At 34.2% G+C, this 72,089-nt stretch overlaps 3 protein-coding genes across 3 annotated transcripts; all 3 read left to right on the plus strand.

Annotated features, from left to right (window-relative positions):
* The first annotated feature begins 6,837 nt into the window (after nucleotides 1–6,837).
* On the plus strand, nucleotides 6,838–19,393 carry LOC131949564 (spermatocyte protein spe-26-like). Its single transcript, XM_059311411.1, has 6 exons — nucleotides 6,838–7,035; nucleotides 8,202–8,302; nucleotides 12,797–12,977; nucleotides 17,468–17,583; nucleotides 18,739–18,834; nucleotides 19,383–19,393. Exons 2-6 carry the CDS (start codon nucleotides 8,242–8,244, stop codon nucleotides 19,391–19,393), a joined length of 465 nt encoding a protein of 154 aa, XP_059167394.1. The 5' UTR covers nucleotides 6,838–7,035; nucleotides 8,202–8,241.
* Nucleotides 19,394–21,775: 2,382 nt separating this feature from the next.
* Nucleotides 21,776–22,562, plus strand: LOC131949568 (RRP15-like protein). The gene has a single exon (XM_059311413.1). It carries the CDS (start codon nucleotides 21,779–21,781, stop codon nucleotides 22,541–22,543), a length of 765 nt encoding a protein of 254 aa, XP_059167396.1. The 5' UTR covers nucleotides 21,776–21,778; the 3' UTR covers nucleotides 22,544–22,562.
* A 23,287-nt stretch (nucleotides 22,563–45,849) lies between these two features.
* LOC131949566 (uncharacterized) lies at nucleotides 45,850–50,435 on the plus strand. The gene is made up of 2 exons (XM_059311412.1): nucleotides 45,850–48,058; nucleotides 48,160–50,435. The coding sequence occupies exons 1-2, from the start codon at nucleotides 45,850–45,852 to the stop codon at nucleotides 50,433–50,435; spliced, it is 4,485 nt and encodes a 1,494-aa protein (XP_059167395.1).
* Nucleotides 50,436–72,089: the final 21,654 nt, after the last annotated feature.

The raw sequence follows: 72,089 nt of genomic DNA on the forward strand, positions 1-72,089 counted from the left end.
AACAATTACAAATTAAGAAAATTTTTTCCACTTTAGCCTTTATATTAATAGATACATTTGTATATGGAAAATGTAGGCTTATATCTTGCTCATTTAAATTTATTGTGAATTAATTTAATTATGATTCGAACCAAGAACATTTATTTAATGAATTCGCCTACGCTACTTTCCACTTATAAATTTTAATTAACCAATAAGGATAACCTATAACTTTGATCCCAAAAAAGGCTACATGTAAAAAGAAATTCATAAATAATTTTAAAAAGTGCAAAACATTGTTTACAGTGTCAATTAAATTAAAATTATTTTTATTTCTTATAAAAATGATTGTTTTTAACCTTTGTTTCGTAATTTTCGATTATTATCAGGCTCAAATTTTAATTGCAAACAGCTAGCTGAATTAAAGAATTTACTTGTAGAAATAATGGGAAAGTTCTGTTTAATCAGTGTGCATTTATAATGATTGAAACAATACTATCCGTGTATCTCTGTTGTTTTTTTCCAAAGGTATCAGGTCAACTGTCATATAGTCAAGCAATCAGTTCAAGTAAAAAACAATTACCCACAGTAAAGCCAACTCAAAGGGCCGTGACCAGGGCCCAACTGGATAGCAAACCAGTGGCTGGAAAGTTTGGCGTTAAAAGACCACCACCATCCAGCCCTCCAGAAACAGATGTTCGAAAGAAAACCCCAAATAATTCATGCTAACTCTGGCAACATTGAACATCAGGGGGGCTAGGGACAAAACACATGACATAAACAACGTAATAAATAAACACAATATTGACATCCTACTTTTACAGGAAACTAACATTGGAACTACAGAAGAAGCAATTAAACTAGATGCATACATCGGCATCAAAAACTCACTGCACATTACTGGTTTCAACTGCAGAGGAACCAGTATACTTTGTACATCAGACAAACACAAAATTAAAAGTACATACACGGATAAACAGGGCAGGATAGCTTGCATCACATTGAATATTGATAATACAGAAATAACAATCATCAATATATACGCCCCAACACATAGACAAGAACAAAAACATTTCTACCACACGCTTAATGAACTTATAATACAAAAACAAGACGATACTTTTAGCAGAAATATTTCAAGCAAAGCTAAGACATAGACTGGGAACTCTCACTTAACTGGGGAAAAAATGTACAGGAAAGCAATAAATAAAGTATTAATTTTAATTTAGACAGTCTCAAGCCAAACATCACTCGATCAGCCCTCAAGTAAATTAACATTAGAACAGTCTTCTGTTTCCCAGGTTTTTAAAAGTGTACAACCTGAATGGTAGAAAGAGATACACACCTCACCCCCCCCCCCCCACACACACACACACATTCCCCCTCCCCCCCCCACTCAACCGGACAGGCGGATATTTCAAGGTAGCGTGCCTTCATCGCTAAGGGTAAATTAATGTCATGGAAATTTTTGGAATAATAGATCAGTTTGAGTATTACAGAGACACTTCTCCCACGGTCGTTTCTATTTCTGTCCATGGGTGGCTACAATGTGAACTTTTGACTCCACAGCTAAGGACTGAGCACAGTAAACTAAGCAGTCAAGAGAAACCGAGTTTGCACACCTTATTTTAGTCTAGTCTTATGCCATTTTATTTTCTCTCTTTGATTATTATATATGCAATTGATGTTCATATCTTTGATGCTGTGTAAAACTATCAAACAAATTATTATTACTGATTTAAATGTTTAAAACAATTGATTAAAAAAACAAAAAAATAAAAAACAAAAAAAAAAATAAAAAAATAATTGAGGACTGTATAGATATAGATGTTTGAAAGGGAAGAATGTGTTTGCTTTGATGTGTCTTGTTGTAATAACATAATTTTTCCGATTGCTTAAAATTTGTATCACTTTAATTCTCTGTAATCACACATTTATTTCAGCACTACTTAAAAACCCAAATTACACCCCGTCCCCCCCCCCCCCCCCCCCCTCACCCACCACGCCGAGGAAAATAAAAATCCATTGAATCATCATTTAATTACACATTTGCATTTTCAGGTTGTTTTTTATTTTTTTTATTTTTAATTTTTTTTTTTTTATATTTAGACGTTTTGTATTAGATCTATGTATAAGTAAACCATCTTAAATGAATGAAAGTAGGCTACAAGTAAGAAAGAAATATTACTATTGTAAATCTATATCAGTCCTCACGAGCCGATGATGAAAACTGTAATACTAAAGCGAACACACAACTGACGCTGTAAATTACATGTCTGAGGCCAAAAAAAAAAGAAAAAAAAAATATCGTATATACGAAGTAAAGAGAAAGTCTTGTAATCGTGCAAATAAAAAAATCGAGATTTTCACAGATATCGACGTTTTACACCTACCTGAGTCGGAGAAACATAGTTTTGCAAATGTGTTCGTACTACTGTGTGTGTATGTGTGTCTGTAAACACGATAACTGGAGTACCGTTACAGCTAGGTTGATGAAATTTATATTTAATATTTACTGTTTGTAGAAAACCTTACCGCAAATCAGGGGAGGGTTAAGCTTGAGCAAGGTTTCGGTGTGTGCCTTGTCATCTTCCCCCCCCCCCTTCACCAAACCGACACTGGTATTGGCATGTTTTTACCTTTAAAAATGTTTCCTAATACAATAGTATAAATACAGTAATTTAAATATGGCACTATACATAATATAATATAGTGTCGTAAATACAGTATTATAGATACTTAAGCCTTTATATTCAAAATAAACATTTGTATATGGTAAATGTGGGCTTTCATCTTGCTCATTTAAATTTCATGTGAATTAATTATATTAAATCCGAACCAAGAACTTTTTTTTTTATAAATTCGCTTACGCTAATTTCCACTTATAAATTTAAATTAACCAAGAAGAATAACCTACAAGTTTGCTCCTAAAAACGGCTAAATGTACAAAGAAATTCATAAATAATTTTTGAAAATACAAAACATTGTTTGCATTGTAAATCAAAACTAGAAAATTTTTAAAATCTTATAAAAAGGATCGCTTAGCCTTTGTTTTGTAATTTTAAGTTTTTATCAGTTTCACATTTTAATTGCTTACAGCTAGCTGAATTAAAGAATTGACTTGTATAAATGACGAGAAAGTTCAGTCTAAACATTAATCAGTGCTAGTCAATGTTGTTTTAATTTTATATAGCAACAAACAGTACTGTACCCAACTTTTTCATCAAGGAAACAAACAAAAGCATTAGAGAGTTTATTTTCAAAGGCACAATCAGGAACATTAGTCATCAAACATTAATACAAAACAAATTAAACGGAGGTATAGGTCTGCATGACATAAATAAAAAAATAAACGCCTTTAGAATCAAACACCTAGACAGAATCAGACTAGAAGCACACTACCACCCTTTAGCAATTTATTACATAGGACTTAGAATAAACACGATTCTAAAGGCAAACAACACTACACCTCACTACGAAGGAGTAGATATAGGGGGGTTCTATAAAGAAGTTCTATAAAGCTGTGTCTGAGATGGATATATATATATATATATATATATATAATATATATATATATATATATATATATATATATATATATATATAATAACGTGAAATGAAAACTAAAACATTGTTTAGGAGAAAAGCACAGAGTACTGAAATTTTGTAAAATAGAAAGTTTAATGCATCTAGTTCAGAACCCAGCAATTGATTTTATTTTCAATTATCTAATTTAAAATATTCAAGAAAGAAAACTGATAACCACAATCCAAAATATGGTTAAGTAAGTTAATAAATTCATAAATAATAAAACAAAAGGCAAACTAGTGTTTGTTTTTTTTTTTTTTATAAAAATATTAAAATTTTAATATACACCAAATTAGTGTTTAAAGATTTTCTTAATGTTAAATTTTTATTTGGATAATAACTTTAAATAAAAACCACTAGCTAATTTTAAAAAATGATGTATATAAATTAAAAAGGATTTTATTGAAATACTTTCCGGAATAATTCTAATTTTACTGACACTTTTTGAAACTGCCAGTCAACCCTAGCATCTCGTTGGACACCGCTCCCCCCCCCCCCACCCCGGAAATCAAGTGACGCCCTCCCACCTTCGGAGAAAAAAAGTCTGAAAAAAACACTGGCTCGAACTAGGGCAACACTTAACTCACTGTTGTGAAAATCTATGAGGGAATTTTTTTTTTTTTTAATCGCACAAGATTTTTTAAAACTAAATTACATGCGGTGGTTAAAAACGTCTCCAGCTAGTTATTCATTCCCCTGCATGACGCAACAAACACGCCTGACTCGAAGACTTGTGTTGACTATGTTTAATTAAAACGATCTCATATCGAGTGCATTGGCAACAGCATTAACGGCCCAGAATTATCGCAATATCGATTACACAGCCTACGTCAATACCGGGAGATACCGTCTGCTAGACAGACACGGTAGCTGTGAAGATTTGCGGCATTGGGAAAGTGAGAGGGCCAGTACACTCTAATCGATAAAACACGGGGTCGCTAGCCGTTTAAAAACGGCTTCAGTTCAGTTAGGTCTATGCTGACTGCAGAGTTTTTTTTTTTCATTCGTTAGTTTTTCATCATGGTGATATGATGCCAATGCCAATGTAAAGTCGTGGTTTCGGATCCAACCCAGACATTTTTCAATGCTAACCACACTTTTACTCTCTGTATGTTTATCAATATGGGGTCGTCTATAAATAACGTCACACTCGTAGGGGGGAGGGGGGGGGGTCCATAATTTTGTGACGGTGTGTGATGAGGGGAGGGGGGGGGGGGGGTTCAGATGGTGTGACGTCACACTTTTGCATAAAAAAAGCAATGTTAGAAAACAAGTTTTAGCCGTTATTTTGAGTTTTAGAAAACTGTTCTAATAAATTGTAATCGGAATTAACCAACATACTCTATGTTTACAGAGTTCTGACAAGATTTTGGAAAAATATCGATGTTTTAAGAAAAATTCAACTGCGATTCTGAGGTGTGACGTCATTTTAGGGGAGGGGTCTGGCTTTTTGTGACGACGTGTGACGGAGGGGGGGGGGGAGGTAAAAATCGTCAAAAAAGCGTGACGTAATTTATGGATGACCCCTACACAGTTTAAAAAAACTACGTGAAAAAAAAAAAAAAAAAATATATATATATATATATATATATATATATATATATATATATATATATATATATATATATATATGTTACGGTCAAAGTCCTGAAGTGCGGCCAAACCCCGGATTGGCCGGCCAATGCGCGGATTGGCCGGCTCTCTTGGCCAAAGCCCGAAGAACTTAGAACTAAGATCGTATTTCGTACATTGGCCGGCCAATGCGCGCACTGGCCGGGACGTACTGGCCAAAGTCCGAAGTGCTTAAACTTGACAGCATATTTTGTACATTGGCTGGCCAATGCGCGCATTGGCCGGGATGACCTGGCCAATGTTCTATCTAGACTAAGTTGTGATCGCGTTTTCATTATTCTGGGTGCGGTTTCATTGTAAGTAACGTATTGTTTAGCTCTTTTTTGTACAGCTCATTCTTGTGGATCCTGTGGCAAAGATGTCCATGCTATTTGTGGAGTACCCAATGAAGCAGACGAAGTGTACGGAGGGAACATTACCTGTAGATTGTGTAACAACAAACAAGACATCATGGAACACAGGTCAGCAGCTCATACTGGCTTGCAAAATCAAGGTGCTAAGATGCTTAAAACATCAAATACAAAATTTAAAGATGGTGTGTGTGAGCGTGATTGCAGTTGTCATGAGCGTCGAGGGCGGTTTCTACAAATTAGGAACGGAACATGGTGTTCTAAAACAACTGTATGCCAGAAGTGAGTTTTCAATTCTTCACGAAAAACTGCTCTTATTGTCGTCAGTTGGCACTGAGGAAAAATCACTACGAACCATCCCATCTTCACAATCATTGACTGGGGGCCAAGGCTACACTCGCTGCAATTGCACAACCAAGTGCACAACAAATCGCTGCAAGTGTAAAAATAACAAGCTGCTATGTAATTCTAAATGCCATAAAAGTTCAACTTATTGTAACAAATGATAATATTGATTGATTGAGACTATATTACAATAAAAAATTTGAATGTTTCTGTCATTTACTTTAATTAATAATCAATAAAAACTTAATTCCATGATCCTTACGGCATTAAAAAACCCAAAATCTGCTCATGATTTTCTAATTCGGACTTTGGCCGGTCGTCCCTAGCCAGATGATCTTCTAATTAAGACTTTGGCCGGTCCACCATGGCCAGTCTGCGGATTGGCCGGCCAAAGGCCGAAATCAAGCAAAGTTTCGGACTTTGACCGACCTATGGGAGGCGATATTGGCCAATGCGCGGATTGGCCGGCCAATCCTAGCATTGGCCGACTTCGGGCTTTGACCGTAATATATATATATATATATATATATATATATATATATATATATATATATATATATATATATATTTCAGAATGTAATTTGTATTATTTTAAAGAAAATGTTTGATATAAAACAATATCAATGTTACTATCTGTTGTTTATATTTGTAGCTTATTTTTTAACATTTCAGAATTCAAGTATTGAATATGCCAATGTGAAAAAGTGCGAAATAACATTATTTTTATTGGGAAGTTAATTAATTACAATAATTACTGATTTCGTCTCAATGACCTAAACATGTCAGCCGCTGAACAAACCAGCATGACGTCTCCGGAAGTCATGGCCGCGCGCATTCTTGTGGAGAACGCCTCAAAGAGTGTAGATGAAAACACGTCACCAAATGACGTCAGGTTTAATAAGGGAGGCGACTCTATGATCGAACGACGATTGTACGTGGTTAGCCGTACCGGGTCGGGTGAAGTGAGTTACCTCCTCCTCACGGAAAATTTTTCCGCCATCGTGTCGTACCGCGTGCACATCGAGAAATGGCAGCAGACGTACGGGGTGGCAGATTTCGGAGTGGTCGCCCTTGGGAAGTCCATCTACATCCTGGGCGGCTTCGACAAAGTTCAAGGTCGTTGTTTGACCAGAGTCGTCAGGTGGGTGATTCTGCTTTTAGTTGTGCTTGGTGTGTGTGTCAGAGGGGGGGGGGGTCTTCGACGACGATTACCGAGGAGGGGGGGGGGAGTTTCTATTTGTTTTGCTTCAGAGGCGTAGCGAGGGGAGGGGAGGGGCCGGGGGGGGGGGGGACACATGTCTCCGGGCGCCGACCTTAGGGGGCGCAAAAATGGGTTGTAAAAACAAATTAAAAGTTTGAGGGGGGTGCAAATCTGGGTGAACTAACGATTTTGCGCCCCCTCCACATTTTATATAGTTATAGACTTTTTTTTACCTGTCACTTATCTCTTTGTATTTTAGTGTCAAACAATTGATGAAGTTTAATAAAGACAAGTAGCTTTTCTTAACTTTGACTGTGTGTAATTCAGTGATGAAGCTTAGAATAAGTTTTATAATTTTTTTCAACCCCTTAGTGTTGGCACCCGGGGTGGCCACCCCACCCGCCCTCCCCTAGCTACGCCTCTGAACAAAAGGTGGAAGTGTGGAGGATTATCATTCAAATGTGTTATAAGAGATATGGGCGGTTCAGAGTGTACAGAGAAATAAAACGTTTCTGAAATCCTTTATTATAACAAGGTTTTAAATCGCTGAAATAAGAATACTAGAATAAGTATTCACGTATGTAGTCGGCTCTCGAGATTTAAAATATCCACGAACACAACTCATCTCAGTCTTAACAACTTTTTAATGACATGATTTTAGTTAGATACCAGATGTCCGATAATAGACTCTTCCAAAAATAGGTGTTTTGGGTTGTTAGTAGTATTGTAATCTCGACAAATTTTATGGCTAAAAATTTGAGTTAGACGTATGGTAGGACTAAGGTTGGGGTTAGGGTTAGGGATAGGTTTAACATTGACATTAGCAAGCCACGTGTGCATTTTAGTTAACTACCAGTGACCTTACACCCCTTTTTAAAGAAGATTATATTATCGGACAGTGGTATAAAAATTCCCCCCAAACGTTTCGCGGCATTTAGAATTGAGTCGTAAAAAAAGTGTACTAAAAGTGACTAAAAATTATGCAATGTAAGGGGCGATGATCAATGAAAATCTAGTACATTTTCTTGGTGCGACGAAATGCATTTTTTTCTTTCACTGTAATAATGACAAGAGTTATCGCACCTGATCGATTCGTTCGTCCACAGATACAACCCGTGTACTGACGAATGGTTCGAATGTCGAAGCATGTCTGTGGCCAGGTGTAAATTTGGGGTCTGTGTTGTTAAAGGGAGAATTTTTGTCTGTGGTAGGTACATACCAATGTTTTATACTTACAGAACAGTTTTATAATTGCAGAATAGTTTTTTAATTAAAGAACAGTTTAATAATTACAGAACACTTTTATAATTACAGAACAGTTTTATAATTGCTAAACAGTTTTAGAACAGTTTCATAATTACAGATAAGTTTTATAATTGCGAACAGTTTTATAATTACGGATCAGTTTTATAATTACAAAACAGTTTTATGATTATAGAACAGTTTTATAATTACAGAAAAGTTTTATAATTACAGAACAGTTTTATAATTACAGAAAAGTTTTATAATTACAGAACAGTTTTATAATTACAGAACAGTTTTATAATTACAGAACGGTTTTATAATTGCGAACAGTTTTATAATTACAGAACAGTTTTATATTTACAGAATAGTTTTATAATTACAGAATAGTTTTATAATTACATAAGTTTTATAATTGCGAACAGTTTATAATTACAGAACAGTTTTATATTTACAGAATAGTTTTATAATTACAGAATAGTTTTATAATTACAGAACAGTTTTATAATTACAGAACAGTTTTTAATTGCAGAACAGTTTTATAATTACAGAATAGTTTTATAATTACACAACAGTTTTATAATTACAAAATAGTTTTATAATTACAGAACAGTTTTATAATTACAGAGCAGTTTTATAATTACAGAACAGTTTTATAATTACAGAACAGTTTTATAATTACAGAGCAGTTTCATACTGCTAGCCCGAAAGTCTCGAGTTCGGATCTCGGTTCGGACTTATGACTGTAGGTCGTCCCAGAGTTTACCCAGCTCTGATGGGTACCTGACTTACGTTGGGGAAAGTTCTGACCACACCATCACTTCATAACCGAGGTCAAGAAACATGAACCCAATGGATTGCTATGTCTGGAGAGGAATCTTTACTTTTTTCAGTGGCCTACGTACACTGAGTTGATGCCCTTACCTCACGGCCGGCGCTACCTATAAGGCGAACTAGGCGGTCGCCAAGGGCGCCATAACTAGGGGGGGTGCAAAAGGTTTAATCGCTGTTATCAAAAAGTACCCAATAATTAATAACTTTGATTATCTTTTATAAACTACAAGCTGACCCGCGACGTAGCACACGACGCTATTTAGTTTAATTCCTATTTTCCAGTAACTCATTATTTGTGAATTCGACACTACCAATGCTTTAACTGAAAATATTTTGCTGTAAAACACTATCAATAGCTAGTGAAGGACGATTATCTTCACCCTCACTTACCACCCCTTTGCCTCCCCCCCCCCCCCCCAGCCTCCATGAAAGCAGCCGTCCGTGATGACAGTTTACAGACAACAATGAAAAGATCAAGTAGAACATGTTATTACCTCCCCTTAATTTAAAATCGTTTAAAAACTAAATTATCTGCCCCTAATAGACGTCAATACGATTGTAAACAGCTCACCAGACTGGAGGGAGTGGGGGTGGTAGCGATACGGTCATGTAGAGGATTATATACATAGATAGACAGGGTAATAAAGAAATGAGTAGCGATCTATTTCGGCACCCAGGACGAATTACCAATTTTGCACCCCCACCCCAAAATTAGGCCTATATAGGCCTACATTTATTAGCGTTGGTAAAAATGCACCCATACGTCCCTAATTTGGAAAGGTCGGGGCGTTTTTTACCAGTCACTTTGCTTTTTTATTTTGGTTTCACATAATTGATGAAGAAAGCGATTAAATAAGTTCATTATTTAAATTTCGAACATTTCAAACGGTTATCTAGTTTTAATGTTGATTTAGTGATCGCTCCAGCGCATGGCGGGGCGTTCCAAAACACGTGAAATTTTGGTTTTTAATAGGGCTTGTAAGTCTCGATTTCTCTGACTTTAAATTAGAAATCTGTTCTGGTGTATTGAGTTTTGTAATGACGGGGTGTTCAAAGTATTGCACTTGTTTGTTAAGTTTTGATGAATCGTTTAGATTTGGGAGTAACGGCGGAAGGCTGTTGCTGATATGGTTTCGTAGGTATAAAGTATCGAAGTTTTAAAGTGTTGTATTTTTTATTCGGCTGTTGTGTAGTTAAAAGCCTAGCGGAATGATTGGTAGTAGTGAAATGAGAATGTAGGTGATGAAGTATCGTAGTGTTGGAGTTCGGGACTATCGAGGCTTGTGGTATTAAGGTATTGACTGTTAACGTGTAGTAGTTGGTCCAGTTAAGTCGTTGTTGATTGGGAATATCGTTTGTAGAGCTTGGTGAAGTTAAGCGATTTGGTGTCGTAGTTCTGGAGCATCAAGTCTAGTTATGTTTAGGTATCAAAGTTTGATATGTGTTGTTAATGTAATAAAGTCTATGAGCAGTTGATTTTATTAAAAGTTAGATGATTTCAATTCAGGACGGAACACACTACAAAGAAAGGTAGGCGTTCTCTTGCTGACAATCTTTAGGTTTTTGGGAATCTATATTACCACTCTTAAAGTAATAATATATAATATTACATAGGCTGGAATTTATAATTTACCGTATGCTTTTTTTTTCAAATCATACTTTTTTTTAATATATAATCTATAATTAAGGCAATGTCTTAAAGTTAACAGTTTCCTGTACTTGATTTTTTAAAAAAGGCGTCCCCTTATTCAGGGGATCCAAAATTTAGTATTTTTACTGGTACAAACTAACACACTTGAAAGTATGTCATCAATATTAATTAGAAATATGTTTCTAATAAAACTAACGTGTTTAAACTTTCAAGCAAAACCTACAGTTAAGTAGTTAATAAGTAAAATATATTGTTTTGACATGATTACATAGGTAATATAAAAGATTTATTATAATTATTACGTAATGAAATTTAGACCGTTTCATTGTGTTTTTCAAGCATGTCTTAGTTACCTTTGGTTAATTTAGCTATTCTTGTGAAAGTTATTTCCCTTGTATTAGATTTTGGTATTTGGGTTTCCAAATGGGAGATAATTTGTTGCTTAACTTTACATTCGTTTCAAATTCCTGCATCTTAGATTGACCGCTGACATATAAATACAACTTAAAGTTATTATTTGCTTTTGTTAAAATTATAGAGCAGAAATTCTAAACAAAAAAGTTTGGTATGATTTTTTAGCATTATCCAGTTGAAAAACAAATATATCAGTAGCCGTTGTAGATTGCAATACCTAATGTTAGTAGACATACAAAATGAGAAAGTGCAACAAATGCGTCTAAAATAGTCTAAGTCGCAAATTAATTATCTAATTAATTGTCTTTTTCATATTTTTCACCCTCGCCTAAAGGATTTATATATAACAATTGTAGGCTGAAATCTATAACATTTATAACCTTTAATTTTTCAAAAGCAAAAAAAAAATCGTAACATAATTATACAATATAGACATTTAACAATTATAACAAATAACAGTTAAGCTTAAAACAGGTAAGCTCTGTCCTGGAACTCACCTTGGGAGGTCTACAGTGAGCCCAACACAACAAGAACTGTGGTTTTTTCTAGACTTTTTTTTCTCCCGTGAGCGAGGGGAGGAAAGCACTTGAAATTTTCTAAGGGGAGGGGGGGCTATGTCGTAAAGTACAAAGTAGGCCCCTACACTCGTGGACAATTTTAATAGAATTTGATTACGCTTGCAAACTGGAATTCAAGGAGTTAGTACAAACTTTTGCGACAAAGAAAGCAAGTAAAATTTAATTTTGATGTCTACTTTTGATGTATGTTCATTTGATAATAAAGAAATATGTCACTTTTAATTAATTGTTTTCTTATACATGTTTTAGTAAGTAATTTAAGTGAAAGGGGGCGTTTTAATAAGTTTTGCCTAGGGCGCTAAATAACCTGGCGCCGGCACTGCCTAATCTGTTTCTACTGTAGAGAAATCTATTTTCTGGTGACGATTCGGCAAGTTGAAACGAAATGTTGTTGAGTTTAATTGGGATAAGGGGTGGGGGGTGGTGGGTAGGTTCTACTGGTGTGGCTGTTAGAGTTTATGGGATTATTGCAAAGATTACGGCCTCAGCGAAGGTTAGGTTCAATGAATCGATTACATGCAAAATCAGTTTTGAAACAGCCTTACCCTGTCGAGGCTTTAAAAAAAAAAGCAAAATCAGCAGTTGGGTGGAGAGTTTAGTTAGAATAGAATACATAGGTCTATAACCTGGTTAAACCTCTCTTTCTCTCCCCCTTATTTTAACCCTTCCCTGGCCTCTCTTTCAGAGGCGAATCCTGGGAGAGCGGGTGGGGCGGTTGCCCCGGGTGTTGCCCCTAGGGGGGGGGGGCGCCAGACGGGGTAGAAAAAAATATTAAAAGCTAATTCTGAGCTGCTTTACAATATTAAATACAATAGCAATTAAGCTACTTGGCTAACTAACCGGGGGGGGGGGGGGGCACAATTGAAAGTTCGTCCCGGAATGGGTCGCTACGCCTCTGCTCTCTTCTGCCTTCTCATCATTCACCCCCCCCCCCCCACCCCTCTCAGACATACCTGCCGTATACATATATGTGTGGTTCTAGGTGGAGAGACAGACGATGGTAAAGTAACCGGAAGTTGTGAGATCTATGACCCGGAAACTAACCTCTGGTCCAAATGCGGATCTCTCGTGTCGCCTCGGTCTGGCTGCGCATGCGCAAACAACGGCAAAGAGTTAATTTGTGCAGGAGGATACAACGGAGGGAAGGCTCATAACAACCTCTGGTAATATTGTGAATTGTTATTCTTTTTAATTTGAATCTGTCACAGACTGTATTATTATGTATCTTTATTATATTGTGTTTTGCATGAATGAAGAGTACCTGGCTAGCGGAAGGACTGTCTGAGCGATCGTCATGTGTTTTTCCGTGTTTTGGGTGAGATCGCTCATTGACGTAAGGGGAGAGAAAGTGGTGAATAAGAGAGAGAGCGAAAGGTGAACGGGTGTTGTGTGCTAGGACTTGGGACTGGAACGATGGCAGTGAATGTAAGATGTCTCCATGACTTGGAGTCGTGATTATTATTTGTACCTATATCAGTTGATCTTCAAATATGGATGTACCACGGATTTATCTGTACATAGTGTAAATAAAGTTGTCATTTGAAGTTGCCACTGTTGATCGTGTTCCTGTATGAAAGCTAACCCACAACAACAAAGAATACATGTTGTTACATATGGTGTCAGAAGTGGAGGCAATAAAGTGATGTTGCTACATTGTATTACTGTTACTTATGATGTCACAAGTGGTTGAAGAATTGGTGCTACATATGTCAGAAATGGAGATATTACAGTCTGTGGTCTTCCACTGTTTACCAAGTACGTCAAGTTCTTGAAAGTCATCTATCTACACTCAAGTCAGAAGGGTTGCTGTAGTCAAGTCAGACGTTTTGTTCAAGTCAAGTCATCAACGTGATAATTTTTATCACCTTACTTCGATATTGTCTCACCAATGTCGAGTAAATATCGTCTTTGTGTGTTTTTTTTTTCCTATTTGGATTTAGCTGTTCAAGTTTTTTCTATATGGATTAGCTGTTCAAGTTTTTCTACTGTTTGGATTTAGCAGATCAAGTTTATTTTTGTAACTGTTCCTAAACTGTTCCTAAAGATGTCTTATCTAAAACTGGACAAATTTCTACTCTGTAACAGGCTACTAGAACTATTTTGAATTTGTTCAACTTTTTGGAATCAACAAAGTGAACTATTTTTGGACGTATATATGCACTATGAACTTTTCTTGGATTACCAGATGTCTGTAATCAACTAAAACAAGCCAGAAACCAAGAAAGGGTATTGTAAATTAATTAACATTTATCTATTGTCAACTAATGAATTTATATTTTATGTCATAGAAAATATATCAAAATGTCATGTTTTGAAGAATATCTAGCACTAGCGAGGGCGCAAGGCATTAAGAAGATGAATAAGCAGATAGCCTGGGCAACCAATCGACTTGAAAAAGACATAGAAGAAGCAAAAGAAGCATGGGACGAAGAAACAGACCAACCCCGACGAGCTCATGGAAATGTATTGAGAGAACTAGATGATATGATAGAAATAGTGTGTAATAGATCAAGAGCTATTACAGACATGCATAAAGAAGAAGACATTTCAGAATTAGATAAAGCAGAGGAGACTGTACAACCAAAAGGAAAGCGGAAAAAAGAAACAGAAAACAGAGAGCAGATAATAGGGCTGAAACTATGGAAAAACAAGTTGGCCTACATGAACTAGAATATAAACAAGAACTATTAGAAATGAAAGATATAACAGACACAAATGAACCAAAATTAGAAAGTGAACAGACAGAACTTAAAGCAGAACTTGAAGAAGTAAATATTGGCAACCTTTGGAATGAAGAACTAAGTAACATAGTCCAGGAAGAATTGAAACCCAAGGATAAAACAGAGGGTGAACTTACTAATGATTTCAAGGTAACAGATACATTAGAATGTCATAAGATTGACTCTTTATTGACTCAAATGCAGGTACACGAGAAAATTAGTGAAAGTTGTATTGTAAGTCCATCAGAGAATGGCAGTCAAAAAGAAATAAGTCCATCAGAGAATAGTAATCAAAATGATTTAATAAGCCCATCAGTCAATGGCAGTGATGATTTAATAAGTCCATCGGAGAATGGCAGGAATCATGATAAACTAATGATGATTAATGAATCAGTGAACTTAATAAGCCACAATGAAGAAAACGTACCTATTGAAGATTTACTTCGAAAATTGGAGTCAAACTATAAAGAAGATATACTAGAACTCAAGAATAAATTTAACAAAGAAATTGAGAAATTAACCCAGAAATTTATGTGTGAACTAGAATCAATAAAGAAGCACAAGGAAGTTAAGAAAGATGAAACAATATCTAGAAACTATAATGTCACTAATGCACAGAATGAAAGTGAAAGAAATTTAGCAAACTATGAATACAGTCAACATGTTAATAAGAATGTCATTAATGGCATTAATGCACAGAATGAAAGAAAAAGAAATTTAGCAAACTATGAATACAGTCACCATGTTTATAAGAAGCCAAAATCTAGATGTTTTTACTGCGGAAAAACAGGTCATTACCAAAATCAATGTTGGCATAGGTTGGCAAATCAGAGAAGAAACAATTATGTACAAAGAAAGTCATGTGGGAAATATAGTAATTTAAGAAAGAATATATCATGTTCTAATGAAAGATACCGAAGCAAGATGTATTATGAAAGGCCAAAGCAATGCCATAATATTTATATTGAGTTGGTTGATGAACCAAACGAACGTACACAAAGCAAGATAACTACTGACGTTGTTCAGAAACCAGAGAAGAATATTAAAACAAATGAAGTAACACAAGTTACACGAAATATAGGAGATCATTATGGTAGCAAAGCTAAAAGCTACACATACAATTTCAGGGAGAGATGGCAAACAGGTCATCGTCAACTGCACGAGAACGATTACTCATGCTATAGAGGATGCTAAGATTAAATTATCAATTGACAGTGTATTAATATTATACAGTCTGTAACTGTAGAATATGGATATCAAACATTTTGTATCAGTAAATATAAATTATATAAATTGTGTAATATTTCAAAAGAATGAAAACTGTATTATGTTAAACCTTTTCTATACTATTAATTAACAGTGAATAAAGTAAATCAAGTAAAAGTTAGAGACTATTTATTCCGCATAACAATAAGACGGAAGTCTCAATGATGAATTGTATCAGTCGATACCTGTGAAAGGCAAGAATGTTGTGTTGTGACCTAGATATGACTGAAATGGGTCGACTAGGGGAGACAATAAGGTATATTACTTATGTGTAGTAATAACATGCCTTGATGATAAGGAAGTTTTTTTTACTACATAGGATATAATTATTTAATTCATGAGTTGAATTAAGTCTTTGATAATTTCAACTATGTATTATAGTTTGGTAATTCACTAAACTCATTTGTCTTGTTTATACAATTACTTGGTAATTGAAATGTTTTTCTTTCTCATATTTGAATATATTACACATAATGCTTGTGCATTAGTCTACAAAGAATGTATTTTTCCATGTTTTTTGAGATGTATAAAAATTTTGTTGTCTGGCACATGATCCTGCCCTACCAATATTGTATTTATAAATTTTGTTACACAAAATTTTATTCGAAGGGGGGACGTGTCACAGACTGTATTATTATGTATCTTTATTATATTGTGTTTTGCATGAATGAAGAGTACCTGGCTAGCGGAAGGACTGTCTGAGCGATCGTCATGTGTTTTTCCGTGTTTTGGGTGAGATCGCTCATTGACGTAAGGGGAGAGAAAGTGGTGAATAAGAGAGAGAGCGAAAGGTGAACGGGTGTTGTGTGCTAGGACTTGGGACTGGAACGATGGCAGTGAATGTAAGATGTCTCCATGACTTGGAGTCGTGATTATTATTTGTACCTATATCAGTTGATCTTCAAATATGGATGTACCACGGATTTATCTGTACATAGTGTAAATAAAGTTGTCATTTGAAGTTGCCACTGTTGATCGTGTTCCTGTATGAAAGCTAACCCACAACAACAAAGAATACATGTTGTTACAGAATCACTTAAAATTTCTGTCCTACATTCCCTTAGTGGTAGTAGTTAGTCTGACGCTGTTTACAAGGACGATAGTTATAGTTGCCGTAACATCATCGTGACGTCATTTATTGAGGGGTCATCCATAAATAACGTCGATTTGACGATTTTTACCTTGCCTCTCCTTTCCGTCACACATAGTCACAAAAAGCCAGACTCCACCCCCTAAAATGACGTCACACCTCAGTTTACAACCCCCATCAAAACTGCAGTTGAATTTTTCTTAAAGCATCGATATTTTTCAAAAATCTTGTAAAAACTCTGTCAACTTACAGCATTTTAATTTTTAATCAATTCCTATTACAATTTATTAAAACCGTTTTCTAAAAACGCAAAATAACGTCTAAAATTCATTTTCTTACATTGCTTTTTTATGATTCGAAATTGTGACGTCACACAATCTGAACCCTCCCCCTGATCACACCCCGTCACAAAATTACGGACCCCCCTCCCCCCTACGAGTGTGACGTCATTTATGGACGAAATCCTATTCATTCTAATTCTACCCATATTGAATTGTTTTCTCTTCAAAGAAATTTCTCTGCTAAAGAAATTTGTTGACTGAAATCCATTGCGATAAATTTTTATTTTCTACTGTAGGCTGTATGACAGACACAAATGGCAGGAAATCGGCAAAAATAACTCACACGGTCTTCCATACAATCTTAACAGACGTGCGCTGACAAGGGCGAAAAACACTTTGTATTTTATAGGAGGTGACGTCATACTATATCAAACTACTGTATTAGCTAATCAGATATAGGTAGAGAATGAGTGGACATAATAGCGTTAGGTTTAGAGTGTTTATGCTAAGGATGTGTCGATAACAAAAGAACTCAGAGCGTTAGGACAAGGTTATATGTATGTGACGAAGTTAGGGGGAGTCAGTTGAGCACCTCATGCAAAAATATAAATTTGAGAAACTAAATCAACATTGTCAAGCTCAAATAGGCCTATATATATATATATATATATATATATATATATATATATATATATATATATATATATATATATATGTAAATATATGTATATATGTATATATTCATATGTATATATATATATATATATATATATATATAGATGTATTATATATATTTGTATATATATATATATATATATATATATATATATATATATATATATATATATATATATATATATATATATATATATATATATATATATATATATATATATATATATAGAATGGTTTTCTGCGAGACTATAAATGAAAATGTGAGTTAATTTCTCCAGTACGCGTATAACATTAAAGCACCAGAATCTCTCTAACTCAAGGCTCTTCACATTAGTTTGCTAAACTATTGATTGGTTAAGTAATTGAGCCTGCGAGATGCTGATTCATTGTTGTTTTTGGCACTTTGGTCTCTAATAGGGAAACAGAGAATCGAATCAATGTCATTTTCCTTCATGTTGTTGCTGGAAGGGTTATGGCTGGGGTTATGTACTTGGATAGAGCTTGTTTTGGTTAGGTTTATGGGCAGTGTTTCTTCCAGACTTTTTTCTCCGGGGGGGGGGGGGACACTTGAAATTTTCGGGTGGGGGGGGGGGGCGGTAGACTTTCTTCGGGGGGGGGGGGGACACTGTTAAAAGTATATATTTTATATATAAATTATATACATTTCATTTTGTTCGGGGGGGGGGGCGGTAAAAAATTTTCGGGGGGGGGGGGGGGGGCGAAGAGACGCCTGAAAGAAACTCTGTTTATGGGCAAGGGTCTAATTACGGTAGGAGTAAATTATTTTCACCATTGCACTATAAATATTAAAAAAAATAAGACCACTACTGCCCTGTAGGTAATCAAATAGTTACCAGACCTGACTGTTGACGTAAAACCCTCTCACCCCCAGGGGTATCGTCCAAAGACCACCACCCCACCAAGCGAAGACCGTCCTCACCCCTAACCGTGACACAGTCTGAGAAAAGAATGTTCTCCTATACCAGGGGTCGGCAACCTGCGGCTCGCGAGCTGCATGCGGCTCTTTTGATGTAGAGATGCGGCTCTTCATCTCCATGCACAAACATTAATAGTTATTTTATTTTATTTTATTTTCAAAACTCATCAACATATCGTTCTGCAACACTCGGTACTGAACGATATAATGATATAATTATAAACAGAATATTAGAATATTTAGTTACTCCCTATTTAAATGTACTTTCTATTAACTTGTCTATCCCGCATTGAAACATTCAACTTCATGGTGGATATCACAAAGAAACTAAACGAGTTTAATCTACAACTGCAAGGAAAGGAAAACCCAGCGTACGCCTTGCTTGAAAAAAGTTTTCATTTTGTTGAAGACACGGAGAGCGGTAAATTTGAAAAAAAAAAATATCGTGATAAAACCAATGCTACTATTAATTAGCATGAATCACTTCAGCATTACTAAAATTAAAATGAAGGGTGGGTTTTATATATATATATATATATATATATATATATATATTATAATCCTAATTAAATATATTAATATTAAAATAAAATTATTAGTGGCTCTTTAAAGACTAAGAAATTTGGTAAATTGGGATTTTTGGCTCTTCCGTCTCAAAAGGTTGCCGACCCCTGTCCTAATACAACTGCTCCAGCGGGCGCTCCGGTCAAAGGGCGGCAATCCAGTGTATCAACGTTAAATACACAGTTACCGCCCATGAGACACGCAAGACAAAATGCAGGGGCGGTTACTGTGGGTAAGTACATTTTATTTTATTTTTAATATATAGATCTACATTTGGCAGTCTGTTTAGACATATATGTGCCATTAAACATTGGTTTATGTAATAGTGACGTATTTTAATGAAGTATGATATTTCTAAAGAGAATATTTTGTTGTTTAAAATTTCCGAAGGGGGCGGGGGGGGGGGGGGGGGTGACTGTGGTGAAAGTAAAATATATATTTTATATATATTATGTCTTTTCATTTCATATTCAGGGGGGGGGGGGGGGCTCAAATACTAACTTGATATCTACTGCTGACCATGAAAAAAAAAACCTACAGAAGGGTTAACAAAATTTAGGAAAGGTATAAAAATAAATTTGTAAAAATAGCTTCGTAAAATACTTGAATCAATGAATTTTCGCCTACTCTGTTATTAAAATTTTTTATCCTTCTAACATTTCAATAATTTAATTTAGCCATTGTAATTGTCAAATCTGAATCCATAAATTTAAAAAAAAAAAAAAAGATGAAATAATTTACAGGTGAAACTCAGATTAATTAATAATTTTGAGCTAAGAAAATCAAACAAACAAAAACAAGTTAATAAAAAGTCTAGTGACAATTTAAGCGCAATTTCCTTATGTTATCTAAAAATAGATAGTGATCACAAAGACGAATAATGCTGGGGTGCGTTCAAGCCAGGAAAACGATCGGTTTGTAGGTGTTAATGTAATTTAAAAAAACATTTTGTGACCGAACGAAAGGATATTTTTGAAAACTTTCTTCGGCAATATTGTTCTAAATTATGGCAAAAATCTATTGGTACATGTTTGAAGTCGCTAAGTGGTCTGGTTGCCGAGATATGGGCAAAAAACTGCATTTTTTTTCGAGTTTTTTTGGCTTTTCCGGGAAATCTACGAAGGAATTCCGTGAATTTTTTTGGCCCACAATCATCCTCGGAACTTGCGTAACATATTTGCTTTTGGAACTAGTCCTCGATATTGCTTCGTTGAGGAGGAGATACGACTTAAAGCTGCGGACACACATCCAGAAATGGCGACTTAATATTATAATAATCGCAATGGTCCAGTATGGAAATTGCGCTAAAATTCATACTTTTAAATATATACTTTTAACAGTGCCCATCCCCCCCCCCCGGAAATTTAAGTGCGCCACCCCACCCTCCCCCTGAGAATTTCAAGTCCCCCCCCCCCCTTCCCCCTCGAAGAAAAAAAAAATCTGGAAGAAACACTGTATATGGAGAAAGTGATTCGTTTGACAAATGACATTTCAACATTTGTGCACGAATTTGTCAAACAAAATGATGCAAAAAAAGCTGAAATCCGCTATATTAATTCATGTATACACAAAAAAAACAACGAAGATAGATTGTTGTGTGCAATAGTTTTACATGAATTATCGAGTCACCAGCCCGCTTTGCTAGTAAAAAAAAACCTATTGCTGGCACTTTCAGTAGCCTATAGGGTCATCCATAAATGACGTCACGCTTTTTGGACGATTTTTACCTCCACCTCCCCTCCGTCACGTATCGTCACAAAAAACCAGACCACACCCTCTAAAATGACGTCATACCTCAGCCTACAACCCCACCCCCCCCCCCCTCAAAATTGAAGTTGAATTTTCCATAAAATACGATATTTTTCCAAAATCTTGTCTGAGCTCTGTCAATGTCAACATAAAGTATTTTAATCAATTCCTATTACAATTTATTAAAACAGTTTTCTAAGACGCGAAATAACGGCTAAAATTCGTTTTCTAACATTGCTTTTTATAATGCAAAAGTGTGACGTCATACCATTTTTATATTTTAATAATCAAAGTGAAAATCGGTTTGAATTATCATTAAGTACCCATATTTTCATCCCGCTTACCATTTACAACTTCAAAACAAGGGAGGCTATAAATTAATTGTTTATTAAAAACCGTAAATAACACAGACACATTCAACTGCAATATAATTTCTTTTAAAAAGATTCATTGTTTGATACTTAATTAAACGTTAATATTAAAACTACTTTATAATTATTTTGTATTTACTATTTTATTGATTGTACACTTATTATTTGACTCTAGTCTAAACTGAAAACTTTAACGTTTATGAAATATTTTATTTGTAGATAATGCAAGTCTTCAATTATAATAACTACTATCAACAAGTTATAAATATAGTTATAAAAGATTCCTGAAATGTTTTTATAACAAAAACAACATGGCAAGCATGAACAGCGAGACAGATGATGATGATTATGATTATAGTTCAGAAAACTCAGCAGGAGATAGACTTTCAGACTTAGAAGATGACAGACATTCTGACATAGGTACAGAAGGAAATCCACAAGAAAATGTTGAAGAAAAATCTGGAATGGCCAGTGTTGTGGCTAGAATCTTATCTAAAGACATTTCCAAAAGCAATAGAGTGTTGCTTGCAAAGGGAAAGACAAATAAAGAAATATTGAAAGATATATCAGACAGAAAAAGACTAAGGGAAGAAACTAAGGATGGAGATGGCCTTACAAAACCAAAGAAATCAAAAAAGATAGAAAAAAGAAGTGAATTTTTTAAAGAAGAGAAGAGGAAAATTTGGGAATCAATGGGAAGAAAAAAGCCATCAGTACTTGATAACCCAAGAGAGGTTAGGTTGAGAAAAATTGCCACACAAGGTATGGTTCAGCTATTCAGATCTGTAAATGAAGACCAGAAGTTGATGAAAGAAAAGTTATCTTCAGTGGGGCCTTCAGAACGAAAAAAGGACATGGTCATGTCAGAGTTTACAAAAGGAAAATTTCTTGATCGTTTGAAGGGGAAAAGCCCCCAGATTATTTATAATGATGATGAAAAGAAAGGCAAATGGAAAATTTTACAAGATGATTTTATGTTAGGTGCAAAGATGAAAGATTGGGACAAAGATGATAATAGTGATGGAGATGTCAATGAAGAGTCCATGGAAGACGATGATTTATCAGATGATAATTAAGTTTTTTTATTAAAACAAAGTAAAAAAAAAAATGTTTTTATAACAAGCTTTTATGTTATAATGGCAAACTATAATGCACTAAGACAGGGGTCGGCAACATTTTCCAACGGAAGAGCCAAAAGATGCAATTTACAAAATTTACCAGTTCTTAAAGAGCCACAAACGTTTTTTAGTACATGAAAAATAGGGTGTACCTAAATATTCTAATAGAATAGCGAGTGATTATTGTTTAAATTTATTATTTAATTAATTAACAAGTGTTGCAGAACAATATTTTGATGAGTTTTGAAAATAACATAAATTAATTATTAATATTTGTGCATGGAGCCGAGGAGCCGCAACTTAACATCAAAAGAGCCGCATGCGGCTCGCGAGCCGCAGGTTGCCGACCCCTGCACTAAGAAGTAGAAAATAAACGACACACTACTATTTAAATAGTTATAAGACTTGAAGACAATGCAATCTGAAAATAAATTTGACTTAATTGGATGCCTAATTAGTTTTTTATGAATATGAATTAATTAAAATTTTGACCAAATTAGTAGGCATTTCTATCCAACCACACCACATGCGTTATCACGTTCAATAGCGCGTCATCACGTTCAATAGGTTTTTAGTCTTGAAACTTTATTGTAAATAAAAACATGAAGTAATAAAACAAAATTTCATAAAAACGTTTTAATAACAAGCTTTTCTGTACTAATGCACTAAAAAGTTGAAAATAAATTAGACTACTATTTAAATAACTATAAAGAAAAGCGTGGGTCTCTTCCTAAACATTAGTAAAGGTACCCAATAGATACTAAAGTGACCCACGCTTTTCTTTATAGTTATTTAAATAGTAGTCTAATTTATTTTCTACATTTTAGTGCACTAGTACATAAAAGCTTGTTATTAAATCGTTTTTTATTAAAAAAAATTATAAATAACAATCGTGGAAAGTGTTTTCACGTCGAAAATGTGTCAATGTTTTTCTAGTTTTAACCTTAATCACAATTTGTTTGTTGATATCATTTATCTCGAATCAATATGCCGCTTCTTAAAGATTTTTGTTTCCTTGTTCTTTGTGCATTAATACAAAAATTATCCAATCGCCATGAAACATTGGGAATTCATTTATAATAATTTAGACAAACCTCTACTGACCCTGAAATTTCCTAACACAACCCCACACATGAGGAGCAGTGCCTCTCCCCTCGCAAAGAATCGAGAAAGAAACTGTGACTCTTGCAAAGTTTTCTTTCATTAAATATTTTAAAAAATTTTCTTCGGAGAGCGGCCCCTTGACAGTAAGGCGGTTCGGTTTTCCACAAAAGTTTCCAAGCGGCTTTCTTAGCTTCTTTTCTTCTTCTTCGTTCTTAATTATTAGTGTTGAGGCGGATCGAGATTTATCTGCCAGTGGGTTTTGAACTCGAGACTTTTTCGAATTTATCAACCATGAGCTTTTTGCCGACTCGACCACGTCTCCAACACAATTAAGCGTTACGTGTCAACTGGTTATGCGCCATTGAGGCCATTGACTCCGATTTCAGCCTGCTTTTCTTTTTTGGATTTGCTTCCATAGCCTTTGTCCAACCAAGAACAAACTACAAGGCAGCAGTTGTTTAATTTTGGAGTTGTCTCTCCTAGAAGAGTGGCTGTCCCCAGCTAACGAGCCTCATCTGCTCGAGGCTTTCTTAGCATCTGGGGTCAGTTAATTCAACGGTCACACTGCACATGTGCATCAGTCGGCACCCATGGCTCCCCCCGTGAGCACTACGGCGTATACACTTGTTTTAATGAGCGCCATGCCCTAGGAATACCGAGGGCTATTATAATCAATGGCTAAAGAAAGTAAGGGGTGTCCTCCAGCCGCCTCGGCAGTAGTATACAGTTGAGCGCCCCGAGTCTCTCCATTATGATGATGTTATAAAATAAGTTGTAGATATTCCCTTTGGGTCAGTAACTTGGCCATCCAAAGTATCGAACATACAGAAGCAGCTAATGGGACTTCAAGGAACATACTAATCACTTTGCAAATTTTTAAGAAAGAAAAAAAATCTAAGTAAATCATGAGCAACTTTTTAAAATGTGTATTTGGTTAGAGGCGTCACAAGGTTCAATACACTGGCGTAGGCAGGGGGGGGGAGTTAGGGCGGGTCATAAAGGAAATGCCCCAACAAATTCAAATAATTCTCCACAAAAAAAAACAGTTGTTTTATTTTGGACTTTTCTCTCTTAGATGTGTTGCTATTCCTTAGATTTACCAGGATTTGTTTTTGTTCTTTTAAAAAGGAGATTTTATATTTAATTATATTTTTTGGACAGGTGACAAGATCCACGTGATCGGGGGGTCAAATGTCGAGACAGGTGACCCGGTTCTAATGACAGAACACTTTGACCTGATCAAGGGCATATGGCAGGATGATTTCCTCTTCAAGAAATGTAAACTTTTTAAATTGCCTTATAACCGGATCATTAGTCACGCTGAGAGCCATGTTTCATTGTTTTAGGGGGAGGGGGGGGGGGGGGTGCGGTAGACTTTCTTCAGGGGGGAGGGGGGGCGGACACTGTTAAAAGTATATATTTTCTATATAAATTTCATTTCGTTCGGGTGGCGGTAGACTTTCTTCGGGGTCAGAATTGCCCCCCCCCCCAAGAAATGTCTGGAAGAAACTCTGGAGGGAGGGATGGTAGATAAACTTAATTTCTAAGGTAAAAATTACTGCACCATATCTAACAGTGGTCTCATTTTAATTACATATCTCTACACGTAAAATAGCTGTTTCACTTATTAAGCTTTATACAAATAACAATCTAACTATTCATATCCTTGCACATACCATAGCAGACTCACTTTAGTTACATACCCTTACACGTACCAAAGTATTCTCACTTCACATATCTCTTCATATTTCATAGCAGTCTCACTTTAGTTATACATCCCTTCATATTTTATAGCAGTCTCACTTTATTTATTTCTCCCTGCATATACAATAGCGATCTCACTTTATTTACATATCCCTACATATATCATAGCAGCCTCACTTTATTTACATATGCTTACACGTATCAAAGCGGTCTCACTTTTTATTTCCCTATACATATCAATTATATCATATCAGTCTCACTTTATTTATATATCCCTACGTATCACCACCAACTACTCACCATTTACTCACCATTGTTGTGTTGTAAACATGTACCCTACTTAAATGTTGTACATATATATTTATTTCGTCTTCAACACAAAAGTCGAAGTCTTACAGTAACTGGTGTGTTTTCTGCTCATGCACGTGCAGGTGACGTGTCCAACGTGAGCTGTGTGCTGGTGGACGTGCCTAAAGTCCCCATGGAGGAGCGGAGGATTGTCCAGAAGCTTCGATGGGTCATGTGGTGACGTCACTTCAAAACAAATGTTTATATTATTTATGAGCTGTCATGAAGAGTGTATAATTGTTATCACGTATGGACCACAATATCAACATAAATAAATGTAGCCGGTCCCCAAAAACAAAGTCCACGAATCACTAATTTATTCTTTAATTTAAATAAAATCCAAATTCTGCTATGTTTTTTCTTATTATTTTTTGTATATGGGTCGTCCTTAAAAAACGTCACACTTTTTTGGAGAATTTTAAAATCAACTCCTCACCACCGCCACACCTCGTCACAAAAACCCAAACCCCTCCTAAAATTACATCACACCCCAGCATACCCCCCCCCCCCCTCCTCTCTCAAAACACAAAGAAACAGTGCCTATAAGTGTGACGTATTTTATGGATGACTCCAAAACTTTGTAGTCTATGAGTGGCTGCTGTTGATGTAAAGAATTCAATGAAAGTTATGGTCAAGCAAAGTGGTCGGAGTGGTCTAGCGGTAGAGACTGCTAACCCGTAAGTCTCGAGTTCCAAACCGGGTTCAAGTCAGTAGACCGTCCCTGAGTCCACTAAACTCTGATGGGTACCTAACTCACGTTAGAGAATGTAAAGGCGGCTGAGCATGGTGCTGACCACACTATCTCTTTATATGCCGAGGTCACGGAAACAAGTGAACTCTACTTCACTTGCCCTATAGACCGTCAGGTTTGAAAAGGGAACTTACTTACGGTCAAGCAAAAGAATATTCATTTATCTGAATAAAAAACATTTGAACATTTCCTAATTTGATTGTTAGAAACCTGAAGGTTTCTGTTACAATTAATCAACCTACAGTTGTTGATTGGCCAGTCGGGGGATTAAGTTTGAACGGGAACCTTAATCTCTCCCCGGCATTGGCATGTTTTTATAATTTACGGCACTTTTGTCTGTGCATGAAAGCCTGATGTACGTATACACAGTTACCCTATACTGCACTATGAATACGGTACTTTAAATGAAAAAAAATACGGTAACTAAAAATACGGTATTATAAATGAATACGGTACTCTAAATTTGTACTATAAATATGTAATAAATACAATAAATATTTAGGCTATATAGTAAATGAAAATGTTGAATCCCACCATCGAATCTAATTAACACATGATAAGCACCGAAGCTAACATGTCGGATATCGAATCTAACTACTAGATCGATACCACTGTACCGGCGTTAAATTAATCACTGGAAAGATTACATACCTTGATAGCGAACTTGTTTATTTTTTTTTTAAATATTGACATTTTTGTTGATAGAATCTCGGTTCATGTTTAACTCTTTATGTTAATTTTAAATTACTTTGAAAAGCTAATATCAGCGTTAAACAATAAAATATTATTAGTTATTCAGCAATATGTTTATTTTCAGCATCAAATGTTCTTTACAAAGAGTTATAACGGTACTGTAGTGAAGACAAGGAAGTATTCGAACGCTTCTAAAAACAGCATCAAACTAGCAATGTTATTTTATTCATGAAAGATGTCAGTTTTCTTTAAACACGTAGCCACATATTTGACTATCAAATACAAATTAAGAAACATTTTTCCCACTTTAACCTTTATATTTATAGATACATGTGTTACCGAAAATGTAGGCCTGTATCTTGCTCATTTAAATTTAAGATGAATTAATGTAATTATATCCGAATCAAGAAAATTTATTTAATTAATTCGCCTACGCTAATTTCCATTTATAAATTTACATTAACCAAAAAGGATAACCTACAACTTTGATCCCAAACACGTCTACTTGTACAAAGAAATTCATAAATAATTTTGAAAAACATAAAACATTGTAAATTAAAATGAAATAATTTTTAAGTCTTATAAAAATGATTGCCTAACATTGGTTTTGTAATTTTAAATTATTATCAGGCTCAAGTTTTAATTGCAAACAGCTAGCTGAATTAAAGAATTTTCTTGTAGACATGAGGAAAAAGTTCAATTCAAACAATTTGCTTCAGGTATTGACTGTTAGCGCATACTCCGTTTAGCTCTATTTTTTTAATTGTATAAATAATTGAATTAAGCATAAACTAGAGCAGGGGTTGGCAACCTGCGGCTCGCGAGCCGCATGCAACTATTTGATATCAAGATGCGGCTCTCCAGCTCCTTGGACAAATACTAATATTATTAATAAATAAATAAAATATTTGAAATTAAAAAAATGTTAGTGGCTCTTTAAAATCAGGGAAATTTTGAAAATTGTAACTTTTGGCTCTTCCGCTTCAAAAGGTTGCCGACCCCTGAACTAGAGTTTTCTATAAAGGAAATTAAAAATATTAAAATTTGTGTATAAAAATTTTTGTTTTAAAACTTTGTTAAACATTCTTAATTTTTAATTGGACGATAAATTTAAATAAAAGGCTAGCTGAATTTAAAAATATTAATTTTCATAAATTTAAAAATTTAGTTTTATCAATGTTGTGTCTGTTCTGAATGTTTGGGTTTATCATTTGTTTCGTCTCTATAATAAATGCATAAGCATTTTAATAAATTATTACATTTCGATAACTAGAAGAACCAACGTAGTGAAATGATTACTGTTTGTAGAAAATCACACAACAGATCAGGGGCGGGTAAAGCTTGAACATGGTTTCGGTTTTTACCTTATCATCTCCCCCTACACCAAACCGACACTGATAGTAGTATTTTTTACCCTTTAAAGATGTGACCTATTACAGTACTATAAATACGGCACTTTAAATATGGCACTGTATATATATGATGTCATAAATACAGTATTATATATATATATATATATATATATATATATATATATATATATATATATATATATATATATATATATATATATATATAACGTAAAATGAAAACTAAAACATTGTTTAGAGAAAAGCACAGTGTACTTTGGAATTTTGTAAAATAAAGGCCGGTGGCTAGGACGTTTAAAAAGTTTAACGCATCTAGTTCAGAACCTAGCAATTGATTTATTAATTCATCTGAACTGTTTTCATTTCTTTAATATAAAATATTCAAGAAAGATATCTCATACCTAACGCACAGTTTTGAAAGTGAATAAAAGTAAATCAGTTCTGGTTTAACATTTTATCCGAGGTAAGGGCACAGTTACTCTAATTAAAACATGTATAACAAAAAAATTTAAGAAAACATTTTTGTATCCGTCAACTACTTTACTTTCTGCATCAAATGTTCGCTACAAGGTATTAAGACTGAGCTGTAGTTAAGACCAGGAAGTGCATGTATTCGAACGCCTCTAAAAACAGCATAAACTAGCAATGTTATTTTATTCACGAAAGATGTAAAAGTTTGATTTAAACGCATAGCCATATATTTAACTATCAAATACAATCTAAGAAAAAACTTTTCCCACTCTAGCCGTTATATTCATAGATAGGCCTACATTTGTATATGGAAAATGTAGGCTTATATCTTGCTCATTTAAATTTCAGATGAATTATATCCGAATCAAGATAATGTATTTAATGAATTCGCCTACGCTAATTTCCATTTATAAATTTAAATTAACCAAGAAGGATAACCTACAGCTTTGATTTAAAAAATGGCTGCATGGACAAAGAAATTCATAAATATCTTTTTTAAATACAAAACATTTTTTACAGTGTAAATTAAAACAAGAATATTTTTATAAGTCTTATAAAAAGGATTGCTTAACTTTTTTTTGTAATTATAGATTATTATCAGGCTCAAGTTTTAAAGACAAACAGCTAGCTAAATTAAAGAATTAAATTGTAGATATAATGGGAAAGTTCAGATTCAATAATACTACTGGTGATCGGTTCGCGACACAACCCTCAGTGTCGCTCTGTTGTTTTAATTTACTTAAAAAGAAAGTAATCGAAAATAGTACATACTCTAAGTCCTAGGCCAGGGGTCGGCAACCTGCGGCTCGCGAGCCGCATGCGGCTCTTTTGATATCAAGATGCGGCTTTCCAGCTCCTTGAACAAATACTAATAATCTTAATAAAAATATAAAATATTTAAAATAAAAAAAATGTTAGTGGCTCTTTAAAACCAGGGAAATTTCGAAAATTGTAACTTTTGGCTCTTCCGCTTCAAAAGGTTGCCGACCCCTGTCCTAGGCTTTAGAGTCGCCAGGTCGGGTGTACCCCACCTCCGAAATTTAAAAAAAAAAAAAAAAAAAAAAAAATATATATATATATATATATATATATATATATATATATATATATATATATATATATATATATATATATGGGTCTACGACAAATTCCCGAAAGACACTTGCCCGAATGCCGTTTGCTCGATGGCCGATTTCCCGAATGGACACTTGCCCGAATGCAACAAATGCCCGAATGGACACTTGCCCGAATGCAACACTGACCTATGTCTCAATGTTGGACTGGTCCTACTATCTCATCACTGACCTCTGTCTCAATGTTGGACTGGCCCTACTATCTCATCACTAACCTCTGTCTCAATGTTGGACTGGCCCTACTATCTCATCACTGACCTCTGTCTCAATGTTGGACTGGCCCTACTATCTCATCACTGACTGTCTCAATGTTGGACTGGCCCTACTATCTCATCACTGACTGTCTCAATGTTGGACTGGCCCTACTATCTCATCAAAATTGCGAAATTTTCAAAAAAAAGAAATATATTTTCACAGAAACCTCCAATGAAGTGTTCTAATTGAGTCAATGTTTCATAGCACGGTGTCATAACGCATTCGAATTTTATTTGTTACATACCGTATATATATAGAAAAAAAAATTCAGCTTTCTATAACTCAGACTACAAGTTACTAGACGGTTTACCTTCCAGTATATCTCACGATCCTGACAACGTGGTCTATGTTAGACCCTTGCCACACATATGCTGGGCCGGTTAGAGAAATTCGGAACATCATGTAGACCCCTGGTAAAAACCTGCTAGACAAGTGTCGCAATAATACGTAGCACTCCAATGTATACATATTTAAGTCCCAGCGTAATTAGATATAGTTATATTGTATATAGGATATACCATATCATAGATAGTGCAGCCATTTAAATGTCACAAATATGATTATATATTATTATATGACCTTTTAAAAATATCAAATATATTTACATTGTATGATAAGGACGTTTAAATATCTCACTGTTTTATTTTATTTGTAAAAGTATGGTTTACCTTTCAGATCAGACTGACGACTCTTAATCAGTTCTTTTTTTTTTGTTGAGCTTATAATGGAACAATGATCATGACAGAACGAAATTAAGAGACAATTAAACCAAAGTTGATGTGGTAAAGTCTATAACGGTGGGTGATCAACGTAAACTGAATAATTTAATACAGAGCACCCAGGGTGCGTCTAAGTGTTATTTTTGGACCAACGAAACAAATAGACTGAAACACACCTAACACAAACAACACATCAACAGTCAAACAACCAATCAAACAAAAAAAATCAAACAAAACAAACAATCAAACGAACCAAACAAACCAAACAATCAAAAACACAATCAATCAAAGGGAAACAACGTATGTATAAACTTAAATAAAACGAACACAAACACATTAATAACAATACCATTCAATTACTTTTTATAGTTGATTATTATGGTCATAATGAACAGGTAAAACGTTGTTAAATTGAATGTTTAGTTAAGTACCAGTTATTTTAAAAATGGACATGTAGATATAAAAGAAAAAGAAAAACCCTTGGATTTTAAGAACGTTAAATTTGCTGATTTTAAATATAAAACTTTCAATCAAGAACTGTTCTGCAACGACTTTTAACGCTTTTCTCAAATTTGTTGATGCAATAGAATGAAAAAGAAACAATAGGCTTGAACAGCTGGTTCCAAATAGTTCCAAATTGTAATTGCCAGAAAGCGTATGTTTCAAGCAAAATTGATTATTTTATAATAATTGTGAAAAGATTATAACATGACTTTCGGTTTTATTAAGGCTAACAATATTCAATCAAATAATTGTGCAAAGTAACTATTTTTAGAAACATTAAATTTAAACTCATTGACCGATTCAGTTGATATATATTGAAGCAATGCACAACAATTAACTATTAGATCAACACAAATACATCATGGTTAGTCTAGCTAGAACAATGGTTTTCAATATTTTTGACGGTACAGAACCTCCACCAGTTTCATAAGCCCCTTTACCGAACCCCACCAGTTTAAAATGGGCATTCACCTAACATTTCTAAATAGTAATAGTGTTAGAATACTTGCTGTAAACATGTAATAGTAAGATGGTCATGATTTGGTTCGATGTGAGATCTATGCGGCTCACTGGATAAAGAAAACATGTTGTCACTTGTGTTCTTTTGCAATCAGATACGGTTCGATGTGTTGATGATGTTTTACCTTACAGGGAATATACATTATTTGATTAAGGTTTTATATTTTACTCGATTGCTATAAGCCCCAGTAGGTTTAGAACCAAATTGTAAGGACTAGTTGATCTACACAAAGAGCTACAAATATTACTAAACACAACGGATAACAGCAATAAATTTAAGCAGAGTGTTTCATATTTTAATAAACAATTAAAAAATGATTGCAATGTTTTCATTAGCGTTATAAATATATTTATTATATCAAATATAAAGGCATTTCAAATAATAAAACAAAATAATATCAACAACAAAAAGCATGTATTTTTTTATCTTTGACTCTATTACAGAGTTTACTGTTAACTATAGTTGTATTTATTAATGCAGCTGGTTATACATATCAGTTAGTTACCTCCCTGCATTAGTTTCTGAAAAAGAAATGTGTAAATGTATAGTATTGTTAAATATTAAAATAATCGTGAATCTATAGTATCCGTATCTTGATTAAATATTTTCGTTAATAAAAATAAATGTGCACTTTATAATTCTTGATTCCAATGAACATCATTTAAAAAAAAAATATACATATTTATTTACATAACTGGCTGAATTCGCCAAAATAAGAACGGGAATATTTACGTTTATCGTAATTCTATATATGTGAATCATATAGCTATCCAAAAGAGATATTATGTAGAATGGGCTGTGTATAATGTATTGTTTCTACTTCTATATGATTGTCAAACTGACCTACAGCTTATTTAAAGGTGATATTTTTTATGATTTCGGCTAGTAAAATGGATGACAGGGTATGGGGCAGTGAGAGACTTAGTTACAAACGTCAAAGATCTAAACTCTAGACTGTAAAAGTTGATAGACAATTCTCTACGGTTTTGGTTTGAATGAAGTAGAAGAGTTCCACTATAATGCCTCTGTAGAACAAATGTCACCTTTTTTATGAATTAGATATTTAACCCAGGTTAAGAATCACTTCTCTCGTGTTGTACACAGCTCTCTAGAACATCTGTAACAAGTTTTGTTCTACTTTCTCACGCCACACGTAATGGTATTTGTCTTGTTGTTTTTGTTATGGTTTTAATAAAGTAACTAAAAGACCCGGAAAGAGAACAACTACATAAATAATATCACCCGAATTGCTGACCTGTGTTGATGTTTATTTTGTTTTAATTATAATGTTTTAAAGATACATAGTCAATTTTTAAATTGGCTTTGTATTAATGTTCAAGTTTATAAAGTTACATTCGCACTATGTTTATTGAATTCATTTTAATTGCAATATTTTCAAATACGCTTTAAAAACTCCTACACTAAAATTAAAAATAGTAGAAATAAATTATAAAATAAAAAATTGGAAATGTACTGATACGTCTAAAACTATCAATGAGGCGGGTATGCTGAAAATTGTCTAAGCTGACTCACTAAAAATTGCTGTAAAAATTAATGTTTTTAAAAATTATTTTGTTTTGCTATTAAAATAATTATTTACCAATACCCGCCATTTAATTTACATATCAAGGGAAGAGACGTATAAATATTTACCATCCTTAAGAGTATCTGCAAAAAAATGTATAATATATCTTAAAATTACACTTTTTAATTAATTGATTATGTTAGAAATTAAATAATAAAACATAACAATAGCAAAAAATTAAGTTTAATACTGAAATACAAACAATTTTTACTGTTATTAAAAAATAATTAAAAACTATGACTATGTAAATGCATTAGTTATAAATAAAAGGAATAATATTTCACTCACGCTCAAACTTATCACCACGAGGCTGCATATTTTTACAAATATTGATTTCGCTTATTTGTAATATGAGTTTCATTCTGATGCTTCTAAAAACCACACTATATTGATGGTCATAATCATTATTTAATCTGTGTTGTTTCCCTTAGATTTTCGGAAAAAAATCGAAATTGTAAGTGACTGATCAATTATATTTAATCAGCTTTTGATACAACGTAGTTTATATGCTTACACTTATTGTTATAACAACATTTGTCGTTGTTACATGAAACGGATGATTTTAGATACTGATGTCCGATAATAAAATAGGTGTGTTGGGTTGTTAGTAGTATTATAATCTCGACACACTTTATGGTTTGAAATTAGGGTTCGGCGTATGTTAGGACTAGGGTTGGGGTTAGGGTTAGGGACAGGGTTAGCATTGACATTAGCCAGCAATGTGTGTATTTAGTTAACTACCAACAACCTAACACCCTTTCTTTTAAACATATAGTATGATCTGACACTGGTATAAATAGTCCCTCATGAAACTATGGTAGCATCACCTACAACATATTTCCTTTCTATAACTCTGACGACAAGCTTTGTGTATATGTAACTTCAGTCTGTCGGAATATATCAGTCTTATAGCAGCATTTAATAATAGATGTAGCCTGGCTGATCTTCAGATTTCAGCAACTGTAACTTATAATTATATAAGTAGATCAATACCCGATATTTTTTGTATAGAATTATATGTTTACTTAATTAAAAAAAAAATAATAGCAAGCTAGCCGACTAGATGGTGACGATGTAACAGATGTAACATCAATATTTACTAAATGAACCTCTGCTAGACGGTTTACCTTCTAGTATATCACACGATCCTGACAACGTCTATGTGAGACCCATGCTTTACTTAACTAGGTATGACAGGGGTCGGCAACCTGCGGCTCGCGAGCCGCATGCGGCTCTCCAGCTCCTTGAACAAATACTAATAATCTTAATAAAAAAATAAAATATTTGAAATAAAAAAAATGTTAGTGGCTCTTTAAAACCAGGGAAATTTTGAAAATTGTAACTTTTGGCTCTTCCGCTTCCAAAGGTTGCCGACCCCTGAGGTATGATTATGTATCGGTTAAAATTTTCCTCAAAAAATATTGTTTCAAAGCAATTAACAGCACATAAACGACACAGAATGTAATGTTTTGCATCTTTTAGAAAAATGTATGCACAAAGATCACTGTTTTTAAAATATATAATTATATACCTTTTAAATTTTAAAAATAAGGATGCTGCTTCATGATCTTCACGGTTTTAAAGACAAAAAATAGATTTTTTATATTTGACTCGTATTTTTACTAAAACATTTTAATTCTTTTTCATGACAAACTAGATAGCGATTATTAAGCAAGTTCGTTAATGTTGTCTCCCTTGTATAGTTTAAGTTAAAGAAATGGCAACTGATATGCAAGTTTAGATTTGTATTAAAACGTGATATTAAAAAAAAAAAAAGGTCCAAAATGACTCAACAATAGACTGCCAACAAGCAGAGCAGATATATAACAAACAGAAAATTATTTTCTTTCCAGCCAAAAATGAGAATCGGAATAAACGTTACTGCATATTTTTTTAACACAGTTTGGCTAATTAAGAATAAACCATGTGTGATTAAAGAACCGTAAAAACGGATTAAAATTGATCAGCTGACTGTGATTGTGAGGTATGCTTCACCAGATGATGAGCTACCCGTTACACGTTTTTTTTTAAACTTCCCTAGATATGGGTAGCTACACGGGGGAATGTATTGCTGAGGTTGTGTACAACTACCTTTATAATGTGGAGAAAAAGTTTTAGTAAGTGTTGGACGATATTGCTGCCAGTGCCACTATTCTCTACATGATGGCTAATGCGTTTAATAAAATTTACTTTATTATCAGAATCTGACAGTCATAAACTCAAAGATCAAAACTTGTCGATTAAAAACGCGAATTAACTAACAACTGTGGTTTAAACTGTATAATGAACTATTTCAGTGCATCGATTTACTTCAGTCAAATAAATGAAGAGACGCTACTTAATTATATGGTTTCATTTACGTTTTATTTAATTGAAAGTCAAAGTTTGAAGTTAAAAAAACAAAGAATTTAAAAAAAAAATGTTTTTGTTTACATGTACAAAATGTAAGAAACAACAAAACAATGTAGGCCTATATGTAATTGTGTACTCCACATTTATTGCACTCAATATTTCACTAAACGTTAAAGCTATCTTTCATTTTTTATAATTCAGAAAGTCAATATTTTTAACCAATGTCTTATCCACAGATTTAAGTAAAGATGGAAATACGGTGCATGTTTTGTTGTCTGTTTGTCTGTCAGTGTGTCTGGTAAAGATTGAATGCTGTCACTTTAAATTCACTTCAATTTGATGAATGTCTTCAAACTTCACTGGTACTTGATAACTGACAGTGTTATTTAATACAGTTGAAAATAAAACACAACTGCAATGAATCCGTCCGAAAAAAAATGTATTTTCCATCACACTTAAATGTGTCCCCCCCCCCCCCCCCCACACACACACAATCGAATAAATTACATTTGATAGAGTGCACCATAGCTTTTATCCAACCAAGAACAAATTACAAGGCAGCAGTTGTTTGAATTTGGAGTTGTCTCTCCTATTAAGAGTTGCTTTTCATAGCAATTGAGCATCATCTGTCTTGGGGTTCGAACTCGAGCCTTTTACTAGGGGGGTTATTGACTGAGAATTAGAATTTTAGCTTACTAGGCATACTGCCTAGCTTCGCTTAGGTTTTCAATAACATTTGAGAATTTGAATACTTAATTATTTAGTGATTGCTGATGTTAGGAGTGCTTACATTTAAACAGTAATGCTAATTTTATAGACATTGTTGTTGTTGTTGTTTGTTGTTTATAGTCCGTTTTCAGAGAAAATAGTGTGATGTTCGCAATTTAGAACTAAAATGGAATTAGAACTACAGAAGTTCCCTGATCAGTATAATAATAATTTACATTACTAATAATTTATATTACACGAGCCGGCCCGCGGCATAACATACGCCGCTATTTAGTTGTTTCTAATTTTCAATAATTCATAATTTGTGAATTCGACAGTACCAACGCTGACACTGAAAATATTTCTTTAAAACACTATAAGTAGCTCGTTAAGGACCATAACCCCCCCCCTTCCTTCCCCCCCCTCCCCCCTCCTCCTACGTTTAAAATCGTTGGCTCTGCTTGTAAACATTTAGAGTGAACACAGCTCACTAAAACCATGTAGGAGTGGGGAGGTAGGGAGAGCGTTTGCAGCTTGTTTTCTAACGGCTCGAAGAAGAGAATTATATATATAGATTGACTTTAAAAATTAATTACTTTATTTAATACATACTTTAATTAACAACTTAATATTTTACTGAAACGATTGCTATACTTCGTCATTTTCTGTTTATGTTCAAAATAGTGTATAATTGTTTGAAAAATAATTATTACCTAGTTTTTGTTTACTTTTTTGTTGCTATGCTTATATAAGGATATACGACATCTGGACAAATTTAACGACTGTAATGTTTTGTTTTTTTCTAAGTGGAATACAGTTTTTTTGTTTTCCTCCAGGGTCGGTCTGCGAGCTCACAAAATATCAGGGGGATCGTTCGGCAATTTTTTTATATAGATGATGTAAGGAGAATGTCACTCGTGGTCACTTTTTTAGCCCTCGGCGTACGAGCAGAGGCTGGCCGATAGTTTATAAAGCCGATTCATTTACACGGCTCTTTGTAAAACACGAGCCAGATGTAGATAGCCAAAGTCCCAAAACATTGTTTTGAAAATAGTCATCGTTTTCCACCACATTAACAATGTTTATATAGGGAATTAGGACCGGTCAGTTCTAAAGGCCTTCCAAAGTTTTCCCGAAGATAACGCCTATTTTATATAGACTCCCGCGGGTATTTCTAAGACCTCAGGAGTTATAAATATGAAATAATGATTATTCATATAAAAACATACACGTTTCACCAGAGTAATAAAATTAGTAATCAAATAATATAATTATAAGACTATCCCAATACACTTAATAAAAAGCTGTTAACTTTTTTTTCTGTCTTTACGGATATCACGGAAATCGCCTGTAGGAAGCTAATAACTTAAAAAAACTACATCACTCAGGTCAAATTAATGATTACTGACCGATAGGGCAATGCATTCTGAATAAAATAACATTCCCCATTCAAAGATTTTGAAAAAGTCGGCACTTGGCAGTGGCAAGCATGGAATTGATACCGCTGGGTTGTCAATAGCACGGCTGTAAGGCTGGGCCTGGTGCCCAAGCGGCTGTCCGTATATTTCCTACTGCACCAACTCTCACTGTTCTCTGATGAGTGTTTTTATCCTGTTTAAAGTTGTGTTTCTATACAGTGTAGGCCTAATATTTATTTTGAATTTTGAAAATAAAATAAAATAATATAATCTATATATATATCTATATATATAATTCTCTTCTGGGAGACGCTAGAAAACAAGCTGCAAGCGCGCTCCCTACCACCCCCACCCCTACATGGTCTGATGAGCTGTGGTTCACTCTAAATATTTACAGGCAGAGCCGGGTTTAGTGACGACTATTAGGGGCAGATAATTTAGTTTGAAACGATTTTAAACGTAGGGTGAGTAACTAAGTGGAGTTTACTGTAACGGAGGGGGGGGGGGGTTATCGTCCTTAACGAGATACTTATAGTGTTTTAAAGAAATATTTTCAGTGGCAGCGTTGGTACTGTCGAATTCACAAATTATGAATTACTGAAAAGTAGAAAAAACAACAACTAAATAGCGGCGTATGATGTGCCGCGGGTCGACTCGTTAATAATATTTGTGAAAGGAGTTGGAGAGCCGCCATTTGACATCAAAAGAGCCGCATGCAGCTCGCGAGCCGCAGGTTGCCGACCCCTGGTGTAGTCCTGTTGTTTTAATTTACTTAAAAAGAAAATAATTGAAAATAGTACATACTCTAGGTCCTAGGCAGTGGCGTCGCCAGGTTTGGTGTACCCCACTCCGAACAATAAATAAATAGCCATCAGCACCAGTTACACGTGAAGTATAGGCCTATATTTTTGTAGTGTTATACTTGTTTGAGAAAAATATTTTATAAAAAATATCATAAAATACGTTTTAATAACAAGTATTTATGTAATAATGCACTAAAAAGGAAAACATTTTACACTACTATTTAAATTACTATAAAGAAAAGCGTGGGTCTCTTCCTCAGTATTAGCAAAGGTATCCAATAGATACTGAAGTGACCCACGCTTTTCTGTATAGTAATTTAAATAGTGTATTATTTTTTTTTCTACTTTTTAGTGCATTAATCTTTAATCCTGTGCCACAGCGATTGCAAAATGAGGGCCTGTGTATGGCCGATCATATAACTTAATAAAAGTGTATTGCCCATAACATAACTTAATCGAAGTTTAGTGCCCATTACATAACGTAATAGAAGAGGATTGCCGAATATATAACTTAATAGTAATGTATGGCTGATCATATAACTTATTATAAGGGTGGTGCTTCTAATGGTGTTTGAAATGACTTTGGTAATAAAGTTGGTTATGGTGTTGATAACGACATAGGAAAAGCAAATGGCCAAACAAATTCAAATAATTCTCCACCAAACAAAACAGTTGTTGTTTTATTTTGGAGTTTTCTCTCTTAGATAGGTTGCTATCCCTAGATTTACCAGGATTTGTTTTTGTTCTTTTAAAAAGGAGATTTTAATATTAATTTTTTTGGACAGGTGACAAGATCCACGTGATCGGGGGGTCAAATGTCGAGACAGGTGACCCGGTTCTAATGACAGAACACTTTGACCTGGTCAAGGGCATATGGCAGGATGATTTCCTCTTCAAGAAATGTAAACTTTTTTTATTGCCTTATAACCGGATCATTAGTCACGCTGAGAGCCGTGTTTCATTGTTTTAGTAATTACTTTGGGAGGGGGGGGGGGGGGGGTAGATAAACTTAATTTATAAGGGAAAAATGCTGCACCATAACTAACAGTGGTCTCACTTTAATTACATATCTCTACAGGTATTACAGCTGTTTCACTTATTTAGCTTTATACATATAACAATCTTTAACTATCCCTACACATACCATAGCAGACTCACTTTATTTACTTATCAAAGTATTCTCACTTCACGTATACGTTCATATATCATAGCAGTCTCACTTTATTTATTTCTCCCTATATACAATAGCGGTCTCACTTTATTTACATATTCCTACATATATCATAGCAGTCTCACTTTATTTATTTCTCCCTACATATACTATAGCGGTCTCACTTTATTTACATATTCCTACGTATATCATAGCAGTCTCACTTTATTTATTTCTCCCTACATATACTATAGCAGTCTCACTTTATTTATATATCTCCACACGTATCACCATCAACTACTCACCATTTACTCACCATTTTTATGTTGTACATATATATTTATTTCGTCTTCAACGCAAAAGTTGAAGTCTTACAGTAACTGGTGTGTTTTCTGCTCATGCACGTGCAGGTGACGTGTCCAACGTGAGCTGTGTGCTGGTGGACGTGCCTAAAGTCCCCATGGAGGAGCGGAGGGTTGTCCAGAAGCTTCGATGGGTCATGTGGTGACGTCACTTCAAAACAAATGTTTATATTATTTATGTCATTAAGAATGTAGAAATATTGTCACGTATTGACCACAATATCAACATAAATGTCGCCAGTCCCCAAAAACGTCCACGAATCACTAATTTATTCTTTAATTTTAATGAAATCCAAATTCTGCAATGTTTTTTCTTATTTTTTTTTATATGGGTCGTCCTTAAAAACGTCACACTTTTTTTTGGAGGATTTTAAAATCCACTCCTCCCCATCGTCACACCTCGTCACAAAAACCCAAGCCCCTCCTAAAATTACGTCACACCAAAGCATACCCCCCCCCCTCCTCTCTCAAAAGTGCTGTGTAATATTTTTTTTTAAACATCGATTTCTTTCAAAAATATTCAGTGACCTCGATCAACATAGAGTATTTTGATTAATTTCTATTACAATTTACGAAAACAGTTTTCTAAAATGCGATATATAAATACAAAAGTGTGACGTCACTCTATCTTAGCCCCTCCCCCCTGCACCATAACACACCATAACACAAAATTACAAATCCCCCTACCCCGTAGAAGAAGAATGTCCTTTAGACTTTCATTCTCGGCGTGGGGTGGGGGGGGGGGTGACACAAAGAAACAGTGCCTAGAAGTGTGACGTATTTTATGGATGACTCCAAAACTTTGTAGTCTATGAGTGGCTGCTGTTGATGTCAAGAATTTAATGAAAGTTATGGTCAAGCAAAGTGGTCGGAGTGGTCTAGCGGTAGAGATTGCTAACCCGTAAGTCTCGAGTTCCAAACCGGGTTCAAGTCAGTTGACCGTCCCTGAGTCCACTAAACTCTGATGGGTACCTAACTCACGTTAGGGAAAGTAAAGGCGGCTGGGCATGGTGCTGACCACACCATCTCTTCATATGCCGAGGTCACAGAAACAAGTGAACTCTACTTCACTTGCCCTAGAGACCGTCAGGTTTGAAAAGGGAACTTACTTACGGTCAAGCAAAAGATGAAAGAATATTCATTTATCTGAATAAAAAAACATTTGAACATCTCCTAATTTGATTGTTAGAAACCTGATGGTCTCTGTTACAATGAATCAACCTACAGTAGTTGATTGGCCAGTCGGGGGATTAAGTTTGAACGTGACCCTTAATCTGACCCCGGCATTGGCATGTTTTTATATTTTACGACACTTCTTTCTGTGCCTGAAAGCCTGATGTACGTATACACAGTTACCCTATACTGTACTATAAATACAGTACTTTAAAGGAAGAAAAATGCGCTAACTAACAATACGGTATTATAAATAAATACGGTACTCTAAATGTGTACTATAAATATGTAATAAATACAATAAGTATTTAGGCTATATAGTAATTGAAAATGTTGAATCCCACAAAGCATCGAATCTAATTAACACATGATAAGCAACGAATCTAACATGTCGGATATGGAATCTATCTACTAAATCGATACTACTGTACCGGCGTTAAATTAATCACTGCAAAGATTGCATACCTTAATAGCGAACTTGTTTTTTTTTTTAATATGAACAGTTTTGTTGATATAAACTCGGTTCAGGTTTATCTCTTTGTTAATATTAGATTACTTTGAAAAGCTAATATAAGCGTTAAGCAATAAAATATTATTAGTTATTCAGCAATATGTTTATTTTCAGCATCAAATGTTCTCTACAAAGAGTTATAACGGTACTGTAGAGAAGACAAGGAAGTGCCTGTATTCGAACGCCTCAAAAAACAGCATCAAACTAGCAATGTTATTTTATTCATGAAAGATGTCAGTTTGCTTTAAACACGTAGCCACATGCATGACTAGTAAATACAAACTAAGAAATATTTTTACCAATTTAGCTTTTATATTCATAGATACATTTGTATATGGAAAATGTAGGCGTATATCTTGCTCATTTAAATTTCAGATGAATTATATACGGATCAAGAAAATGTATTTTATTAATTCGCCTAAGGTAATTTCCATTTATAAATTTTAATTAACCAAGAAGGATAACCTATAAATTTGCTCTCAAAAATGGCTATATGTACAAAGAAATTCATAAATAGTTGCAAAAGATACGAAACATTGTTTACAGTGTAAACAAAAACAAAATTATTTTTAATTATTATGAAAATGATTGTTTAACTAATGTATTTTTAATTTTTGATTATTATCAGGCTCAAATTTTAATTGCAAACAGCTAGCTGAATTAAAGAATTGAATCGTAAAAATGATGAGAAAGTTCTGTTCAATCAATTTTATTTTTTCTCATGTTTGCGACACAACTCTGCGTGTAGCTCTGTTGTTTTACTTTACTTAAAAAGAAAATAATTGAAAGTAGTACATACTCTAGATTAGGGGTTCCCCACCTTTTGTGAGTGGCGATCCCCTTTTATAAAAAGTACGTGACCCGCGTGATCTCTCCATCGTATACTGTGGTTTAAATTACTTAAAAAGAAAATAATTGAAAATAGTAGATACTTTAAGTCCTAGGCTGTAGCGTGACCAGGTCGGGTGTACACCCACTCCGAAATAAATAAATAAATATATATATATATATATATATATATATATATATATATATATATATATATATGTATATTTATTTTCGGCCTATATTTTTGTAACGCTATACTTGTTTGAGAAAAATATTTTATGAAATAGTAATTGGTCAAAACAATTCATAAATAATTTTGAGAAATACAAAACATTGTTTACAGTGTAAATCAAAACTACAATATTTTAAAAATCTTATAAAAAGGATCGTTTAGTCTTTGTTTTGTAATTTTAAATTATTATCAGGCTCAAGATTTAATTACAAACAGCTAGGTAAATTAAAGAATTGACTTGTAGATATGATGAGAAAGTACAGTTTAATTAATGTCCGCTCGTTGTTAACGAATAACACAACACTCCGTGTACCTCTGTTGTTTTTTATAATCAAACATGACATCATGTAAATATTCATTATGTACATTTGCAAAACCTTTCGTTTTCATTTGGTGTTCAAAATTATGTTAAAAAATTTGATGTTGATGTACTTGTTTTAATTGCAAATAAAAGTATATTAAAAAAAAATTAGATCTAGCTGAAATGGTTGTACTCAGAACAATATTCTAATCACTTAACATGTTACAACGTATCTGCTTACTGCACGATTAACCGGGTCACTAAGACAAGCTATACCTCCAGGAGAGCTTGGATTGTACAGCTGTTGATGTAGAGTACAAAGTACAAAGGAAAGTACACATTCAAACACGATGGTGGCATGTGAAGTAGAGTTCACCTGTTTCAGTAACCCCGACAAGAGGGTAAAGCAGAGACGATTATTTTAAATTTACCAAACAGAGCGAGGTTGTGATCCACTTTCAGTTCGACTGTTTATCTTGTTCAAGGTAAAGACAAATATTTATTTTTTTAAAAGATTTTATTTCAATATTTTTTACGTATAACATGTTATTTATATACAATCGTGGAAAAAATGTATGCACAATAAATATTTGATAAATAAAAAAAGTACCTCTGTTGTTTTAATTTATTTATAAATGAATGTAATTGAAAATAGTACATACTCTTGGTCTAGGCCAGGGTTCAGCAACCTATTGAGGTGTAAGAGCCAAAAGTTTCAATTTACAAAATTTCCCAGTTTTTAAAGAGCCATTAATTATTGTTCTTCAATATTAAGGTATTTGATTAGGATTAGCTAAATAATATTTTTTTTATGGGTTCAAGTATGAAAAAATATGTATTCATATATAAACATACACATGTTTCGCACAAAACATAATATAGTATTTCACTAGTTCATTTAGGATAATTAAATCCAATTATAAAAATAACCCTACCCAGTTTAGAGGCTTGTCACAGACTGTATTATTATGTATCTTTATTATATTGTGTTTTGCATGAATGAAGAGTACCTGGCTAGCGGAAGGACTGTCTGAGCGATCGTCATGTGTTTTTCCGTGTTTTGGGTGAGATCGCTCATTGACGTAAGGGGAGAGAAAGTTGTGAATAAAAGGGAGAGCAAAAAGGTGAACGGGTGTTGTGTGCTAGGACTTGGGACTTGAACTGTGGCAGTGAATGTAAGATGTCTCCATGACTTGGAGTCGTGACTGTGACTGTACTTGTTGAGTATCTTCTAATATGGATTTACCATGAATAACTATGGATTTATCATTCTCACTGTATATAGTGTAAATAAAGTCATCATTTGAAGTTGCCACTATTGCTTGTATTCCTGTGTGAAAACTAACCCACAACAACAAAGAATTCATGTTGTTACATATGGTGTCAGAAGTGGGGGCAACAACAGTTGCTACATTGTGAGCGTCTACTACTACTGTTACATTGTCAGAAGCAATTGAAGAAGTGTTGCTACATTATTATCAGACGTGTTGATACATTGGAGTCAGGTGATTGAAGAAGCTGATACATTATTGTCAGAGATGGTCAACATTTGTTACTTTGTTGGCTGAAGTGGACGTATACTCAAGTTGTTACACTGATGTTGTTACATTGATGGATTAGATTGAAGTCAGAAATCTTCAACGAAGTTACAGTGTTACCACAAGTGATCAAAGAATTGTCACATTATTATTGTAAGCAGTTTTCAACGTTTCTGAAGTGGTCTTCCACTGTTTGCCAGTGAACAACGCTGGTATATCAAGCAAGTACATGAAATTATTAATAGTTATCTACAGTCAAGTCATCAACGTGATAATTATTATCACATTATTTCGACATTGTCTTACCAATGTCGGATTATTATCGTCTGTAACAGATTACTGTTACACCTACAAATGTGTGTTTTTTTTCTATTTGGATTTAGCTGTTCAAGTTTTTTCTATATGGATTAGCTGTTCAAGTTCTTCTACTGTGGATGAGCAGATCTAGTTTATTAATTGTAAACTGTTCCTAAAGATGTCTTATCTAAAACTGGACAAATTTCTACTCTGTAACATGCTACTAGAACTATTTTGAATTTTTTCAACTTTTTGGAATCAACAAAGTGAACTATTTTGGACGTATATATGTACTATGAACTTTTCTTGGATTACCAGATGTCTGTAACCAACTAAAACAAGCCAGAAACCAAGAAAGGGTATAATAAATTAATTAACATTTACCTATTGTTAACTAATGAATTTATATTTTATGTCATAGAAAATATATCAAAATGTCAAATTTTGAAAAATATGCAGCACTTGTGAAGGAACTTGACATTCCGAAGGAAGACAGGTTGGCATTTATAAAAGAACTACTAACGAAAGATGAAGAGAAAGCTGCTAAAGAGAAAGCTGAGAGAAAAGAAGAAGAGAAGGCTAGAGAAGAAAAAGCTGCTAAGGCGAAAGCTGAAGAAAAAGAAGAAGAGAAGGCTAGGAAGGAAGAAGAGAGGGCTAGGAGGTTAGAGGAAAGGAATTGGAAAATAGAAGACGATGAAAGAAAGATTGCAGCAAAAAGAGAAGAAGATGACAGAAAGCACAAGCATGAAACAGAACTGAGAAGAATAAATAGTAATATGGCCGCAACTGAACAGGCGGGTGAGCACTCAACCAGATTCCAGCTGAAATTCAGTGACTTAAGAGAAGGAGAAGAAATATTAAACTACCTCACACAATTTGAGTGCATTGCCACAACTAACAACTACAGTAGAAGCATGTGGGCAAGTACTTTGCTGAGCAGGCTCACGGGTGAATGTTTAAACATAATTGGCACGCTTACTGATATTCAAAAAATGGACTATGACCATATTAAAAAGAAACTACTCACTTGTTATGGGAAGTCAGAGGACGAATATAGAAAAGCCTTTGTGGCGATGAAACTGGAGAGCCACCTGGACACAACGGCCACTTTATTTAAAATGAAGGAAAACTTGCTAAAATACTTTGAACTAGCGGAGATAGACACAAATGATCCAAAGGCTCTGTTAGATCAGTTTCTAATCCTCAAAATTTATGATGAAGCGGGCAAGGGCTTATTCAGCTTTCTAAAAGAAAGGAAAATAAAAACGGAAGATCAGCTTAGAATAGCGGTGGCAACGTTCAGGGATTCACACCCCCATGAGCAGTTGTCGGCAGAGGAAACCGTACTGGCACAGACAGTAGCGGGCAGATACAAACAGCTACCGAGAACACAATCGCCGACAAGAAAAAGGCGTAACAGCCTGCCTAACATTGGAAAGAGTAGACCAATAAGGATAACATGTTATCACTGTGGTAAAGAAGGTCACATGCGAGCTGAATGCTGGAGGCTGAACAATATGAATGACAGACAGCGACAAGGTCCTAGTAGCAGTGGGAGGTATAAGAGCTGGGGATACCAGCACAATAGAAACAGCGGTGACTATACTAACCGTAGGGAATATTCACCACCGAGTCCAAGCAGATACTATAGTGGTACCAACAGAAACCCGCAAGACTACAGGAATAAATCTTTCAACCAAGGAAGTAGGCTGTCATTTAATAATATTGAAAGGCAGAAAAATAATAACGGTGATACGGAAGCGAAACAAATAGTAGCTACTGCCCGTGATGCTAATGGAAGATTATTTTATTTCCCAGCGGTATTGAATGGGAAAAACACAATTTGCCTAAGGGATACAGGCTGTACAACATTGATTGTTGACAAAGCAATGGTAAAAGAATCAGATTACACCGGAGAAGTACAAGAGGTCAGGTTAGCTAATAGGATGTCTATCCATTGTGATTTGGCGAAGATTGAAATAGACTGCCCATGGGTTACGGGTTCATTCACAGCAGTTGTGATGGAGAACCCTATTTGTCCTCTAATAATTGGCAACATCCCGGGTATTCCGGATGACTCAATGAAATTTTTAGAAGCATGGCAAGCCAAGAAAGGTAAGATGGTTGTAAGCGCCATTATACAGGATGATAACGCAGAGAAGCTAAAACCTATAGTACAAACGCACTTAACAGCGCCTGAGATGGCAAGGCTACAAAAAGAGGATGAAGTCACAAAAAAACTGATGAATAACATCAATAAACAACAAGGAAAGTACAGAGGCCACTGCTATGAAATAAAAAATGATATACTGGTTAGAATATTTCAGAATAACAGCATTAAAAGGACACAAATAGTCATTCCAGAGAAACTGAAAGGTCTAGTCTTGGAGACAGCACATGATAGTCCTTTGGCGGGGCACATGGGAGTCAGGAAAACTATGAATAGAATCCTTGACAACTCGTTCTGGCCGGGAATCCATCAGGATGTGAAAAGATACATTGGTAAATGCAAGCAATGTATAACTAAAAATCATCTACACAGCAAACATATTGCTCCTATACAGCCAACTGATAAAATAGGAAAGGTGTTTGAGAAAGTGTCTATAGACATAGTAGGACCTCTACCAATTGCATCAAAAAAAGGTCACATATTTATTCTAACTCTAATAGACATGGCGTCAGATGGCCAGAAGCTATACCCCTAAGGGATATAAAATCCGAAACTATATGTTCTGCATTATTAGACATTTTTTCAAGATATGGTTTTCCTGATACTCTGCTGTCAGACAACGGCAAACAATTTACCTCTAATGTGACTAATGCATTAACAAAGCTGCTGAAGATCACTCAGGTACACTCGACCATCTACAGACCGCAAGCAAACGGTATGTGTGAACGGTGGAATAAGACTCTCAAAGTAATGTTAGCAAAAGCTTCAGAAGATCATCCTAAGGAGTGGAATGAGTATATTCCGGCGATACTGTTCGCCTATAGAGGAACAGTGCATGACGCGACGGGGTACTCGCCATTTGAATTAATGTTTGGATCAAATCCAAGAGGGCCGCTGTCGTTGCTAAATGATAGATTACTTGGCACTCAAATCACTGAACAAGATACTTTTGAGTTCATTACTGAAAAGAAAAGCAAAATGGTATATGGATTACAATCTGCTCAACAAAATGCGGAGGGAGAGGCAAGTAGACAGAGAAAATTGAAAAACAAAAATAGATACCTCAGGCAATTGAAGGAGACAGACAATGTCTATGTTTGGCTACCTACCTGGAAAGGGGTCAAATTATGGCAGGGACCATTTGTGATTAAAAAGAAAGTGAACGAAGTAGATTATGCTGTGGACATCAAAGGCACAATAAAGATAGTACATGTTGATCTACTGAGGAAATACGATAACATGCCTGATCAGATAACTCAAGTGATGGAGGACATTAATACACATGACACTGACATAAATGAGGAAGTTGGTCGTGATGAAGAACTGCCAAAACGTCAAATAGAAGAACAATCTAGCGTAGTAATTATAGAGGAACAACCTACCTTAGCGAACATAATTCAAACAGAAGAAGAAATCCAGCAAATTACTCCGCTGAAGTACAGAAAAGAACTACAGCAGTTATTGAACGAATTCAAAGATGTCATTACTGAAGATACTGGCTACACAAAAACAATTACTCATGTCGTAGAATTAAACAAGGATGCTAATTTCAAAAAGAAACAATATGCAGTACCTTATGCATACAGAGAAGCAGTGAAGAAAGAATTAAATCATTTGATCGAAACTAACAAAATACAACGCTCAAATTCATCTGTAGCTTCACCAATGGTGATAGTAAAAAAGAAGAATGGAAAAGTAAGAATTTGCTGTGACTATAGAGATTTGAATAAAATCACGAAAATAGACGCAGAACCACTGAGAGATACAAATGAACTATTGGAAGAGATAGGGAACTCAACAATTTTCACTCATCTGGACTTAAACCGAGGTTTTTGGCAAATAGGTATGGATGAGGAATCCAAACAATACACAGCGTTTACAACTGATGAAGGATTATTTGAGTGGAATGTCATGCCTTTTGGCCTAGTAAATTCAACAGCAACGTTCTCCAGATTTATGAGAATAATGCTGGCAGATATAAAGAATGTAGTACATTTTGTAGATGACATATGTATTCATTCTAAGGATATCAAGACACATATGCAGTCAGTTAGAGAGGTACTAACAAAATTAAGGGAGCATGGCGCGACTATTGCACCTGAAAAGTTAAAATTTGCAAATGAAGAAATGGATTTTTTGGGATTCAAAGTAGGCAAAAATCAAATTAGACCTACTGACGGAAATAAAAATAAAATTCTCAACTTAGAAATACCTAAAACCAAGAAAGAAGTCAAAGGTGTATTGGGTCTATTTAATTTCTACAGCAAATTCATACCCAAGTACTCAGATATAACTCTACCTCTAAGACAGCTAATTACCAAGGACAGCAGTAGAACAATAAATTGGTCTAAAGAATGTCAGGATGCTTTACAGCTAATAAAGCAGTACTTTGAACATGAAGTAACGCTTACTGCCCCTAACTTTGAGAAGACACTAACACTGGTGACGGATGCTTCAAATTATGGATTGGGTGCATGTTTAATGCAAGAAGTGGACAAGGTACTACGGCCTATATTTTATCTGAGTAGGGCACTAAACAAAACGGAACAAAACTACTCAACTGTGGAGAAAGAATGTCTGGCCATTGTATGGTCCATGACCAAACTGCAGAAATATTTATTAGGAAGAAAATTCATTCTCCTCACCGATCACAAGCCATTGTTAGCTATGAACAACAAACGGATAGCCAACAGCAAGATAAACAGATGGTTATTGATTCTGCTGGATTTTCAGTATGAAATTAGGTCTATAAAAGGGAAGGATAATGTAGTAGCAGATTTTTTGTCTCGGCAAAATGTTGACAGTACAGAAACTGAGCCTACCCTAAACCACATTAGTCAACATTTATAATAAAAAAAAATAATAAATAAAGGGATACTAATACATTATCAATTTACAGTTTATTAATATTATACAGTCTGTAACTGTAAAATATGGATATCAAACAATTTGTATCAGTAATATAAATTGTGTACTATTTCAATAGATTGTAAACTGTATTATGTTAAACCTATTCTATACTATTAATTAACAGGGAATAATGTATAAAGTAAAAGCTAGAGACTATTTATTCCGCATAACAATAAGACGGAAGTCTCAATGATGAATTGAATTGTGTATTAGTCATACCTGTGAAAGGCAGGAATGTGGTTGTGTTGTGACCTAGATATGACTGAAATGGGTCAAATAGGGGAGACAACAAAGTATATTACTCATGCGTGGTAATAACATACCTTGATGATAAGGAAGTTTTTTTTTACTACATAGGATATAGTTATTTAAATTAGGAGTTGAATTAAGTCTTTGATAATTTCAACTATGTATTATGTTTTGGTAATTAAGTCATGTACCAGACTGGTTTGGTAATTTATTACACTCATTTGTCTTGTTTATACTACAGTTACTGGGTAATTGAAATGTTTTTTTTTCTCCTATGTGAATGTATATTGATGCATTAAATATTACATATAATGCTTGTACATTTATAAGTTTTTGTTCAAAACATTGACATATTTTAATTATCACTGATATAGTCACTACATACTGTTGTATTTGTATGCACTATAAATTTATGACTACAAGTGCTTAGTCTAAAATGAATATATTTTACTCTACTTTGAGTTGTACACAATTTTTTGTTGTCTGGCACATGATCCTGCCCTACCAATACTGTATTTATAAATTTTGTTGTCTGGCACATGATCCTGCCCTACTAATATTGTATTTATAAATTTTGTTACACAAAATTTTATTCGAAGGGGGGACGTGTCACAGACTGTATTATTATGTATCTTTATTATATTGTGTTTTGCATGAATGAAGAGTACCTGGCTAGCGGAAGGACTGTCTGAGCGATCGTCATGTGTTTTTCCGTGTTTTGGGTGAGATCGCTCATTGACGTAAGGGGAGAGAAAGTTGTGAATAAAAGGGAGAGCAAAAAGGTGAACGGGTGTTGTGTGCTAGGACTTGGGACTTGAACTGTGGCAGTGAATGTAAGATGTCTCCATGACTTGGAGTCGTGACTGTGACTGTACTTGTTGAGTATCTTCTAATATGGATTTACCATTAATAACTATGGATTTATCATTCTCACTGTATATAGTGTAAATAGTTGCCACTATTGCTTGTATTCCTGTGTGAAAACTAACCCACAACAACAAAGAATTCATGTTGTTACAAGGCTAATAGCTATAAGAATATGCCAGTCAAGTCAAATTAATGGACGGTAAAACATACAAAAATGCCTTCTGATTAAAATAACCTTTAATATTGAAAATATTTTTTTTTTTAAAGTGCACTTCGGTAGTTGAAAGCATGGAACCACTGCCACAGGCTGGCCACATCACAGTTGTGGGGCTGGGCCTTGTGTCCATGCAGCTGTCAACTGTTTGTATATGCTCTACTCCACCTATTCTTAGTGTATTTATTTTGTTTAAAGTTGTTTTCAAGAATAATATTTTTATGAGTTATGAAAAAAAAATAATATCATTATTATGGAACTGGCGAGCCGCATCCTGACATCGAAAGAGCCGCATGATGCCGACTCCTGGTCTAGGCAGTGGCGTCGCCATGTCGGGTGTACCCCCTCCTTACAACACACACACACACACATATATATATATATATATATATATATATATATATATATATATATATATATATATATATATATATATATTGTTACGACCCCTTCTCTAATCCTTTCGAACTAGTCAGGGAATCGTAAACAAAAACAAGAAAATAAGACTAAGGAACACCTTTCGAAAATAGCTAAAGTTTAATTCTCACAACAGAGGTACACCATTTAAGAATAACCACCACCTAGAAACAATAGATGAAAATCCTAACACCTAGTCTAATCTATGCTATGTATAACTACACGTCCTCCCTGGTGAGCTGCTATGACTGTCCCTAACCCTCCTAGTCCTCACTTCTTTGACTTCACCATCCGGTCTAAACTAATCTGCATGTCGCCAACAGTTCTGGAGTACCTGATTAAAACGTCAGACCCTGCTAATAAACCACCCCCATTACGGTCACCCAGGCCAACTAGATACGTGTCTGCTACACCTACCCCCCATTGATGCCGTCGTCCGTAATTACAATCTAATTGTAACACGTGCTCCGCTAATCGTCTTCGTCAAGACCTGTTTAGCCTGGATCATGTCTCTCGTCAACCCTACCCCTGCAATCTACGTCCCCACAGTCGTGACTATATATATATATATATATATATATATATATATATATATATATATATATATATATATATATATATATATATATATATTAGTCATCGAGACCCATTACACGTGAATTATAGGCCTATACTTTTGTAATGCTATACTTGTTTGAGAAAAATATGTTATACCTAACGCACAGTTCTGAAAGTGAATGAAAGTATTTCAGTTCTGGTTTTACATTTTATCCGAGGTTAGGGCACAGTTACTCTAATTAAAACATTTATAAAAAATATTTAAGAAAACAATTTTGTATCCGTCAACTACTTTACTTTGTGCATCAAATGTTCGCTACAAGGAATTAAGACTGAGCTGTAGTTTAGACAAGGAAGTGCCTGTATTCAAACGCCTCAAAAAAAACAGCCTTAAACTAGCAATGTTATTTTATTCACGAAAGATGTAAAAGTTTGATTTAACGCATAGCTATATATTTGACTATCAAATAGAAACAAAGAAAAAACTTTTCCAACTCTAGCCTTTATATTCATAGACACATTTGTATATGGAAAATGTAGGCTTATATCTTGCTCATTTAAATTTCAGATGAATTATATCCGAATCAAGAAAATGTATTTAATTAATTCGCCTACGCTAATTTCCATTTATAAATTTAAATCAACAAAGAAGGGTAACCTACAAATTTGATTTAAAAAATGGCAAATTGTACAAAGAAATTCATAAATATTTTTTTTTAATACAAAACATTGTTTACAGTGTAAATTTAAACTAGAATATTTTTATAATCTTATAAAAATGATCGCTTAGCCTTTGATTTGTAATTTTAAATTATATTCAGGCTCAAGTTTTAATTGCAAACAGCTAGCTGAATTAAAGAATTGACTTGTAAAAATAATGAGAAAGTTCATTATTAATAATTTCCTATGTTTACTGTTTGAGGACTCAACACACTGTGTAGTTTTAATTTTTTATAAAAGAAATAATTGTAAATAGTAAATACTCTAGGTCAGGGGTCGGTAACCTTTTGAAGCGGAAGAGCCAAAAGTTACAATGTTCAAAATTTCCCTGGTTTTAAACAGCCACTAACATTTTTTTATTTCAAATGTTTTATTTTTTTTATTAAGCTTATTAGTATTTGTGCAAGGAGCTGGAGAGCCGCATCTTGATATGAAAAGAGCCGCATGCGGCTCGCGAGCCGCAGGTTTCCGACCCCTGCTCTAGGTCCTAGACAGTGGCGTCGTCAGGACGGGTGTACCCCCCTCCGAACAATACATATATATATATATATATATATATATATATATATATATATATATATATATATATATATATATATGTATATATATATATATATATATACTAGCTATCGGCAAGCGTTACTAGTTAATTATAGGCTTATAGTTTTGTAATTTTTGTATTGCTATACTTGTTTGAGAAAAATATTTTTTTAAATAGTTATCGGTCAAAACGCAATGTACTTTACTACACGTTGAACGATATTAGTGAAAATGCAAAGAAATAACTAAATAGTAAAATATCCACACACATTTAGTATAACATAGGCTGCCAATACCAATTAGAAAAATTAGAAATAAATCTAGAACACTCAAATTAAGAACGAAGAAGAAGAAGAAAATACAAAAATTAAAATTAAATAATTGGCATTTTATCTTAAATTAATGAAGCAAACTTACAATATCTAATTTACAGTTATTGTTTTACTTGTGTCACTCCCCCCTCCCACCACACGCTACCTCTACGCTGGGGGCATTTGCGTAATGACATGTTCGATGAGCAATTTAGAATTGATATTTTAATTAGCCGCCACGCTCCACCATCAACGGATTTGTTGATTTGCAATTTTTTTCAATGTGATGTCAGGACCAACCGCTTTGGTGGGTGGTGTATTTTGTTCTGACCATTACATTCTTCTGTAAAAGTTGCATTTGGTGTCGACCTCCCCCCCCCCCCCACCTTTCCAATTTAACAAGTGGCATCATTTTCTGCCAAAAAAATATATTACTCCTCTTATTATTTAAAGTGAAAAAAAAAACAGTTTTTATAGTAACTTATTAAATGTGGTGTCACATGTTATGTTATAAAAAGGATCGCTTACCCTTTGTTTTGTAATTTTAAATTATTATCAGGCTTAAGTTTTAATTGCAAACAGCTAGCTGAGTTAAAGAATTGACGTGTTGATATGATAAGAAAGTTCAGTTAAATCAATTGTTTATTTATGAAGACACTTGACACAACACTCCGAGTAGCTCTGATGTTTTAATTTATTTATAAAAGAATGTAATTGAAAATAGTACATACTCTTGGTCTATGCCAGGGGTCGGCAACCTTTTCAGGTGTAAGAGCCTAAAGTTTCAATTTACGAAATTTCCCCTGTTTTTAAAGAGCCATTAATAATTGTTCTTCCATATTAAGGTATTTGATTAGAATTAGCAAAATAATTATTTGTTTATGGGTTTAAGTATGAAAATATATGTATTCATATAAAAACATACACATGTTTCGCACAAAATATAATAAAATATTTCAACTAGTATATATATAATTCTCTTCTGGGAGACTGTAGAAAACAAGCTGTAAGCGCTCCCTCCCACCCCCCCCCCCCCTACATGGTCTGGTGAGCTGTGGTTCACGCTAAATGTTTACAAGCACAGCCGGGTTTAATGACGACTATTAGGGGCAGATAATTTAGTTTGAAACTATTTTAAACGTAGGGGGGAGGGGGGGGTTATCGTACTTTAACGAGCTACTTATAGTGTTTTAAAGAAATATTTTCAGTGGCATCGTTGGTACTGTCAAATTCAGAAACTATGAATTACTGAAAGGTAGAAAAAACAACAACTAAATAGCGGCGTATGATATGCCGCGGGTCGGCTCGTAACTTTATAAAAGTGTAGGGCCCATCCTATAACTTAATAGTAGTGTAGAGTCCATTAGGGCCACACAACTTAATAGATAAGTATGGCCGAACATATAACTTAATAGTAATGTATGTCGGATATCGAATCTAACAACAAGATCGCTACTACTGTTACGGCGTTAAATTAATCACTGCAAAGATTGCATACCTTGATAGCGAACTGTCATTATTTTTTTGAATATTGACAGTTTTTTTTATATAAACTCGGTTCAGGTTTATCTCTTTGTTAATGTTAAATTACTTTGAAAAGCTAATATAAGCGTTAATCAAGAAAATGTATTTTATTAATTCGCTTTGGTAATTTCCATTCATAAATTTAAATTAACCAAGAAGGATAACCTATAAATTTGATCCCAAAAATGGCTAAATGTACAAAGAAATTCATAAATAATTGTAAAATATACAAAACATTGTTTACAGTATAAACAGAAACAAAATTATTTTTAATTCTTATAAAAATGATTGTTTAATTTTTGTATTTTTAATTTCGATTATTACCAGGCTCAAATTTTAATTGCAAACAGCTAGCAGAATTAAAGACTTGAATAGTAGAGATGATGAGAAAGTTCAGTTTTAACAATTTAGTCGTGTCGACGATTTACCACACAACTTTCCATGTAGCTCTGTTGTTTTAATTTACTTAAAAAGAAAATAATTGAAAATAGTATATACTCTAAGTCCTAGGCCAGAGGTCAGCATCCTTTTAAGACGGAAGAGCCAAAAGTTACAATTTACAAATGTCCCAGTTTATAAAGAGCCACATTATTATTTCAATATTATGGTATTTGATTAGGATTTGGTAAATAAATTTGATTTGTTAGTTAAAATCACGGAATTGTTGCCATGGTGCTGTCCACACCACGGCTCTGGGGCTGGCACTGGTGCCCAAGCGGCTGTCAGCTGTCTACTCTCTACTCCACCTATTCTCACTGTTCTCTGCTGAGTGTTTTATCCTGTTTAAAGTTGTTTTTCTTTACAGTATAATATTTGTTATGAGTTTTGAAAATGAAATAATATAACTTAATATTTGTGCAAGGAGCTGGAGAGCCGCATCTCGACATCAAAAGAGCCGCATGCGGCTCGCGAGCCGCAGGTTGCCGACCCCTGTCCTAGGCTGTAGCGTCATCAGGTCGAGTGTACACCCACTCCGAAAAAAAAATATAAAAAAATAAAAATATATTCATATATGTATATAATATATATATATATATATATATATATATATATATATATATATATATATATATATATATATATATATATATATATATATATATATTAGCCATCGGCACCCGTTACGCGTGAATTATAGGCACATATTTTTGTAACGCTATACTTGTTTGAGAAAAATATGTTATGAAATAGTTATTGGTCAAAGCGCAATGTGCTTTACTACACGTTGAACGATATTAGTGGAAAAGCAAAAAAAAAAAACTAAATAGTAAAATATCCACACACATTTAGTATAACATGGGCTACCAATACCAATTTGAAACACCAAAGCAAACACGAATACTAAAATAACTTGTCAAATATGTAAACAACAGATACAAGAAACAGAAAAACATATCTATCTAGAATGTACAACACTACTAAAAGCAAGACAAACCTTAGGAACAATATTAGAAGCCTCCAACACAGACACTTTAAACAAAGCAATTACCCTAAACTATATAAAGAAATCCAAAAACAAAACAGACAATGACAACAAAATTACTGCTACAGCTATTTTTAGGCAGACAGTATGGACCACGAGAAACAAATGTAAATTTGAATCAAAGACGTACAGCGACATGGACATAGATGCCATATTCAGAGCAGTAGTTACCAAAAGACTGGGTAACATAGTTATGATCTAAGTCTCTGTCCCCTATTTACACTAATCTCATTCCTTCAATGTTTAGGTTTGAGTCGGGGAGACTGGAAAAGGAATGTCTAGAACCTTTCATTGAATGTGTTTATAGTTTCTATTTTCTTTTTAACTCTGGATTTTCTTGCCTCTTGTTTGTATGCATATTCGGTATTTTCTCTGACACAGGGAAACCCACATGAGCCATACATGTTTTTCATTCTTTCTCCATTTGTAGGGGAAGTAATCAAGTTTATAGTAAGGTATTTAAGTTGGATGCACTTATTTACCTTTATTCTCATTTTACTCCCAACTAAATAATACAAATTTTAACCCTAACCACTATATTTTCAGCAATTACGGTCTCTTATCATTGACAATAAATTGCAACGGTTCTTTTTTTCCATACTAAACTTATGCAGTTGGATGCAGTTATTTACCTTTATTCTCATTTTACTCCCAACTAAATAATACAAATTTTAACCCTAACCACTATATTTTCAGCAATTACGGTCTCTTATCATTGACAATAAATTGCAACGGTTCTTTTTTTCCATACTAAACTTATTTCCTATGATTAACATGTTTCTGATATTGTAATTAAGTTTTATCTAATTTATTTCATGTGATATCCCGGTAAATGTTATTAAAGCATAGTAGCGGGTTTTTCCGAAAGGGAAATAACCAAATAAATACTGTAGCTTTTAGGGAAACTGAGTTATATACCTTTTTTCAATTGCACCAAAATATCTAAATTACTTTAATTCAAAACCATCCTATTTATAATATTGCGGATTATGATCATTTCTGACAATTTCTAGGGTCTTCTTTCCCTTCTAAGTTTACTTTGGATTTTGTCATAAATTCTGTAATAATTAACTATTTTTTTCTTTTATCTATTATCTGGATGAATAGGCTACATAAATAAAACGAGTAGGGGAGGTAGCCAAATTATTACTACAGCCGTTAGGGAGATAGAGTTATATACCTTTTAATTTACCTTGATATCACATATTTACTACTTAATTTCATGACTCGTTATTTAAATACAAGCTTAATTAACTGTTCAATTTGTTTTGAATTTATACATTTTCATAATTTTGAATTCTGTTAACAACCAAAATAAATAAAACAATAAACAAAAAAATAAATAAAATAAAACGAAGACTGTCTGCAGATGATTGGCACAAATGGAAAGTGTGAATGCTTATAATTACTTAATGTATATAATATATTGTATTTCATATACTTTCATGTACATATTCTGTATAAATAACAGTATCTTTTCCCACTTCAAGAAACCCACACCAACGTCTGAAGCCAAATTATGGTGTTTATGAAATATACTATAATCTACCACTTCTATTATTGAATTCAAATCTCATTTAATGTATAACTATTACCTTTCAGAACCAGCAAAGATTTCATGTTCCTGGAAACTAACTCCCCCTCTCCTTCCAAAATTTCTACGATTTTATTTCTGTATATAATATGTAAATATCAGAATGAATGATTAAGGATGAAAATTTCAGAATAGTTAAAATTGTAAATCTGCGACAGTCTTCAAAAGTCGAGTGATGAAAGTAGAAAAAAAATCAGCCAGTGCCACCACACATTGGCTGGGCAAGCTGAGAATACAAATCTACAAAACGGAGACTTTAAAAAAAAAATACGAAGTAAAGAGAAAGTCTTTATATCGTGTCAAAAAAAATCGAGATTTTCACAGATATCGACGTTTTACACCTACCTGAGTCGGAGAAACAGTTTTACTAATTTGTCCGTACGTCTGTGTGTGTATGTGTGTCTGTAAACACGATAACTTGAGTACCGTTACATCTAGGTTGATGAAATGTATATTTAATAATTACTGTTTGTAGAAAACCACACCACAAATCAGGGGAGAGTAAAGCTTGAGCAAGGTTTCGGTTTGTGCGCCTTGTCACCCGTCCCCCCCCCCCCCCCCGTCCCCAATCACCATACTGACACTGGTATTGGCATGTTTTTACCTATAAAAATGTTTCCTAATACAGTACTATCAATACAGTAATTTAAATATGGCGCTATATATAATATAATAAAGTGTCGTAAATAAAGTATTATAGATACTTTAGCCCTTATATTCATAAATATATTTGTATAATGAAAAAGTAGGCTTTTATATTGCTCTTTAAATTTCATGTGAATTAGTTAAATTAAATCCGAACCAAGATTTTTTTTTGAATTAATTCGCTTACGCTGATTTCCACTTATAAATTTAAATTAACCAAGAAGAATAACCTACGAGTTTGCTCCCAAAAATGGCTAAATGTACAAAGAAATTCATAAATAATTTTGAAAAATACAAAACATTGTTGAAAGTGTAAATCAAACTAGAATATATTTTATAATGTTATAAAAAGGATCGATTAGCCTTTGTTTTGTAATTTTAAATTATTATCAGGCTCAAGTTTTAATTGCAAACAGCTAGCTGAGTTAAAGAATTGACTTGTTTATATCAAAAGAAAGTTGTTTATAATCGATTGACGCTGTGCAACGACGCTTGACACAACAATCCGTGTAGCTCTGTTGTTTTAATCTATATATATAAAGCAGGGGTCGGCAACCTTTTGAGACTGAAGAGCCAAAATTTACAATTTACCAGAATACCCATTTTTTAAAGAGCCACTAACATTTTAACTTTAATGTTATAATATATATATATATATATATATATATATATATATATATATCTTTAAATTTGAAATTATATTTATTCATATAAAAACATACACATGTGAACGGGTAAAGTATTTTAGCTAACTCTGCTAGAATAATAAAATCAGTAATCAAATTATCTATATATATATAATTCTCTTCTGGGAGACGTTAGAAAACAAGCTGCAAGCGCGCCTTACAATCCCCTCTCTTTCTCACTATCACTACCACCCCCACCCCACCCCCACATGGTCTTGTGAGCTGTAGTCAAACTAAATGTTTACAAATCTTAGAGCCGGGATTAGTGACGGCTATTAGGGGCAGATAATTTAGTTTGAAACGATTTTAAACTTACAGGAGGTAACTAAGAGGAGGCTGCTTTCACGGTGGGAGGGGGAGGGTAGGGTCGGGTTAGGGGAAAGGGGGGGGGGGGGTTAGTGTTTTAAAGCAAACGAGCCGACCCGCAGCGTATCATACGCCGCTATTTAGTTGTTTTATTTTCTACTTTTCAGTAATTCATAATTTGTGAATTCGACAGTACCAATGCTGCCACTGAAAATATTTGCTTTAAAACACTAACCCCCCCCCCTATCCCCTAACCCCGACCCTGTACCCCCCCCCCCCCCCCCGTGAAAGCAGCCTCCTCTTACTTATTTCTTAGTTACCTCCTGTAAGTTTAAAATCGAACTAAATTATCTGCCCCTAATAGAAACCCGGCTCTACGGCTCTACGATTTGTAAACATTTAGCTTTGTAAACATTTAGCGTGACCACAACTCACCAGACAATGTGGGGGTGGGGTGGGGGTGGTAGTGACAGTGATAGTGATAGAGAGAAAGAGAGGGGACTGCAAGGAGGCGCTTGCAGCTTGTTTTCTAACGGCTCCCAGAAGAGAATTATATATATAGATATTTTCAGTGGCAGCATTGGTACTGTCGAATTCACAAATTATGAATTACTGAAAAGTAGAAAATAAAACAACTAAATAGCGGCGTATGATACAATAGTTTGGACTTGCATGCCGTTTGAAAGTTTGATTTGATCTGGCTCATAACTTGTTGTTTTCAGCTTCAAGCACAAATAATCCACTTCATCAACGATAGGTTGTTTCCCTTTCCTTGCCGTTTTATATTTAGCTCATTTAGTTTCTTTGTGATATCCACTATGAAGATGAATATTTCAGTTCGGAAACAGAGTTTATTCCCCCCCCCCCCCCCCCACGACGAAGCTCTGTTCGGGATGGACAATTTAATAGGAAGTTCATTTAAAAGGGAGTAAATAAACATTCTAATAATTTAGCGAGTGTTTATTGTTTACATTTAATATTATACTAGGCATGCTGCCCAGCTTTGCTTAGGCTTTCGAAAACATCGAGAATTTGAATGCTTAATTAATTCGCCCGAGGGTCGGTCTACGACCTCAGGAGTTATGAAGAGGTTCGTCCGTGGACATTTTTTTTCGATTTATAGCTCATATAAGGCGCCGGTCAGTCGAGGTCAGTTTTGACCCCATCATCGTAGACTTTTCGGCCAACCGATCCTGCCAAATTTGAAACGCCTGCGGCGCCGGGAAGTGCCTTATCGGACACCAGACAATCTAGATCTAGAATCCTAATAGAATTTTTTTTTTAAGTTTAGCCCGAGCAAAATAAAAAAAAACACATTAACCAAGTTGACTTGGTGTGTCTCGAATCCGCACCACCTACGTGGTTTATAGTACACTAACATCTCCGCTATTTAGGCACCTTATAAAATACGGAGAATGAAAGACGTATTTTAAAATCTTAACTTACGCGAATATGCCTATTCTTTCAAATTAATTTTTTTTATCCCAAATTAGCCAGTTCCAAACAAAGATTTTGTATAAATAAATTTAATGAGTTTAGGCCGGAAAAATTGTATTGTATACATTTCATAGTGTACGTAGATCTAAATCAAATTTGAATGAAATAGTTCATTTCTTTTTATTGTAAACATGGCAGATGACGTCATTAGTTAATGTATAAATAGTGACGTCATAGTTTTATGCGTTCTTCTTCACATATATAAATGCTTTTCCGGTTGCATAAATAATACTGTTTCTCTACATTCGAATACGCCTTTATTTTTTATTTTTCTTCTTTAAATAAAATTGTGGTTATACATTTAAAAGATCTAGCATATTATTTTCAACAAAAGTCCGTAAAAAGTTCTTCATATATCGCTGCCGATTCTGACGTGATGTCCGGCGAAAATTTTTTGCGGACAGAGAGAGAGAGAGAGAGAGAGAGAGAGATGTGCGAACGTGGCCCATTATAGATTTAGATCGTTTAGAAAAAAAATGTGTGAGTTTTGAAAATAAAATAATTATTAATATTTGTGCATGGAGCTGAAGAGCCGCATCTTGCCATCAAAAGAGCCGCATGCGGCTCGCGAGCCGCAGGTTGCCGACCCCTGATATAAAGCAAAGTGGTCAGGTGCCCGATAGGGCACTTCCCGGCGCCGCAGGCGCGTCAAATTTGGTACGATGGTCCCTGGGGGCGATAGAACACGAGGGCCGGTGACAGCTTGCCGAAAAGTCCACAGAAAAGGGGTCAAAACTGACCTTATATGGGCTATATTACGAAAAAAAATTTCCGACGACGACCCCCATTCAAATTTTGTGAGGTGGTAGGAGAACGCCTTGGGGTGTCACAAAAAACTCGGCATAACTTGGAAAACTTCGTAAAGGGGTCAAAACTGACCTGTTGTATTTCCCTATATAATCTTTGTATTTTATGGGAAAAACAGAGGGTCATTTCAACGCAGACTTTAGGGTACTTAAACTCAGTATATCTGGCTAATTTTTCGCATACTCTTAGATAAATGGCTTGACCTTTAGGGAAAACTGTCGGTTTGACTCAAAGCCCTCGACGAGGGCTAAAAAGTGACCGCGAGTGAAATTCTCTTTATATGAGCTCTATTACGAAAAAAAATTTCCTCCGACGCCCTCCCTTGATATTTTGTGAGGTGGTAGGAGAACGCCTTGGGGTGTCACAAAAAACTCGCCATGTCCGGGAAAAATCGTGAAATGGGTCAAAACTGACCAGTCGTATTTCCTTATATAATCTTTGTATTTTATAGGATAAAACAGGGAATTTTCAACACAATTTTTAGGTTACTTAACCTCTGTACATCATGCTAATGTTTTGCATACACTTCTATAGATGACTAGGCCGTATGGAAAAACTGTTGGTCAGACTCAAAGCCCTCGACCAAGGCTAAAAGATGACCGCGAGTGAAATTCTCCTTATGTGAGATATATTTAAATAAATTGACGAACAATCCCCTTAATATTATTTGAGGTCGTAGATCGACCCTGGAGGATAACAAAAAAACTTTATTCCCGTCTGAAAAAGCCATTGTAGTCATTAAATATGTTCATATTTCGTATTTTCTTATATAAGCATAGCAACTGTTTGTTTAAAAAAAAAGTAAACAAAGAAATACGTCATAGGTCCATTTTCAAGGGAGGTAACTTTTATAAAATAATTATTTTTCAAATAATTGTATACTATTTTAAACAGAAACAGAAAATGACAAAGTATAGCATTTGTTTTAGTAAAAAATTAAGTTGTTAATTAAGCTAGGTATCATAATTAAATTTTGAACAAATAATTTTAAAAGTCAATGTAATATAAATTATTAGATATATTGTTAATGGAACCTCTGTAGTTTTAATTCCATTTTAGTCATACATTGCGTACTTTCAGACTTTGTGTCTGAAAACTTAAACAACATACAACAACATATTCGCTAAAATTGGCATTACTGTTTGAATTTTTAAGCACTCCACAACTCATCTATTACTAAATAATTAGTATTCAAATTATCATGATTTTGAAAACCTAAGCGAAGCTAGGCAGTATGCCTAGTTTATTTATAAAAGAATGTAATTGAAAATAATACATACTCTAGGTCTATGGCCTATCATATAACTCAATAAAAGTGTATGGTCGATCCTATAACTTAAGAGTAGTGTAGGGCCCATTACATAATAGAAGAGTATGGTCGAACATATAACTTAATAGTAATGTATGGTTGATCGTATAACTTATTAGTAGTGTATGGCTGGTCATATAACTTAATATAAGGATGTTGTTAGTAATGGTGTTTGAAATGACTTTGGTAATAAAGTTGGTTACGGTGTTGATAACGGCGTTGGAAAAGGAAATGACCCAACATTTCATTTTTGGAGTTTTCTCTCTTAGATGGGTTGCTATCCCTAGATTTACCAGGTTCTGTTTTTGTTCTTTTAAAAAGGAGATTTTATATTTTATTATTTATTTTTTGGACAGGTGACAAGATCCACGTGATCGGGGGGTCAAATGTCGAGACAGGTGACCCGGTTCTAATGACAGAACACTTTGACCTGATCAAGGGCATATGGCAGGATGATTTCCTCTTCAAGAAATGTAAACTTTTTTTATTGCCTTATAACCGGATCATTAGTCACGCTGAGAGCCGTGTTTCATTGTTTTAGTAATTACGTATAGGGCTGGGGAGGGGGGGTGGTGGTGTAGATAAACTTAATTTATAAGGGAAAAATACTGCACCAAATCTAACAGTGGTCTCACTTTAATTACATATCTCTACACGCATCATAGATGTCTCACTTATTAAACTTTATACATGTAACAATCTTATTTTACATATCCCATCATATATCGTAGCAGTCTCACTTTAGTTACATATCCCTACACATAACAATTTTATCATAGCAGTCTCATTTTAGTTACATATCCTTACACGTATCAAAGTATTCTGACTTCACGTATCACTTAATATATCATACAGTCTAACTTTATTTATTTCTCCCTACATATACAATAGCGGTCTCACTTTATTTACATATGCTTACACGTATCACCATCAACTTCTCACCATGTACTCACCATTGTTGTGTTGTACACGTGTACATATATGTTGTACATGTATATTTATTTCGTCTTCAACGCAAAAGTCGAAGTCTTACAGTAACTGGTGTGTTTTCTGCTCATGCACGTGCAGGTGACGTGTCCAACGTGAGCTGTGTGCTGGTGGACGTGCCTAAAGTCCCCATGGAGGAGCGGAGGGTTGTCCAGAAGCTTCGATGGGTCATGTGGTGACGTCACTTCAAAACAAATGTTTATAGTATTTATGAGCTGTCATGAAGAATGTATAAATGTTGTCACGTATGGACCACAATATCAACATAAATAAATGTAGCCGGTCCCCTAAAAAATCACTAATTTATTCTTTCATTTAAATGAAATCCAAATTCTGCAATGTTTCTTCTTATTATTTTTTATGTGGGTCGTCCTTAAAAAACGTCACACTTTTTTTTTGAGGATTTTAAAATCCGATCCTCCCCACCGTCACACCTCGTCACAAAAAGCGAAGCCCCTCCGTCACACCGCAGCATACCATCACCCCCCCCCCTCCTTCAAAATTGCTATTTAATATTTTTTAAACATCGATTTCTTTCAAAAATATTCAGTGACCTCGATCAATGTAAAGTATTTTGGTCAATCTCTTTTACAATTTACGAAAACAGTTTTCTAAAATGTATTAATACAAAAGTGTGACATCACTATCTCAGCCCCTTCCCCCTGCACCTTAACACATCGTCACAAAATTACAAATCCCCTTCACGGTAGAAGATTTTTCCTTTAAGACTTTTTTTCTCGGCGTGGGGCGGGGGGGGGGGGGGGGACACACAAAAAACAGTGCCTAGAAGTGTGACGTATTTTATGGATGACTCAAAAGCTTTGTAGTCTATGAGTGGCTGCTGTTGATGTAAAGAATTTAATGACAGTTATGGTCAAGCAAAAGATGAAAGAATGTTCATTTATCTGAATAAAAAATATTTGAACATTTCCTAATTTGATTGTTAGAAACCTGAAGGTCTCTGTTACAATGAATCAACTTACAGTAGTTTATTGGCCAGTCGGGGGATTAAGTTTGAACGGGACCTTTAATCTGACCCCGGCATTTGGCATGTTTTTATATTTTACGGCACTTTTTTCTGTGCCTGAAAGCCTGATGTACGTATACACAGTTACCCTATACTGTACTATGAATACGGTACTTTAAATGAAGAAAAATGCGGTAACTAAAAATACAGTATTATAAATAAACGAGCAGATCCGCGACGTAGCATACGCCGCTATTTAGTTTAACTCGTTTTTTTTTTAGTAATTCATAATTTGTGAATTCGACACTACCAATGCTGTGACAGAAAATATTTTGCTTTAAAACACTATCAATAGCTATTAGGGGACGATTATCCTCACCCTCACTTTCCACTCCTCCCCCCCCCCCCCCACTCCGCCTCCGTGAAAGCAGCCGTCTGTGACGACAGTTTACAGGCGACAATGAAAAGAGCAAGCAGAACATGTTATTATCTCCCCTTAGTTTTAAATCGTTTTAAATCTAAATTATCTGCCCCTAATAGCCGTCACTACGATTGTAAACAGTGATATGCCTAGAAAGCGGGGTAGGAACGGTTAAGCTGCGTGGTGTCTTGTATGGTCCCCATGAAGAGAATTATATATAGAGATAGATACGGTACTTTAAATTGGTATTATAAATATGTAATAAATACAATAGGTGTTTAGGCTATATAGTTCTATAAGGAATATTAAAAATATAGTAATTGAAAATATTGAATCCTACAAATCATCGAATCTAATAAACACATGATATGCAACGAATCTAACATGTCGGATATCGATTCTAACTACTTGATCGATACTACTGTTCCTGCATTAAATTAATCACTGCAAAGATTACGTACCTTGATAGCGAACTTGTTTTTTTTTTTTTAATATTGACAGTTTTGTTGATAGAATCTCGGTTCAGGTTTAACTCTTTAAGTTAAAGTTAAATTATTTTGAAAAGCTAATGTAAGTGTTAAGCAATAAAATATTATTAGTTATTCAGCAATGTGTTTATTTTCAGCATTAATTGTTCTCTGCAAAGAGTTATAACGCTACTGTAGAGAAGAAAAGGAAGTGCCTGTATTCGAACGCCTCTAAAAAAACAGCATCAAACTAGCAATGTTATTTTATTCACAAAAGATGTCAAAGTTTTATTTAACACAGGGGTCGTCAACCTGCGGCTCGCGAAACGCATGCAACTCTTTTGATGTCAAGGTGCGGCTCTCCAGTTTCTTGTACAAATATTAATAACACCTCAGCCCCACAGTCGTGCTTTATTTAGCCAGAACCGTGGCAACAATTCCATGCTTGCCACTGCCGAAGTGCAGACTTTTTCAAATATCGTTAAATGGGGAATGTAATTTTATCCAGAATGCATTCCTCTACCTGTCAGTATGCATTAATTTGACCTGAGTGACGTAATATTTTAGTTATTAGCTTCCCACGGTTGGGCCAGGTACTGGACTGTGGGATACGAGTAGGGTGAAAGATAAGCCCTGTGAGAACCGAAGGACAGGAGCGACCGATAAAGTAATCAAACCGATACCCAAGCCAGTTGACCGTGTTGAGGCCTGCCCGGCTATGGGAGACGCCTCCAGAGCCAGTGGTGTCCGTAAAGAAAGAAAAACGTTATTGGCTTGTAAAGTGGAATGGGATAGTCAAATATTTATATTATTTAATTACTACTTTTCTGATAACAGAGCTAGCTAAAACACTTTTTGTGCCAAACATTTGTATGTTATTTTATATGAATCAATTAGTTCATATTTAACGCTATTTATTTTAAATTATAAACCAAATTTATTTACCAAATCCTTATCAAATATCAAAATATTGAAAAAAAATAATGTTAGTGGCTCTTTAAAAACTTTTTAAAAATTTTGTAAATTTTAACTTTTGGCTCTTCCTTCTCAAAAGGTTGCCGATTCCTGATTAAACACTATAGCCACATATTTGACAAACAAAATGCAAACCAAGAAACATTTTTCCCACTTTAGCCTTTATATTCATAGATACATGCATATATGGAAAATATAGGCCTATATCATGCTTACTTAAATTTCAGATGAATTAATGTAATTATATCCAAATCAAGAAAATTTATTTAGTTAATTCGCCTACGCTAATTTCTATTTATAAATTTACATTAACCAAGAAGGATAACCTACAACTTTGATCCCAAAAATGGCTACATGTAAAAATAAATTCATAAATAATTTTGAAAAAATATAAAACCTTGTAAATTAAAATGAAAATATTTTTAAGTCTTATAAAAATGATTGTCTTACATTGGTTTTGTAATTTTAAATTATTATCAGGCTCAATTTCTAATTGCAAACAGCTAGCTGATTTAAAGAATTGTCTTGTAAATATATGGGGAAAACTTCAGATTAAACGATTGCTCATTGCTCACGACTCTTGTCGCATACTCCGTTTAGCTCTGGTTTTTAATATATTTACACGTTTTGTATTAGATCTATGTTTAAATAAACCATCTTGAATGAAAGTAGGCTACAAGTAAGAAAGAAATATTACTATTGTAAATCTGTATCAGTCCTCACAAGCCGATGATGAAAACTGTAATACTAAAGCAAACACACTACTGACGCTGTAAATTACATGTCTGTAAAAAAAAAAAAAAAACTCTTGTTTTTTTTTAATTTAATAAATAATTGAATTAAACATAAACTAGAGTTTTTTTATTAAGGAAATTAAAAATATTAAAATTTGTGTATAAAATTTTTTGTTTTAAAACTTTGTTTAACATTCTTAATTTTTAATTGGACTATAAATTTAAATAAATGGCTAGCTGAATAAAAAAAAATAATTTTCATGTATTTAAAAGTTTAGTTTTATCAATGTTGTGTCTGTTCTGAATGTTTGGGTTCATCATTTGTTTAGTCTCTATAATAAATGCATAAGCATTTTAATAAATTATTACATTTGGATAACTAGACGAACCAACGTATTAAAATGATTACTGTTTGTAGAAAATCACACAACAGATCAGGGGCGGGTAAAGCTAGAACAAGGTTTCAGTTTTTACCTTATCATCTACCCCCCTACACCAAACCGACACTGATGGTAGTATTTTTTACCTTTTAAAGGTGTTACCTAATACAGTACTATAAATACGGCCATTTAAATATGGCACTGTATATAATATAATATGATGTCATAAATACAGTACTTTATTTATATATATATATATATATATATATATATATATATATATATATATATATATATATATATATATATATATATATATATATATATAACGTGAAATGAAATAAAAAAATAAAAATATATTGTTTAGAGAAAAGAACAGTGTACTTTTAAATTTTGTAAAATAAAGGCCGGTGTCTAGGACGTTTAAAAAGTTTAATGTATCTAGTTCAGAACCTAGCAATTGATTTATTAATTCATCAGAATTATTTTCAATTCTTTAATTTAAAATATTCAAGAAAGATATCTCATACCTAACGCACAGTTCTGACAGTGAATTAAAGTATTTCAGTTCTGGTTTAACATTTTATCCGAGGTTAGGGCACAGTTACTCTAATTAAAACATTTACAAAAATATTTAAGAAAACAGTTGTGTATCCGTCAACTACTTTACTTTACTAATGTTCGCTACAAGGAATTAAGACTGAGCTGTAGTTAAAACAAGGAAGTGCCTGTATTCGAACGTCTCTAAATACAGCATCAAACTAGCAATGTTATTTTATTTATGAAAGATGTCAGTTTGCTTTAAACACGTAGCCACATATTTGACTATCAAATACAAACTAAGAAACATTTTTCCCACTTTAGCCTTTATATTCATAGATACATTTGTATATGGAAAATGTAGGCGTATCTCTTGCTCATTTAAATTTCAGAATAATTATATCCGAATCAAGAAAATGTATTTTATTAATTCATCTTTGGTAATTTCCATTCATAATTTTAAATTAACCACGAATGATAACCTATAAATTTGCTCCCAAAATTGACTAAATGTACAAAGAAATTCATAAATAATTGTAAAAGATACAAAACAGCGTTTACAGTGTAAATTAAAACAAAATTATTTTTATTTCTTATAAAAACGATTGTTTAACCTTTGTTTTGTAATTATAGATTATTGTCAGGTTTAAATTTTAATTGCAAACAGCTAGCTAAATTAAAGAATTGAGTTGTATATATTTTGAGAAAGTCATGTTTAAATTATTGGATTGGTCCTGAGTTTGCGACACAACACTCCTTGTAGCTCTGTTGTTTTTGATAAAATGGCGCAATTGGGTTTGTGAATTGAAAACTGCGAGATTATTTGTAAATTAATTATTTCATGTAACAAGGCCTGCTTAGTGGTATTAATACATAATTAATTAGTTCTTTGGAAATTAATTCACTTTGTTGCTAAGTTCAGCAGCTCCACATTAAAAAAAAAAACAGGATCTGTGAATTCTCCACTTTTTTAATTCATTGTTACACTCAGAACCAGAATTATATACTCATTCATTTAATTAGCATTGTGTGTCAGAAACATGAATGTCTGAATAGTTGTTTTAATGTGGGGGCCAATGGATTAATTATAAAAACCATCTTCATGTTTGTTGCTAGTCATCTAGACATTTTTCTATATTCTGATTTATACTAAACAGCTGTATGGAATGACTTCTTATTAGCAACACATACAGAAAATTTCATTGTGCCTTTGTAGTTACCTTAGTATTAAGTAGTGATTTATGTTATTGTTAATGCATTCATGTATAAAGATTCTGTTTCTGTTATTTACATGCCCTAGTTTGTGGAGAAACAAATGTAGTGTACAGTATATATTTTTAGATTATACTGTATGATGTAAACAGAGTTTGGTCTCTTCTTGGCTTTTTTTTTAATCAGTGATTTTATTCATCTATCCAATAAAAAATGTGACATGGTAAAAAAAAAAAAAAAAAAAAAAAAAAAAAAAAGTAGCTCTGTTGTTTTAATTTACTTAACAAGAAAATAATTAGTACTTACTCTATGTCCTAGGCTGTAGCGTCACCAGGTCGGGTGTACCCCCACTCCGACAAAAAAATAATAATTTAAGATGTCATGTTATCTGAAATTACTGAGGCAAACTTACACCATCTAATTTACAATTATTGTTTTACTGGTGTCACCCTCCCAACCCCCCCCCTCTCCCCCCCCCCCCCCACATACACACCTCTACGCTGGGAGGCTGTTACATGATGACATGTTCGATAATAAATTTAGCATTGATATTTTAGTTAGCCGCCACGCTCCATCATCAAAGGATTTATTGATTTGCAATTTTTTCAATGTGGTGTCAGGCCCATCCACTTTGGTGGGTGGTGTATTTCGTTCTGATCACTACATTGTTCTGTGAAAGTTGCATTTGGTGTCACCCCACCCCCCTCCAATTTAACAAGTGGCATCAATTTTTGCAAAAAAAATATATATTAATCCTCTTATTATTTCAAGTAAAAAGATTTTGTCTCCGACGTAGAAGTTGTGGTCTGCCAATATAGTTGTCCTCGAAACATTCTGCAATCGGCATTGCTTCTTGGGGGAAATTTTACGACAATTTATTAAGTTGTCACCACTACACCCTTGTTATAATTAATTATTAATCGAAATGGCAAAAAAGAATTTTTCTTCTGTAAATTTTCATTTTTTTTTGCCTTGGTGTCAATTCCCTAAATGGCGCCACCCGGTGCGGCCCGCACCCCCCCCCCCCCCCCCCGCGCCCTCGCTACGCCTCTGGTACCTTGTAGTTTTGTAAAATAAAGGCCGAGGCAAAATTGTATTTGGGCACACCATACTTCATATAACGTTATATAACATAAACATAGAACAATGTCTACCCGTACATGTAATGTTTCTATCCAGGGGCG

This window comes from Physella acuta, unplaced genomic scaffold, assembly GCF_028476545.2.
Source record: "Physella acuta isolate Inbredline_101_S28 unplaced genomic scaffold, ASM2847654v3 ptg000700l, whole genome shotgun sequence".
NCBI lineage: Eukaryota > Metazoa > Mollusca > Gastropoda > Physidae > Physella > Physella acuta.

Coding starts and splice junctions, on each gene's coding strand:
- LOC131949564 (XM_059311411.1), top strand. CDS start 8,242: ATGTCTGTGGCCAGGTGTAAATTTGGGGTCTGTGTTGTTAAAGGGAGA. Junction 12,978..17,467: donor AAGGCTCATAACAACCTCTG/GTAATATTGTGA, acceptor TTTCTACTGTAG/GCTGTATGACAGACACAAAT. Junction 17,584..18,738: donor CACTTTGTATTTTATAGGAG/GTGACGTCATAC, acceptor TCTCACCCCCAG/GGGTATCGTCCAAAGACCAC.
- LOC131949568 (XM_059311413.1), top strand. CDS start 21,779: ATGGCAAGCATGAACAGCGAGACAGATGATGATGATTATGATTATAGT.
- LOC131949566 (XM_059311412.1), top strand. CDS start 45,850: ATGTCAAATTTTGAAAAATATGCAGCACTTGTGAAGGAACTTGACATT. Junction 48,059..48,159: donor ACCAATTGCATCAAAAAAAG/GTCACATATTTA, acceptor CTGCATTATTAG/ACATTTTTTCAAGATATGGT.